General features: G+C 48.2%; 3 protein-coding genes and 2 pseudogenes across 4 annotated transcripts; 1 reads left to right on the top strand and 4 right to left on the bottom strand.

Annotated features, from left to right (window-relative positions):
* The first annotated feature begins 1,610 nt into the window (after positions 1 to 1,610).
* LOC120656533 (gibberellin 2-beta-dioxygenase 6-like) lies at positions 1,611 to 5,124 on the top strand. The gene is made up of 3 exons (XM_039934648.1): positions 1,611 to 2,237; positions 3,343 to 3,682; positions 4,482 to 5,124. Exons 1-3 carry the CDS (start codon positions 1,750 to 1,752, stop codon positions 4,710 to 4,712), a joined length of 1,059 nt encoding a protein of 352 aa, XP_039790582.1. The 5' UTR covers positions 1,611 to 1,749; the 3' UTR covers positions 4,713 to 5,124.
* A 694-nt stretch (positions 5,125 to 5,818) lies between these two features.
* LOC120656532 lies at positions 5,819 to 10,390 on the bottom strand (annotated as a pseudogene).
* A 13,870-nt stretch (positions 10,391 to 24,260) lies between these two features.
* On the bottom strand, positions 24,261 to 24,795 carry LOC120653642 (defensin-like protein CAL1). Its single transcript, XM_039931341.1, has 2 exons — positions 24,741 to 24,795; positions 24,261 to 24,514 (listed from the first exon to the last, which is right to left on the bottom strand). The coding sequence occupies exons 1-2, from the start codon at positions 24,793 to 24,795 to the stop codon at positions 24,261 to 24,263; spliced, it is 309 nt and encodes a 102-aa protein (XP_039787275.1).
* Positions 24,796 to 41,450: 16,655 nt separating this feature from the next.
* LOC120654157 lies at positions 41,451 to 42,112 on the bottom strand (annotated as a pseudogene).
* A 2,001-nt stretch (positions 42,113 to 44,113) lies between these two features.
* LOC120656531 (defensin-like protein CAL1) lies at positions 44,114 to 44,998 on the bottom strand. Of its 2 annotated transcripts, none has more exons than XM_039934646.1 (2): positions 44,718 to 44,998; positions 44,114 to 44,631 (listed from the first exon to the last, which is right to left on the bottom strand). In XM_039934646.1, exons 1-2 carry the CDS (start codon positions 44,779 to 44,781, stop codon positions 44,450 to 44,452), a joined length of 246 nt encoding a protein of 81 aa, XP_039790580.1. In that variant the 5' UTR covers positions 44,782 to 44,998; the 3' UTR covers positions 44,114 to 44,449. The 2 variants fall into 2 exon arrangements, with proteins under 2 accessions (XP_039790580.1, XP_039790581.1); XM_039934647.1 differs by having other exon boundaries at positions 44,114 to 44,628; positions 44,718 to 44,982.
* Positions 44,999 to 55,667: the final 10,669 nt, after the last annotated feature.

Here is a 55,667-nt window from a genome sequence, read left to right as displayed (position 1 = left end):
TTTGAGTCCACAAAATATGCCATGCTCATTTAGAGATATCATTGCATGTCCTGTTTATTACTATATATATAGGGAACGTATCTAGTGCAAACCAAGGACCTCGTGCAAACCCGTGCAAACCTACTAAAAAAAGTTTCAAAAAATTCTGAAAAAAATCATGAATGTGCTTCTCAGCTTACCTCATCTATATACAAAATTTTATGGTCAAATTCATCTTACTCTAAAAGTTACAAAAAAACAAATTTTCTGACAACAATAATGGTTCAAATGCATCTCAAATTTGTCTTTTTTGTAACTTCTAGAGTAAGACGAATTTGACCATGAAATTTTATATATAGATGATGTAATCTGAGAAGCACATTCATGATTTTTTTTAGAATTTTTTGAAACTTTGTTTAGTAGGTTTGTACGGATTTGCACGAGATCCTTGGTTTGCACCAGATACGTTGCCATATATATATATATAATATATATATATATATATATATATATAGTTTTTTTAAAGAAAAAGAAAAAGAAAACAGCCATGCGGCGTTGTGCCTGTGGTGCGGGCCCGAGGTTGATGAACGAGCTGCCGTTGCAACCACCGAATCTAGTATTCTGGCTCTTCAAGGCGCCACGCGGTGCCCCGAAAGGAGCAGCATGTAGCAAAGACGGCATGGTCTCTTGTCTGATGGGAGCCCCATGCTGATCGATCCGTAGCTTGACTAGGGCTGTTCGGCTGATCTAGTAAATAATGTTCGGCTGGTAGAATGAATAGTATTATGTGAGAGGAAATAAGCCAAGACAAGTCGAAATTGGACAAGCCGAGCTTCGTGCTTATGAGCTTCGATTCCATCAGGTTGGCTCTCTACCTCTACCGCTCTACGTGTACACGTCCATTGACTAGTGGGGAATTGAATCGAACGAACGGGGAATGTGCCAGTGCCACGGGACCATGCATGTCGCGGCCGCGGCTGTTCGCCTCCCGGCGGGACACGCAGCGGCCGGCCATGACCTGCTGCCGGCTGCCGGCTGCCGCCGATGGACGCCGCCGCGCCGGGGGCCCGACAACGCTGTGCACCACTACACCCTTCGAGACTGATCCCTGCTGCATGCCAGTTGCATTGCCCATACGTACGCGCACACGTCGTCCTCTCTCCACACCTCGACCCCTCCTCAACCCGTACGTGCTACCACTGGTAGTAGTAGTAGTAGTAAAATTAAATATAAGGTGGGTGTCCGCGTCGCCATGCACGGCGTGGTGTCAGTGACCGCCGCGCTCGGTGGTACTGGTCGCCGTCGTCGTCGCCGCTGGCCTGGTCAAAACTCTCAAAACCCCCGCTCTGCGCGTCGTCGCTCCTGCCGCCTCCAAGTGTCGGCCCGCGCCGGCGCGCCTCCGGTGGCAGCTTACTTAATTAAAACCGCCTCGGCCCCGCGCCCGATCGGCCGAGCCGGGCCGCCGGGCCCACGCAGCGGGTTAACTTCTCGTCCCCACGAGCGCGCGCGCGCGCGTACTATGGCAGCGACGGTGCACTCGTGCCCGAGGCGGCAGCCAGCCAGAACCAAAGCGACCAAGCCACCGCGCGCGCTTCGCCCTATATATAGGGGAAGCGTCTTCGGCTTGTGCGCAGGGCGCGCGGTCGCACAGGCAGGCAGGCACAGCTAGCTCCCGATCAGCAAGAGCTTCCGCGTTCCGCGTTGCGCGCACTCGGCTCCAGCGAGTTTTTGAACTCTTGCGCAGCTTGCTAGCTCGTTCGACAGCCTGCCATGCCGGCCTTCGCGGGTGGCGCAGCGGAGCCGCCGCTGGCGGACAGCTACAACGCGCTGCTGTTCCGGCGCTGCTGCGGCGGCGGCGTCGACGACGATGGCGCGCGCGCGGCGGCGCCCGTGGCGGAGTGCGAGCTCCCGATGATCGACGTCGCGTGCCTGATGAGCGGCGGCGGCGGCGGCTCGGAGGCGGAGCGGGCGGCGTGCGCGGCGGCCATCGCGCGCGCGTCGGAGGAGTGGGGGTTCTTCCAGGTGCGCAACCACGGCGTGGCGCCGGAGCTCCTGGACGCGATGCGGCGGGAGCAGGCGCGCCTGTTCCGCCTGCCGTTCGAGGCCAAGGCCTCGGCCGGCCTGCTCGGCGGCTCCTACCGCTGGGGCACCCCGACCGCGACGTCGCCGCGGCAGTTGTCCTGGTCCGAGGCCTTCCACGTCCCGCTCGCCGCCGTCTCCGGCGACGCCTGCGACTTCGGCGGCCTCACCACCCTGAGGTTGTTCTTCCTACACAGCTACCACTCATGACTCACCCTCCCTCCCAATTTAGCTACCGAGAAGTACCGTGCTTTTTTCTCATTTTTGTGCATAGTTACCCGGCCAGCATCAACAAAGGGAGAGCTTACTTTTATCTTTTTAAAAGAAAAAAAAATTGCTAGATAGAACTAGTTAGTTCATTCTGCTCGAGCTAGCATTCCTCAAGTAATACTAGGAAATAAAATAAAATCCATCGTGATTCGTGAAAAAAAGGTTTTATTTAGAGGTAGGGACTGGTAACTAATAAAATACGATGCGATGGGGACGCGGGTGAAGTAGTGCGGCGGAATAAGTACCAGGAGGCCGGACACGACGTAAACCCGGGGCCGGGAAAAGGAGAGGCGCTCGGATTCACGGCGGTTAAACGCTCGAGCTGGCGTGGCAGAATCACCTTTCTTTTTCTCTGGAGTAGCCAGCAAGTCAGCTCAAGCCTCAAAGTAGTGGGCTGTAACCCGCGTCTGATGTGGAAAATGCTGCCGTCGAGGCTCCTGCGATTAGTCTTGGTCCCATGCATGATGGGTACAATTAGATGGTTATTAATTTCTGCATATATTTGGCTAATTATAATTATATATATCTAGGTTATACTTTTATATATAAGTGTGTCCAATCAGTTGTCCTCTCACGGGTTTAGTGATGGATCGGAAGCGGGCTCGTCCGCCATTTTTTTAGTTTCTTTTTTTTTTGTTTGAGGATCACACTCGAGTTAGTCAAACATTGATGGAGGACGTCTTTTTTCGTATGTGTTCTTTGCATTTCTTCCGTTTTTTTATCTGAATAAAATAGCATGCTAGGACATAGGTGTGGTCTCTACTAAATATATGAATCTACTCTTTTAATATTTTATTAACTCTTTTAATATTTTAATGATTGAGCTAGAAGGAACCATTCTAGACTTCTAGTTAGCGGTTACTAGTTGCATATATATAGAAAATTAAATAATGGGGAAATAATTGAAGTCCTCAGGTGGGCACAACAATATCTGTAGTTTATCACACGATGCCATCGTCATCTTTGCTCACACGGGTCGTTGCGCCGTGCCGACGTCGGCGGCGCTCGCTGCAGGGACGTGACGCGGGAGGTGGCGGGCGCGATGTCGAAGCTGGCCGGCACGCTGGCGCGCGTGCTCGCCGAGGCCCTCCGCCCCGGCGCCGCCGGGGAGCGCTTCCCGGAGGGGTGCGACGAGACGACGTGCTTCCTCAGGCTGAACCGGTACCCGCCGTGCCCCGCCTCGCCGGATCCGGACGGCGCCGCCTTCGGCCTGGTGCCGCACACCGACAGCGACTTCCTCACCGTGCTCTGCCAGGACCACGTCGGCGGCCTGCAGCTCATGAAGGGCGCCCGGTGGGTGGCCGTCAAGCCAATCCCCGGCGCCCTCATCGTCAACGTCGGAGACCTCTTCCAGGTACGCACGCGCACACCGATCACGTTGCTCGATCCATCTATCTAGCTGTTCGATCGATATCCCCTTCGTTCCGCCGATGGGTCCACATCGTCCTAGCAGCTAGCAGCTACTAGTAAAGCACTAAAGCCTAAGCTAGCTAGTACCTTGTTTTGTGCACGAGGAGCATCGGTCACAAAGATACTCTTCATTCGCTCTAGTGGCTGTCTGTCTGCCTGCGTGAAATGCAAGTACAGAATCCAGCACGAACATATTCCGATTCCAACTCTTCAGAAGTGGGGGAGCTTCCAGGGCTTGCCGCATCAGACACGAACTGTACTTGGCTACTTGCTTGCGTACTGCGGCAAGCAAGTACGAGAGCTGGTTCCTCAAGTGTGTACGTGCATGTGTACTGCGGCTAACGGGAAAGTCTACCCGGCCGGTTCGAGGGACAGGGGGAGACACCGCAGTACGAGAGCTGGCCTATCCATGCACGATACAGCTGCATCGCCACATGGTGTACCGCAGCTTTTGCAGTGGGAGATCACACACCGGTACAGCTACTACTATATGGAGTGCTAAAGTGGGCTAGTTGCAATTATCCAGACAGGGAGATTACTATAGATCTAACTTACTCACAAATCAAAATACAGTACTAATTAAGATCAGATGATTGTTTGTTTTTAGAAATGAGTACTAGTATGCATGCGCCGTACGAATGCTTGTGTTTTACAATCTGTCAGCATCGTGCATGCACTGTAATATAATCCCAATAATTAAGGTGCCCTCTCCTGACATTTGTTCTGGTTGCACATTTTTGAAGGCATGGAGCAACAACAGGTACAAGAGCGTGGAGCACAAGGTGATGACCAACGCGACGACGGAGCGCTACTCGGTCGCCTTCTTCCTCTGCCCGTCCCACGACTCGCCCATCGGCGCGTGCGCGGAGCCTTCTCCTTACAGGACGTTCACGTTCGGGGAGTACAGGAGAATGGTGCAGGAAGACGTCAAGAGAACCGGGAACAAGATCGGGCTCCCTAATTTCCTCGTCTAGGTTTGCGTGGCGCGCGAGATGTGTGGTCTGTTATATATACAAGTCACAACCCTTATTTCCACACACCCATCCTTGTTTCTTTCTGGCCCTCGTCATCTCATGTTTCATTCTCTTTCTGTATACCTGCATTGTACAGTGGAGAGTGCAGTGTGATTGGTGCAGTACGTGATTAGTTACTAGGTTGTACGTAGACTAATTGATGTAGCCAGCTACTAGCCCACAAGAAAGTAGTAGGATCGATCGCGAGCGTGCACCTAGGATATGTAGCGATGATGATTTTTTCCCCTGTTGATTGTCTTCCTTATCCTATACTCCTGCTAAAACATGTTTGTATGCCGATGAAAATTTCTATGTTTGTGCATGCATGTACAAGAAGTACTGAACTGTACTTTTATATTGTACACTTCTGTCAGCTTGTTGCTTTTGGGTTCCGCTTCGTACGGCCACAAAATCTGGCTTGTCGTTTAATTAAAAGTGTAGACTTTTGAATGGGCTGCAAATTGGTTCTGAAGGTTGTTAATTAGTTCGTCATCAGGGTACACAGCAGGTAGGCTTTGTCTGTGAGTCTGTCCCTGACCCTGCCCGAGTAGGCCGACGGCGTCAGCATAGTGGGGTGTTGGGCTGCGACGGGATAAACATGGGCGCCAAGTGCGGGGCGGTTTTTTTATTTTTTTTATTTTTTATTTTCATTTTTTACAAAAATATATTTTCGATTTGGAAATTTACAGGAATATACCCCGGCCGCCTCGCTGTCAGGTCCCGACCGCCCGGCAGAGGGGCTGCCGGGTATATTCCTGTAAATTTCCAAATCGAAAATATATTTTTATAAAAAATGAAAATAAAAAATATAAAAATAAAAAAAACCGCCCCGCACTTGGCGCCCATGTTTATCCCGTCGCAGCCCAACACCCCACTATGCTGACGCCGCCGGCCTACTCGATCGGATCGGGCAGGGTAGGGACAGACTCACAGACAAAGCCTACCTGCTGTGTGCCCTGATGATGAACTAATTAACAACCTTCAGAACCAATTTGCAGCGCATTCAAAAGTCTACACTTTTAATTAGACGACAAGCCAGATTTTGTGACCGTACGAAGCGGAACCCAAAAGCAACAAGCTGACAGAAGTGTACAATATAAAAGTACAGTTCAGTACTTCTTGTACATGCATGCACAAACATAGAAATTTCCATCGGCATACAAACATGTTTTAGCAGGAGTATAGGATAAGGAAGACAATCAACAGGGGGGAAAATCATCATCGCTACATATCCTAGGTGCACGCTCGCGATCGATCCTACTACTTTCTTGTGGGCTAGTAGCTGGCTACATCAATTAGTCTACGTACAACCTAGTAACTAATCACGTACTGCACCAATCACACTGCACTCTCCACTGCACAATGCGGGTATACAGAAAGAGAATGAAACATGGGTTGACGAGGGCCAGAAAGAAACAAGGATGGGTGTGTAGAAATAAGGGTTGTGGCTTGTATATATAACAGACCACACATCTCGCGCGCCACGCAAACCTAGACGAGGAAATTAGGGAGCCCGATCTTGTTCCCGGTTCTCTTGACGTCTTCCTGCACCATTCTCCTGTACTCCCCGAACGTGAACGTCCTGTAAGGAGAAGGCTCCGCGCACGCGCCGATGGGCGAGTCGTGGGACGGGCAGAGGAAGAAGGCGACCGAGTAGCGCTCGGTCGTCGCGTTGGTCATCACCTTGTGTTCCACGCTCTTGTACCTGTTGTTGCTCCATGCCTTCAAAAATGTGCAACCAGAACAAATGTCAGGAGAGGGCACCTTAATTATTGGGATTATATTACAGTGCATGCACGATGCTGACGGATTGTAAAACACAAGCATTCGTACGACGCATGCATACTAGTACTCATTTCTAAAAACAAACAATCATCTGATCTTAATTAGTACTGCATTTTGATTTGTGAGTAAGTTAGATCTATAGTAATCTCCCTGTCTGGATAATGGCAACTAGCCCACTTTAGCACTCCATACTAGAAACTGGGGCGCACCGTTGGTGCGCCAGTTTGAGCTGGTCCAGTGTATGCCATGTGATAGTATTAGCGCAAGCTATGTTTTGCGAATTTAAAAGGCTGTGTAACAGAGAAAAGGAGGTGATTGAAAATAATTGCATGTAAAACTAACAGTTTATATGCCTAGTAATATTAAGTGAAATTGAACTCCCGTCGTCAGGCACTCCATGGAATTTAGTCATCATTATATTATGAATAATGATCCTTTTTTTAGATGTATATATAGTTCATGTGGCAATGTAAGCTGCAGTAATCCATGGATTGGAGTTGTAGAGGGGGATCTCTGATGGGGATTTCAGATCAAGAAACGTTTTAGCTACTGAAAGATTGGGAGAACGGAGAGCAAGATGACTTGCCTGGCGGCAGGTAGGACTCCGGGACCTTATGGTACCTCATTGCGCCGTCGTCGCAGCCGCGGCTGCCACGCGCCGCCCGCGCGCTCGCCGGCCAACGCGCGGCCGCTCGCCCGCAGCGCACTCGGCGGCCCCCGATTGCGGCGCGAGGGCCTCCGCCGCCATGCCCCGCGAGGTCCTCCGCTGCGCCGCCGTGGCCGAGCTCGAGGCCGCGGCACCGCCCGCGCGAGGCCCCGCGCCGTCGTCCGCCCTTGCTCCTGTGGTCGCCGGCCGCGCGCCTTTGCTCCACGCGCCTGCCATCCGCCCTTGCTCCGCCCGCCTCGCCTCTACCGGAAGCTGGCCGCAGCGTGGCCCATCCGCGCCGCACAGCTCCGCGGCTCCGGGGAGGGAGGAGGGGAGGGGCGTCGCGGCCGGGGCGGCGCGGCCGGGGAGGGAGGAGGGGAGGGGCGTCGCGGCCGGGGAGGGACGAGCAGCCGAGCGCAGCGGCGGCGGAGGCCATTCCCCTGGCCGTTGGATGGCCCGATCGGATGGCCAATTTTTTTTAGGCGACGTGGCGCAACGGGGAGCCAGGGAATGACACCGGAATCGTGTCTAAGAGATAGTAGTAGCTGTACCGGTGTGTGATCTCCCACTGCAAAAGCTGCGGTACACCATGTGGCGATGCAGCTGTATCGTGCATGGATAGGCCAGCTCTCGTACTGCGGTGTCTCCCCCTGTCCCTCGAACCGGCCGGGTAGACTTTCCCGTTAGCCGCAGTACACATGCACGTACACACTTGAGGAACCAGCTCTCGTACTTGCTTGCCGCAGTACGCAAGCAAGTAGCCAAGTACAGTTCGTGTCTGATGCGGCAAGCCCTGGAAGCTCCCCCACTTCTGAAGAGTTGGAATCGGAATATGTTCGTGCTGGATTCTGTACTTGCATTTCACGCAGGCAGACAGACAGCCACTAGAGCGAATGAAGAGTATCTTTGTGACCGATGCTCCTCGTGCACAAAACAAGGTACTAGCTAGCTTAGGCTTTAGTGCTTTACTAGTAGCTGCTAGCTGCTAGGACGATGTGGACCCATCGGCGGAACGAAGGGGATATCGATCGAACAGCTAGATAGATGGATCGAGCAACGTGATCGGTGTGCGCGTGCGTACCTGGAAGAGGTCTCCGACGTTGACGATGAGGGCGCCGGGGATTGGCTTGACGGCCACCCACCGGGCGCCCTTCATGAGCTGCAGGCCGCCGACGTGGTCCTGGCAGAGCACGGTGAGGAAGTCGCTGTCGGTGTGCGGCACCAGGCCGAAGGCGGCGCCGTCCGGATCCGGCGAGGCGGGGCACGGCGGGTACCGGTTCAGCCTGAGGAAGCACGTCGTCTCGTCTCACCCCTCCGGGAAGCGCTCCCCGGCGGCGCCGGGGCGGAGGGCCTCGGCGAGCACGCACGCCAGCGTGCCGGCCAGCTTCGACATCGCGCCCGCCACCTCCCGCGTCACGTCCCTGCAGCGAGCGCCGCCGACGTCGGCACGGCGCAACGACCCGTGTGAGCAAAGATGACGATGGCATCGTGTGATAAACTACAGATATTGTTGTGCCGACCTGAGGACTTCAATTATTTCCCCATTATTTAATTTTCTATATATATGCAACTAGTAACCGCTAACTAGAAGTCTAGAATGGTTCCTTCTAGCTCAATCATTAAAATATTAAAAGAGTTAATAAAATATTAAAAGAGTAGATTCAGATATTTAGTAGAGACCACACCTATGTCCTAGCATGCTATTTTATTCAGATAAAAAAACGGAAGAAATGCAAAGAACACATACGAAAAAAGACGTCCTCCATCAATGTTTGACTAACTCGAGTGTGATCCTCAAACAAAAAAAAAAAAGAAACTAAAAAAATGGCGGACGAGCCCGCTTCCGATCGATCACTAAACCCGTGAGAGGACAACTGATTGGACACACTTATATATAAAGTATAACCTAGATATATATAATTATCATTAGCCAAATATATGCAGAAATTAATAACCATCTAATTGTACCCATCATGCATGGGACCAAGACTAATCGCAGGAGCCTCGACGGCAGCATTTTCCACATCAGACGCGGGTTACAGCCCACTACTTTGAGGTTTGAGCTGACTTGCTGGCTACTCCAGAGAAAAAGAAAGGTGATTCTGCCACGCCAGCTCGAGCGTTTAACCGCCGTGAATCCGAGCGCCTCTCCTTTTCCCGGCCCCGGGTTTACGTCGTGTCCGGCCTCCTGGTACTTATTCCGCCGCACTACTTCACCCGCGTCCCCATCGCATCGTATTTTATTAGTTACCAGTCCCTACCTCTAAATAAAACCTTTTTTCACGAATCACGATGGATTTTATTTTATTTCCTGGTATTACTTGAGGAATGCTAGCTCGAGCAGAATGAACTAACTAGTTCTATCTAGCAATTTGTTTTTTCTTTTAAAAGGATAAAAGTAAGCTCTCCCTTTGTTGATGCTGGCCGGGTAACTATGCACAAAAATGAGAAAAAGCACGGTACTTCTCGGTAGCTAAATTGGGAGGGAGGGTGAGTCATGAGTGGTAGCTGTGTAGGAAGAACAACCTCAGGGTGGTGAGGCCGCCGAAGTCGCAGGCGTCGCCGGAGACGGCGGCGAGCGGGACGTGGAAGGCCTCGGACCAGGACAACTGCCGCGGCGACGTCGCGGTCGGGGTGCCCCAGCGGTAGGAGCCGCCGAGCAGGCCGGCCGAGGCCTTGGCCTCGAACGGCAGGCGGAACAGGCGCGCCTGCTCCCGCCGCATCGCGTCCAGGAGCTCCGGCGCCACGCCGTGGTTGCGCACCTGGAAGAACCCCCACTCCTCCGACGCGCGCGCGATGGCCGCCGCGCACGCCGCCCGCTCCGCCTCCGAGCCGCCGCCGCCGCCGCTCATCAGGCACGCGACGTCGATCATCGGGAGCTCGCACTCCGCCACGGGCGCCGCCGCGCGCGCGCCATCGTCGTCGACGCCGCCGCCGCAGCAACGCCGGAACAGCAGCGCGTTGTAGCTGTCCGCCAGCGGCGGCTCCGCTGCGCCACCCGCGAAGGCCGGCATGGCAGGCTGTCGAACGAGCTAGCAAGCTGCGCAAGAGTTCAAAAACTCGCTGGAGCCGAGTGCGCGCAACGCGGAACGCGGAAGCTCTTGCTGATCGGGAGCTAGCTGTGCCTGCCTGCCTGTGCGACCGCGCGCCCTGCGCACAAGCCGAAGACGCTTCCCCTATATATAGGGGCGAAGCGCGCGCGGTGGCTTGGTCGCTTGGCTCTGGCTGGCTGCCGCCTCGGGCACGAGTGCACCGTCGCTGCCATAGTACGCGCGCGCGCGCGCTCGTGGGGACGAGAAGTTAACCCGCTGCGTGGGCCCGGCGGCCCGGCTCGGCCGATCGGGCGCGGGGCCGAGGCGGTTTTAATTAAGTAAGCTGCCACCGGAGGCGCGCCGGCGCGGGCCGACACTTGGAGGCGGCAGGAGCGACGACGCGCAGAGCGGGGGTTTTGAGAGTTTTGACCAGGCCAGCGGCGACGACGACGGCGACCAGTACCACCGAGCGCGGCGGTCACTGACACCACGCCGTGCATGGCGACGCGGACACCCACCTTATATTTAATTTTACTACTACTACTACTACCAGTGCCCACGTACGGGTTGAGGAGGGGTCGAGGTGTGGAGAGAGGACGACGTGTGCGCGTACGTATGGGCAATGCAACTGGCATGCAGCAGGGATCAGTCTCGAAGGGTGTAGTAGTGCACAGCGTTGTCGGGCCCCCGGCGCGGCGGCGTCCATCGGCGGCAGCCGGCAGCAGGTCATGGCCGGCCGCTGCGTGTCCCGCCGGGAGGCGAACAGCCGCGGCCGCGACTGGCATGGTCCCGTGGCACTGGCACATTCCCCGTTCGTTCGATTCAATTCCCCACTCGTCAATGGACGTGTACACGTAGAGCGGTAGAGCCGTAGAGGTAGAGAGCCAACGTGATGGAATCGAAGCTCATAAGCACGAAGCTCGGTTTGACCGTTCGAGAAACTCATCAAGGAGAGGAGCTCCGAGGAGTCAAGCTACGGATCGATCAGCATGGGGCTCCCATCAGACAAGAGGCCATGCCGTCTTTGCTACATGCTGCTCCTTTCGGGGCACCGCGTGGCGCCTTGAAGAGCCAGAATACTAGATTCGGTGGTTGCAACGGCAGCTCGTTCATCAACCTCGGGCCCGCACCACAGGCACAACGCCGCATGGCTGTTTTCTTTTTCTTTTTCTTTTTCTTTAAAAAACTATATATATATATATATATATATATATATATATTGTTGCAATGATATCTCTAAATGAGCATGGCATATTTTGTGGACTCAAAAGTTTGTTGCTCATCTTTCGCAATACCATGCCGTTGCCTCATGTCTAGCTAGTAAGCCTACGTATGGGACGTGCTCCTTGGCACGCGCTAGTAGGAAGAGAACTTTTACATACCGTTACTGCCTCAAGATCCGATTCTTTGTTTTTACTAGTGAGTACAACCTAAATGTTTTTTGACCGCAAATAAAAACTAAATGTTTTTGTGTATGCATGTCATGCTTTGTGCCACACAAAAAGAACAAACTGTGGGCGGCTTAGAGATGCATGGGGCAACCCTAATCCCAGCTCAAATTTTTGGTCAGATCCTATACCAAAATATTGCATGACCGTAGCAAAAACGCCTTACATCTGCTAGCTCTAGCTGCAGCCTGCAGGCTCGCTGCAGGTCCAATACAAACTGATGACGCTAGCTCCGACCGCCGGTGATGGGTTTTTTAGGTTTGTTGAAGGAGTACAGTACCATATAATCCGCTCTTTTCAACCCTGATGAAGAATAAAGCAATGTGAAGGGCGGCAGTTTGTTCCTCGCCCAGTCGCCCTGAAAGGCCCCCAGACAAATTTGAGTAAATTCTCCCTATGCCATTGGAAAATTGAGATGATCCCTTATGTGCCATTGAAAATTAGCTTATCCCTTCTATGCCATCATTTATAATTTTTCATCCCCTCTATACCATTGCTGTTAACTTTCCCTACCGGATCCGTTAAAGAGTATTGGGAAAAGACCAAAATACCCCTCCGTTGCCTTGTCCCCCGAGCGCCCTCGGAACCAGATTAAGTGACATCATGTCAAGGCGTGACATTGGGTGCATCTAGACTCTTGAAAATAGATCCAACGCCTACTACTAGTCGGGCCCGCAGTAAGCTAAAAAGTCTCCGTTTCACCCTGTTTCAGAGTAACGGACGGGAGGCCGCAGCGCCGCCTCCGTTCTCCCCGCGCTCGGCTCGACCGCCCGCGTCCAGCCGGCTTGCCACGCTCGCCCCCAATCCAGCGGAGGTCCCAATCCCGCACCACGCGCGAGCGCCAGTCGACGGAGACGCCAGGTCGCCGCCGGGCCCGTCGTCCCGGCACGACTGGGGAGGCTGCGGCCGCCGCAGGAGCTCGCCGGGGACGCCGCCGCAAGCCGAGATGTGGCCTGCTGCGCGTCGGGGAGCGGGCTGGAGAGCCGGTTCCCCGGGAGCGCGTCGAGGCGGAGCAGCCCGGACCGTGGGAGGCGGCCGGCCCGTGCGACGCGGGAGGCAGAGCAGCTCGAACGCGGCGACGTGGCCCGTGCGGCCGGCCAGGAGTGTAGGCGCGATTGTCTTCCTCGAACCGGCGCTCGCGTGGGTGGTCGTCTGCAAGGGCTACCCGCAGCCCGGCGCCGCCGCCGCCGTCAACGTCACCTCGGCCTCCGCCACCAACGCCGCCGCGTGGAACGGCACCGCGATGGCGGGCACAGGCGGCCTCAACGCGTCTCCGGCGGCGGCCACGGTGTTGCGGGTCATCAGCCTGGTGCTCCCCCAACGCGCGGCTCACGGGGCGCTAACGCCGGACCTCGGCCGCGTCGAGCACCTGCAGCACCTCGGCCTCGCCGGGAACGCCCTCAACAGGACCCTCCCGGCCGCGCTGCTCCACGCCACCGAGCTCCGGGTGCTCTCGCCGCCTTGCTGCTCTCCCGGCCGCCCTGGCATCCGGCGGCTGCGCGTCCCCGGCAACCCGTGCCGGTGACGCGTCGGACGAGCAGGGCCGCCAGCCAGCGGTGCGGCGGCCGACGGGAGCGAGGGCCGCGTGCCCCTCTTGTGGGCGCTGAGGGCCCAGACGGGCTGCGCATGGCGGCCGCGCTGGCCACCTGACAGGCAGGGACGGGCCGCGGCGGCTGGGCGGTGCGCGAGGGCGCCGAGGCGAGGGCCGTGGCGGCTGGGCGGTGTGCACGGGCGTAGAGGATGGAAGGGAGTTCGGCAGCGAGAGAGGTCATGGGGGCGGCAGGGGCAGGGGCAGGCGCAGGTCGACAGCGCTGCCAAGCTGGGTGCGGTCAGCGCGGTGCCCCGGCACGGTGCGGCAGGGCGTTCCTTCCCCGTCGCCCCGGGAGAGGGGAAGGAGAGGCCGAGAGGAGGAAGGAGGGGTAAAAAAAGTCTGAACTTGAACCAATTTAACGCTGTTAACGTGTTTTCTGACGGTAATGGCACGGAGGGAATGGAAATTTAAAAACGATGACACTGAAGGGATGTGCTAATTTTTAATGGCACATAAGAGATGGATTACATTTTCCAGTGGCACATAGGGAATTTACTCGACAAATTTTCCAAGAGTACTATGCTCCTGCCCCAAAGTGGCAGTACTGCTTTGTTCTAGGCTACCGGCGGCTCCGAGATTTGGCACAAAAATCCAATGTTTCCCTGTCAGGTTAACATTTTTCTTTCCCAGATCGAGCGAGAATTCAACGGTTTCACACGCATCGGATCGCGCGTGGGCGACCGCATATTCTACGCGTTTAATTCGACGATCGTGTCAGCTGGCCAGCTTTATTTCCTCTGCTGCTAGCCTGCTGCTGGCAATTAATTAATTAATTCTTGTAAGAATTAAACAAAATACGTATGATCTAGAAGGAGCTGGAAGCATCCATCTCATTTGCCAGGATCGATCAAAGCATGCCATGTTACATTGTCCTAACCGGAAAGATATGCATACATTTCGTCTTCATTTATTGAGGTATTTTATCAGAGTTTATTCACATCTAAAAATTTATTGTCTTTTATTTAGAGTTTGTTTGAATCCAAACAGCTAAAACTATATATATAGCTCTAGTCGATCTTGCACACAATGCAACTCCACCTGTTTCCACTATCACTATTCAGCTGTTAGCTACTCCCCCATCTCAAATTATTAGTCGTTTTGATTTTTCTAGATGTATAATTTTTGAACTTGCCTTTAATATTTTCGGACCTTTTAAGGAGACTAGAATACTGTGAACCACACATCAAATATAACAGTAAGAATTAAGAACTAAAAACTGCATTACACAATGTAAACTATAGGAATTACATCATAATACAATGTTAATGAATCACACATCAGACATGCAGTGGCATGGCAGAACCCTTTGCAACTACGGTAAACAGATTCTGAACTAAACTAACATGGCTTAGGTAATTTAAAAAAAACACAACAAACACAACGATGCAGCATGTCACTAGCACTAGGTAGTCTTAGTAGCCGTACCCCCACGTAGCAAACTGCGTTGAGCCTTCTCCGCAGTATCCACCCATTGCAGGTGGTGCAGGCGGTGGTGCCGGAGGGGTAGGGCCCTTCTTCTTGTGACAAGGGCAGTTGCAGTAAGGAATAGTGCATGGTTCATCCTGTGAAGCGGCAGCATTGCTGGTATCATCACCTTCGCCGTCTTTGTTACCCTCGCTCACTTCCTCGTAATGGTTCACATTGCATTCCAGATCAAAGATCTTTATCTGGAGGTACTCGATGAACTCCTGAACTGAATCAATTGGTGCAGGGTCGACCCACCTGATAAAGCCACAGTTTTCTGGAGCATCTGAAGACTGCAAAATAAATTTCATGTAAGGTGTCTCAATGAAGATAAAGAAATAAAACAACCGAGTATTACCCATGCGTGTGGGCATTTGAAGAAACGCCGACCGCCATCCATCCCGTCGGTGCACATCTACACTAAACAGTCCTCACCATGTCTGCATTTTGGCCACGGTTCTCTACGGTTATCGTATTGTCGAAGAGGAGTTTCATTAGTAAATTCACTCTTGTGCTGTGGCGGAAACTCAAACACTGGTTCCGGAAAGGAATCAGGTCCAAGAGGTCCCTCCCATATTATGGGGTCTCCCTTTCTTCCGCCTTTTCCTTTCCCAAAACTGTAGTAATTCTTCCCGCTAGACCCACCTTAAGACATTGGGTATATAATGAGCTTTGGTGTTTGAGTGCTGCTGGGAGTTCACAAACTTCGGAGTAGTTATAGGCGCACAAAGGTCTAATAACCGGAGTGTGGAGTGTAAATGCACCTGAAAAGCCTACATGACAACACAGTGAAGAGGCTAGCTGACCGAACACTGAAAAGGCTAGATTCAATTCTCGAACTGACTACTCGATGCATCTCTGTGCATGCAGAGCATCTAAGTGCATGCAGACTCACAGCACTGCATCGCTGCCGCTCGGTCGATCGTGCCTAGATGCCGCCTTCCCTACTACACGCCACAGACCTTCGCTGTAGAATGACAGTTCCATCGTCATCGCCCGAGAGACTGCTTTGAAGGTGAGATGGTGTGGTTTCCGTGTTGTCACATCTTTTTGAAATGGTGAAAGGGCACTGCTATTGGGCTGTCGTCTTTTGTCACGTTTGTCTGGGCAAACAATGCGATATATGAGAAACCCGTGATCGCCGTGCTGAACAGTGGCAACCTGTGATCTCGTACTCGCAGTTAGATACACTATGGTCCCTATTTTGAGCTATACGAGCGTGTCACGAAGTTTACTCTGTATGCGGTAGTCGTCATCATCGTCGGCGGGATCTCGGCCGCTAACTCCTCCCGCACCTAACTTGTCCTTCATTAAATCACGGAAAAAATTCGCAAGAACTTCCCTTATTTCACGAGCATTATGAAACCCACAAACATAACAAGTTCACATCAATAATATCTATAGAAACAAATGACAAGTAAACTACCACAATCATAAACAACCATAATCCGAACAGTCGAAACAGTCCATAATAACAATAGAGAAATAAGTGCCAACAACTAACCACCCCTACCATTCCGACCTCTCTTACGTTGTGCGTGTACGTGATATGTAGGGTAGCTATGACGGTCCGGTGGCCTCATGTCTCTGGCAGGACGGCGTAACAAAGCCACAGGTGTATGCAAGCTGGGATCATCGTCCTGGGCAGGCATAGCAAACAACCGTGTAAAGTTGTCCAAGGAGGCCACGTCGTTGTCTTCAAACCACCCTATAGATCACAAAAAAAAATTTAAGCAACATTCAATAGGTGAATGCAATTCCGTACAAATTATACTACGTACCCTGTGTTCCAGGTGGTGGGGTGGTGGATAGGAAGAAGCTACTTCATATCCTTTTGGTGGCGGCATAGGGTGATACGAAGACAGCCCCGCTCTGGTGAACTGTTGTGATACTGAGTATAAATAATAACATATGAGACTTCGACCATAAAATATAAGCAAATAAAATTATGCACCACATATTTACCTAAAGTCCCTCGAGCTGGTGGCATAGAGGTAAATTGGGTTCCTTGAAATGGAGCCCCTTGCGAGGCACCTGGTCCTCCATAGGGCTGAGAACCGGGGTACCTGTACCCTGTGTGGAGTCGTATTTAAATACTGCATATAAACATATGGATCGGTAAATATCACACCATACCTTCGTACTGTCGGTGGTATAAGGGAGGCTGCTGCCATGCGGGACCACAAGGAATCGATGTCGACGCTTGCGACGATCCGTAGGATTCCTCGTACTCCGTCCGCGTACCAAAGGCCTGAAGGATGCCTCGGGCTCTATCACATTGAGTGGTCCAGGCCTCGAGTTGTGCCGGCATGCTCATCGTAAACCCGCCATGAATCCTCATTATATTCAGTGAGCAATCTAATTCAATCAACCTACAGGCCTCGAACTGCAACCAAAAAAACTTAGTAAACAAATCTTAAAAGATCGAAAATGCCGTCAACATTTACTCACCGCCCCAGCTAATGCCGCATCCCTGTGTCGTGCATAGCGATCCTGCGAAGTCGCAACATGCGGCTGTGGATGCATGTCAACATACGTCAAATAGCAACGAGTCTTCGGTTCGTACCAGGTCAGGTACGCCCGAAACGAAGGCTCAGTGTGTGGACCGGTATCCTCAGCCAACTGCTCGCCTGCATCATCCCACGCAGCCACCCATGGTTGTAATCTAGTGACCCACATTATCGAGAAAGGATGTCCAGCCCTTGATAAACTGCACGTTAAATAGAAATTAGTTTCACGTTATTAGTACATGGGGACTTATACATTTTTGTTACCTATGATCGTGGCGCTGAACACGATCTAACGCTGAAGACACAGGGAAAGACTGGCGTCGACCGAACTGGCTCATGACTCTATCCGGGCAGTGGGCCTCAACTGCAACGTCGTACACCAAAGCTGCAGTAGTCATCCATAGGCCCTGGTCCTGTGTGCACATCGAAGATATCCCAAGCAGTGCACGTGCGGCTATAGCTGAAGGACAGTATGGCTCCCACACAATGTCTTCTGGGGTCAATCGATCAAATTTGGCAACAAACTCAGGATAAGACCGCCGGGTCTGTACATGTGCCCATGTTTTCTGCAAAAATAAAAATTATGTGTCCATAAGAAAGGTATTGAGGGAACAATGTATGACCATAGTAAGCATAGAATATAAATTTTTATCAGGTCCATACCTGTCGAGAGTACCAGAGAGTCCCCATGGTGGGTCTGTCGTCCTCCGTGTCACCGTATATATCCGGCTTGTACGGTGACTGGTCAATCATGGGACGACCGATAGCAATCCTCTGGTAAGACCAAAGCTGTAGCAGAATTGGGCACCCCGTTAGGACAGCATTCCTATCATTCGGTCATGATGCCTTGCAGAGCCCACGATATGTGCATGCAAGAACCACTGAACCCCAACTATATAATGGTATGGCATCCTCATCTGTATCGGCGATCTCCTGTGCGTAGGGCAGAAGCACCCTATCCACACAGTGGTCGTGTGAGTTGTTGAACATGATGTACCCAAACAACCACAGCAGGTATGCCTCGAGTGATCTAGTCACGCTGTACTCATCAGCATCGGCTACCAACAGATCCGGCTGCAATGAAGTACGAACATTGAAAATAAGAAACACATGAGGTATTTCAAAGCCATAAAATACATCAACACATCATTTTGTACGAAATTGTACTTGAAACTGTAGGAGCCATGACTTGGAAGGGCCTTTCGACTGTGGGTGCTCATTGAAATCTTCAGGATCAATCGTGGTGGCAACACCTGCAAAACGTTCCTCAAGATCCTCCAGCCACATAGAAGGTACCACGCGGGGCCCGACAGCGTCTCCGGTGATAGAAAGACCAAGCAGCATCGCAACGTCCTGTAGGATCGGTGCCATCTCCCCACAAGGGAGGTGGAACGTGTGTGTCTCAGGTCTCCATCTGTCAACGAGAGCTGAAAGTAGAGACCTGTCTAGCTTCACCAAAGCACTCTCAGCAAGACGAGCCACAGTGAGAAGACCTGCCTCGCTCAGCCTGCATCATACAGTGCACAAATGTTAATACATTATATAACGAAATGTATAACGGATAAAAATAGAAAATAGACGACATATCACCTGGGCACTCATCGTGGGTCTACAGGAACCAACTCTGCAGGTGGACGTGGACGCAGCACGTTTAGTTCTTGGTGCTGAACCTTCGCAAGGAAGGACCGGTGACCCGAGTCTATTGTTGGGGTCCAGCAACGTTGGAGTAACCCCGGCCATACCTACCACGTAAGATCAAAATAATACAATACAATCCCACACATCTAAATATTTCTAATAGTTCCTTATATTTCCTAAATAATTTCTAAGATTTTCTAACAATTTATAATAATTTCTAATATTTTATAACATTTTATAATTTTTCTAATATTATCTTGCAATTTTTAAGACTTTCTAATACTTCTTTAACAATTTTCTAGTACTTTCTAATATTTAATCTAGCAATAATCACTACTAACATTAATTAATTCGATTGCTAATGTACTATATCAACGCTAATCACTACAAGTAACTACACCTAAATGTACCACTAATCAGTCCTAATAATAATTAAACTGATTGGTAATCTACTGTTTCAACAAAATAGTTTCTATAATTTTCTACAATTTTCTAACATTTTCTACAATTTTCTAATATTATCTTGCAATTTTTTTGATTTTCTAATACTTCTCTAACAATTTTCTAGTATTTTCTAATACTAAATCTAATACTAAATGTACTATATCAATGCTAATCACTATAAGTAACTGCACCTAAATGTACCACTAATCACTCCTAACAATAATTGAACTGATTGCTAATCTACTGTTTCAAAAAAAATAATTACAACATAATCTATTTATAAAATGTAGAAAATTTTAATTACCTACAGTCTCCGGCTTGAAAATCCAGCAGGGCTTCGCCGCTTTGCCTCTCCCTCCCTCCATCTCTTTTCTTTTTTTTTTGTATTTTTAGTGAGGCAAATGAGGTGGTGAGGGGCAGCCAACACCTTATATAGGGTTGGGGGGCCGGCCGCCCCTCTGCCGGGCGGCTTGGAGGGCTGGCCGCCCCGCTGCTGGGCGGCCAGTCCTCCAGGGACCTCGGCATAATTTTTTGTCGATTTTTTATGCAGATAAGCCCCTGCTGCCGGGAGGCCAGGTCCCGGCCGCCCGGCAGCGGGGCGGTCAGGGTATATCCATGTAAAATTCCAAATTGAAAATATATTTTTGTAAAAAACGAAAATAAAAAATATGAAAATAAAAAAACCGCAAGTGCGGGGGCTAGTAGAGTGGAAGGAACTCAGCCTGCTCCTGGTTCCTGACTCATGAATCAATAACTTTCCGGCCCAAATCTAGTGTTCTCCAGCAAGAAGCCCACAGTGATAGGTGTATAAGCAAATCCATGACTAGGAGCAGTTCTTCTTGCATAAGCACTTGCGCGCGCGTGGCGTCCTCCATCTCCACTCGCCGCCGGGGAAGTTCTCGATCCGTCAGAGCAAATGTAAGGAAAATGGCCCCAACCATTGTTTTGTGATTTTGGTGACTGAGTAACAACGTAATCAATGGGACTAATAAATTTGTCAAGTGAATAATTATAGATCCTAGGAATAATGCAAAAAGGCCAAGCAAAACTAAACACGAAGAAAGAACTCAAAGAAAAAAATGAAATGGACGAGTTTTGTTAAAGTCAGTGGCACCGGATGATCCGATGTAGGGGCACCGGTGTATCTGGTTGGCACCGGATAAACCGACGCAGAGGCGTCGGTGCAATTTGCAGCACAAGTGGGAGAAGGCCACGTGGCACCGGATGATCCGACGCTACCAAGATTAGAGCGTCGGAGCAATCACCGTAGGACGTACCAGAGACGATGTCAAGCGAGCTGAAGCCAAGGCTTCAGCACCGGATAATCCGAAGGACACCAGAGCATAGCGTCGGAGCAATGACTGGATGATCGGGTGACCCACTGTCGATCTATCCGACGCTACGCAGAAAAGTTGGGTAATGGCTCCCAATGGCTCTCTCTATTTGGTGGCCTATATATATGTGATCCCCCGACCATTTGAATATTGCTGGAGTTACTACAAGTCTTATACACACCCAGGAAACCCTCCAAGCCCACCCAAGTGCATATTGATCAAATCCTTCGGTTTAGCACTAGCTTTGAGAGTGTAAGTGCTAGATTAGCTCTTGATTGAGTGAGCAAGCAAGGTGTTGTGCCTTGTGGCTGGTTCTTGAGTGAACCAACAAGAAGATCTCGGTGCGCCGGCCCCTTGGAGCATTGGTGGCTCGTCGGCACGTTATCGACCCTCCGACTTGGTGTGGAGCGGCGACGACATCCTTGTACGGGGGACGTGGAGACCCCCTTCCTTCTTGGACAAGCTACTTAGTGGAAAATGGGGTCAAGGTGACCGTGGTTGAGTCCACGGAAGAGACTTGATTGCCGGGAAGCGATACTCTTAGTGAGTACTTCAACAACGTGGATGTAGGGATGCCTTTGTGGCTAACCGAACCACCGGATAAACTCCCGCGTCGAGAGTTTGTTTCCTCCTATCCCACTTTTTACGTTTCCGCATTTCATACTAACAATTCTTGTATGCCTTTACTTTCATAGAGTAGTTTCTTGATAGGAAAGACTATAGGTTGCTAAATTCTTTTAGGATAGGTGTTTCACACTAGAACAATCTTAGTTGCACATATATATAGCATGTTTTAGTTTAATATTGTGCAATTAAGTTGAAGCCATAGGTCTAGTTTTTAACTTGCCTAATTCACCCCCTCCCCCTCCCCCTCCCCCTCTTAGGCTAGAGCACCCGGTCCACCCGGTCCGGTCTTTCAGCCACGATATCTATATAACCTATATACGACGCACACTAACTATTCCTCTCTTCAGGCAAGGTGTTGATCTCATTCCCCACTAGGTATCTCACTAGCAATCCTTTATGTATTCTATTCATGTTTCCATATTAATTACAAAAATATACATATCATCTCTACTATGTAAGTGCAATATTTTTAATCTTTAATTTATTAATATAAATCACACACATACACTATTTTTTACCACATATTCTTCTATAATATGGTGAAATATTTTATTGTGGTTTCTTCTATTAGCGTATCGATTTTTACTAGATCCAATAAAAAAATGTATGTATCATCTCTACTATACAATACTTTTAATCTTTAATCTATTAACGTAAAGTCATATACATACGCTATTTTTCTATCACCTATTCTTCTATAATATGATCAAATATTATATTAGTGTTGCTCATTAGCTTATCAATTTTTACCGGATCTGATATGCAAGGTGCAAGGTGTCCAAATCATTCCCCACTAATTGTCCCACTACCAATCCTTTCATGCAATCTATTCATATTCCCATATTAATTACAAAAAATATCCATGTCATCTCTACTATGTACGTGCAATACTTTTAATATTTAATCTATTAATATAAATCATGTATATACCTATTTTTTCATTACCTATTCTTCTATAATCTGATGAAATATATTATTGGTGTTTCTTCTATTAGCGTATAGGTTTTTATCAGATCCGATAAACAAAAAATGTCCATGTCAACTCTACTATGAGCAATACTTTTAATCTTTAATCTATTAACATATTTTTTATCATCACCTATTCTTCAATAATGAAATCAAATATTCTATTGGTGTTTCTTCTATTAGCTTATTAATTTTTACCAGATTCGATAAAAAAATAATATGCAAGTAAAATTCATATCATATATTTCTCTCAACATGCAAGCTATATATCCACATCATATAGGAACCTATTATATCATATGCCACATCACTATCTACTAGGACCATCTATTTATGTTTTCCACCGATTATTTGTAAATGTTGTCATGCAATCTCTACTTTTAATTTTCAACTTAAAATTTTATTTAAAAAATTCCGCAGCAACGCTCGGGATATTACCTAGTTTTTGTTATTAAGGAAGCCAGGCCAACACATATCGTAACAACTGATGGTTAACAAAGAATAATTCAATATATATACATCCTACAAAATATTTGCTACTCAAAAACCATATCTCATATATATCCGCACTAAAGAATTAGAAATGGAGACACACGAAACTAGCAAGAGAAGGAGAGATATGCATGAATACAAATTGTAGTTTAGTATAAGTGTGTCGGTACCCTGCAACTGGGGTACCCACTCCTACTGTGCTAAGACTCGCGTAGTTATCCGTAACTACGCCCTAAGGAGCTGAGTAGCCGGACCCCTGGGGTCCGACTCCATCTCACCAGACCAACGGTCCCGGACCCGCTTCCCGCTCAGGGACGGGTCCGGTGTCACCACGTGTCCTAGAGGTGGAAATGCTCAGTACCTGTGGCAGCGGACCCGGACCCCCGCAGGTGGGTCCGGGACCTCCACGTGCCATCCGGACTCCCGCAGGTGGGTCCGGGACCTCCACGTGCCTATCCGGACCCCCGTGAGCTCTCGGCTCAGCTAGCTGATCGGGAGGGGTCCGGAGCCGCCGCGTGTCACGCAGACGCGGGCGTGGGCGCAAGCCTTCCGCTGGAAGCTCCCTCACCCACCCGCATTAAGTGCGAGTGGTCGAGGCAGGCTCTGCTGCCTCTGGGCACGGGGCAGCTTTTGTCAGTCCACACTGTGGATTGCCTGTTACCGAGGCGGCTCGTCAGTTACCAAGACAAGCATTAAAGACTCTGTGCCGTGCGCATGGGCGACGAGTCATGATGACCAGCTACTGACTGGAGCAATAGTGCACGCTGCTACAGTGGACTGAGTCAGTAGTTCGGCGCTTCATCATGACCTCGACGCGCGGCTGCAGAGGCTAGACTCTACTCCGACAGGACAGCTCAAGACCATCCCTGGTCAGAAGCTACGCACAGAAGCCGACGACAAGATCTCCGGATCTGAGGCATTGAAGGCCAAAGTGTAGTTTATAATACATCGCCGGGTCCACATGTCGGGGCCCCGCTCAGTGTACGTGCTCCCCTTGGACATATAAAAGGGAGAGTACGCCCTCCTTCTAGCAAAAAAAGAAAAGGCTCGACAGACACACACAAGCTCTCGCGAGCTCTCTCGAGGCAAGGCAATATAACACACAGTGGACGTAGGGTATTACGCTCCGGCGGCCCGAACCACTCTTATCCCGCTGTGTTCATCGTGTTCTTGAACGAGATCGAACTAGGACTAGCTAACCCCTGAGTACACACCCTCTGGGCTTAGGCGGGTGCCTTCAGCCACCCGGCTGTGGTTTGCCGCACCACGACAAAGTGCATAACCTCCTCCGCTTATCTTGAGCATCTGTCTAAACTAGGGGCAGTAATTCGATAAATAGAAAGGGTGGAGATATAATCATGAAAATGCACATGCACATGTGTACGATAAATTGATAAATTTATCGGGGAAATCTGAATTATAGTATCTTGGATAAAAGAATTATAAGAGGTGAAGTAATAAATGTAACCCTGCTTTTGGCGCGGACCACCTTAAACAAACAAAATTGTCGAAGATCCTAACGAGCTAGCTAGCTAACAAGGCTTCTTGCAAAAGCACTTGCGCATGGCATTATGCAGCTTGCACTCGCCGCCATGGAAGCCCTCCTTCTGGCACACCTCGGCGCAGGTGTCGCTACTCAAACAGAAGCCTTTGAAGTGGTGGCTCTGCGACAGGCAGTGGTTCTTCTCCTCCTCCTCCTTCTTCTCCTCCTCCTTATCCTTCGTTAGGGACTTTGCGGTCTTCTTGGCAAACTTTGATTTCTTCTTGGCATCGATCGTCCCTATCTCTGCACGGTATGGAAACATCAAGAAATTATGCATACAAAACTCTAAAAGAAAAAAAATGGTAACCCTTGCCATGATTTTCAAATCTTTTCTACTTAGTATATACAGGCATCGATCACATTTTATCTATCCCATTGTGATGTACAGATCGGTTAACTTAATATACCCAGTACCGGTACTATTAGATGGCTAATGACAAATTAACGCTTGACAACATATGGTAATCACCTGCTGCGACGAGGAGGAGCAGGAAGAAGAGGACCATGCCACGAGACAGCGCCATATCTCTCGTTAACCAGGAACGACTGAACCACCCTTGATGGACGATGTAAGGTCTGGAGGAATGCCTATGGATACACCGGAACTGAACATGTTTAGTGTGTGTGTGTGTCTCTCTCTCTCTCTCTCTCTCTCTCTCTCTCTCTCTATATATATATATATATATATATATATATATATATATATATATATATATATATATATATATATATATATATATGATATAGGGCTGCCTTCAACCTTGGATTAGTCAATTAATGCCTAATTTGGAACTAGCAAACATGACCTAACACTATAATTAGCAACTGCTAAGCTGGGCGTAGTTTCTCGAATTGGAAGAGGCTTGTAGCGTTCATGCCGGAACTGCCTGTTTTGTCTGCCTCAGAAAGTGGAAAAACAATTTCCATGCAGGAAGGCTGCAAACGGCTCCCCGTGCAGCCCCGCCCCTAATGTGCGCCGCATGTCAAGTCATGGTGCCCATTCCTTCTGCCATTAGCACATGACATGGCCGGAGAGTTGTAGCTCCCATATGCCCTTGTTTAGAAAGCAGCATATCAAGCTGCAATGGAGCAGCTGAAGTTGGACCTGATGCAAATACGTCCAGGTTCCTTTTACAGATAAAAATAAATGAAATATATGATGCTGCTCTATTCCACTGCATAGTGTGTACTGATCACATTGTAGATGTAGACTGTTTTAAAGGATCAATGTGCAATGTAACTACTACTAGCTAGTACTTCTGTAAAATAAAATGAAAACTGCTGTTACTTGCTACCCTGCTTGTTCCAGTGGGACTGCAAACTAGTTAAATTCTGTAGCAGCAACAAGAAATCTAGGTTTCACCTGCTTGGGTGCTTTTATTGGAAGCCGTTTGCAAATTACTGTTTGAAGTCACCATATAGCATTAGGGGGTGTTTAGTTGGTGAAAAAGTTTGGGTTTGGGTATTGTAACACGCTTCGTTGTTACTTGACAATTAATGTTCAATCATGAATTAATTAACGTCGTTAGATTCATCTCGTATGAATCAGTTAGACTATATAATTAGTTATTTTTTCAAGTACATTTAATGCTCCATGCATGTGTTTGAAAACTCGATGTGATGAGTACTGTGCAAAAAAGTTTGGAACTAAACGCTGCCTTAGTAGCTACTTCTATTTGTCAGTGTCATTCTCAGTTGCTGGTTGCAACATATAATAGCTAATGAAACACATGCATTTGTTCCAAATTTTTTTGCACTTGAAAAATAACTAATTACATAATACTCATCACATCGAGTTTTCCAACATTAGACGAGTCCGCCCGTCTCGTCTCCCAGCGGCCAATGGATGCGCCGCAACAAGGTCCAGAGACGAGGCCGCCAGCCCGCCACAGCGGCTTTGGTCCCCGCCGAGCAGCCACGCGGACATGGGGGTCGTGTTGCTGCCCTGACGATGCCCGCCTCGCGCCACGACGGCCCGATGTCGATAGCCTGACAAGTCCGGGTTCCGGTCGAGCGGCGACCATGTGAGAGTTCCCGACGCCGTGGACTCCACAACCATGGATGGCATGCTATCCTGGGTCATCCGCCCGCCACAACCGTGGCCTGCCCCTGTCCCGTGTGGCGGCGGCGCAGGCACGGGTTAAATGGTTAATACTTCGCCGCGCCGCGTTCACCCCGGCCGGCGGATTGTGTTCTGGCCTGCATGGAGCGCGACGGCGCCATCAGAGGCACATGCACGTATGGTGGTCGGCCTTGGCGAGTTGGTGTTCCCGCTCAGCCAGCGCCCAGCGGCAACCCTCCCTGACAGATGATTGATAGACTAATTTTTTTTCGAACAATGATAGACTAAATTTGCACGACGAGATTCAGAAATCCTCGTTTCTCTGGACATGGAGTTCGATCAGGGAGGGGCTCGTTTCTCGTCGAAGTTTTTACCGTGCCAGCTGCCAATCCATCTTGTCTTGGTCACGAATCCTCGTTTAAGCCAAGTCTCGGTTCAATCGATAAAGTTGTTTGCTGGTAGTAGCGTGCTGTGTCAGAGACAGCCAAGATTGGGTGCATGCATGGAATAGTCCGTCCTGTTTTCACCTTCATAGACAGACAACTAACTTCCCTCGAGTTCATCATCTGCTTACGGTCCAGCCTTGTCCTTTTCTCGCTTCTGAAGTGATGTCAATAAGAGGAGGAACTGGGATGATGGTTCAGTAGGAAGTGTTAGTTCTTTGGGTTTTCAACTGATTACTGTTTTGTCCTCGCAAAAAAAAAAAAACTGGTTACTGTTTTGCTTCTCCTCTCTTTTCTTAAGTCACGCTTGAATTTTTTACATGTCTTATAAATCTCTCATCTCCGTTCTAAACCAAGATACAGTTCTGATTTCCACGTTTTCCTTCTAATAACACATGCCTCATTGGCTAATTTGAACGTGCTGATCATGCAGAGATAGCAGAAGTTTCATGCTAGAAAAAGGCACAATTTCTGATTGATGACATCCGGTTGGGAGCAGAAAGGAAAAAGAAAATACATTGACACATGCTGATCTCCGTGTACAACACTCTGATAAGTTCTATAACAGTGGATCTATATTCGGTATTCAGGTACCATTGGGAAGAGTTCAAAAACCACCTAACTAAGCCTTTTCAGTTCTAGAAGATCAGATTCACTGGTAATGTTTCTTGCTGGCTGCTAAGCCATTCTAGCTGTGCCCACCCACTGCTTCAAACAGGCTGTCATTTAAGGACCAACCACTTTTCTCATGGTTTCTTCTCTTGGCGATCAGCTAATAGTCCTCTCGTCAATTCTATCGGTTGGTTTCTCCAAGAACTTGCTTCTGTCTCCTTTGTGTCACTCCGGCTAGACACTGGATACTGATGGACTGATTATCTGAACAAACTGTTTCTGTAAGATAATTACAGATGAGTTACAAACATGACACTGTTGTGAAAAAAACATCTTGCATGTTCTGACATTGAAGTCTCTTATCTGAAATACATATGTGACGTTCTCATACAAGTATGTTATCTCAAATTCATATTAGCTGAAACAAAGTGTTAAACTTCTCATTCATCAACAATTTGATCGCACATCCATATGTATTTCAGATTAAAAAAATACATTGTACATAGATCCTGTGAAACATCTATAAATAGCTCATTGGAAACAGAACCATACCTGATATCTTGTCAATACAAAATCTCTCTATGTCAACAGCTTGATCACTGTTTCAAAAAAACATTTTTTAAAAAAAAACAATTGATCACTACGCTATTGCTCGGTACATCCTGCATCCTTTATCTGACAAACATCTCTCCAGCAAGCACAGACAATTCATAGATGATGCACCAATCCTGTTACAAACCAGAAAGTGACAATCAAATAATCTATGAGCAATTTACAAGCTGGTACTGTCAATCCACAATTCGATCCTGCCAATCCATCCACAAGTTTGCCGCAGAGCGTGCGTCTGGAAATTGCCATTATCCATTTTCAATTGCATGTTACTCCTTCCATTCCAAATTGTAAGTCATTCCAACATTTTTGGAGAGTCGAAACATTTCAAGTTTGATCAAGTTTATACAATAAATTACTAATATATTTATGATACCAAATAAGTATCATTAGATTCTTTATTAAATATACTTTCATAGTATATCTATTCGGTGCAATAAATCTTTGAAATTTTTTCTATAATTTCAGTCAAATATAAAAATAGTTTTATCTCCAAAAAATTTGGAATGATTTACCGTTCGAAACAGACAGAGTAGTTGACATGCCAGCATGGGAAAAGATGACTACGCTGTGCCATTTCAGCGAGCCACGTCCACTACTACAGAACATCAATGTTGTCCCGGTTGGGAAACCCCTTTTGTCCCGGTTTCCCAACCGGGAACGCCAGGACAAAAGGGGCTGCCAGCGCCACGTGCCTGGCACACCCTTTTGTTTTAGTTGGTGTTGCCAACCGGGACAAAAGGTCCATTTTTTTTCCAGTTTCTCTTTTCTCAATTCTTTTTCTATTTCAATTATACTTTTGCATTTCAATTAAACTTATGTATTGGAATTCAGTGTATAAGATCTCCACTAATATATACATATATATAGTTACTTATATAATATTTGTCCTAGATAGTTTCCATATATAAACATATATATACACACATATATATTATTGGACGGCTTAAATATATAATACATACATACTCATAAATCGAAATATAATACATACACACACATATATATTTACATAGGTATATTCATTCTTAATTATATATATACGCGTATATTATCATATTTGTTGCGATTGTCAATGTGAGATTGTCCATCATAGTAGAATTCACTTTTTGGATCGAGGACTTGCTTAACAATAAATCCGGACAATTGTTCTTGAATCGCCATAATCTTTTCCTCCGGTATGAGTTTATCGCGCATCTCCTCGACCTATGGAAAAGGGGGATAATTAATTTCGACTAATTAAAATACGAGTATAAACATTAACAAGCTTTTTACTTACTTCCTCCTCCCAATCTGCCAAGGCCCTTGGAGGACCAACCAGACCGTGGATGTCCTCGCATACATAGTATGCACATAAATTAGTGTTTTATTTCTGCCTCATACACTTTAAGAGAGAAGAAATTATCAAGTATTTATATGAATATATAACAAAACTAATGAAACGTGCAACGAATCATCCAAGTGCGTACCGCAAAATCTGTCTTGATCTTCAATTCCTTGTCCAATTTGCCTGGATGATTTTTAGCGACTTGTTTCCAAACCCTGTGCATGATTAGAACAATTATAGTCAAGTAACAAAGTGATTCAAAGTATCGGTCATCGACGAAGTAGTGGTAGAATTACTTTTTCATCATGTTAAGAAAGATCACTGTATTGTTCTGGAGGTCTCCTTAATGAGTCCATAACCACCATCATGCTAATGTCGACAAGTATGAGCATTAGGACCCAGTGTTCACTCCAAGATTATACAGAATAGTTAAGGTTTAAACAATTCGATGATACAGAATAGAAAGAGTTAGACGGAAGGAATCACTCACGCAAAGTTGTAAGGAAACAATATCATTTGCTTGTTGTGATGAACGCTTATGTACTTGAACAAGTTTTGGAATATCTCATCGGAATTGTCACGTAGAAGCCTCCAATTATAAGTAATTGGGTCGACGAAGCTGACGTGAGAGTATCCCTTTCTCCTGCAAGTTTGTATCTCCATTCTACATGATACCGAATAAATCAAGGGATCAATATGTTGAGATCATGCAAAATAATACGTAAGGAGAGTAAAATACTTACAGAACCCACAAGCCGACCATAGAGATGTCGAGGTCCTCCTGATGGAATAGTTGGTAAACTTCTTCCTAGTTTATCCATATAATGGCCTCCCCCATAAGAAATCGTCATCTTTAATCTTTGCGCCCTGCATGAAGATGCAATCGGCCATCGCACGCATGTAGTGCTGGTGCAGCTTATACATTTGCGTTGGAAGCATGGACACTACTTCGGGGGGTACAAGAGATTTACCCAGCTCATACGTCCATTTGATGACCACTTCGGCCTTTGAAATATCTTCTCCCCCTGCAATCTGAGCCGCCGTCAGGTTTGCTTCTTTCAAAAATGTAACAAAGTCCTGTTGTTGCGTCGTCTGTCCCACTACGAGAGGCTCTATTGATTGTTTCTTTTGGGCTCTGAGCTGTGGAACGTCGGACGACGACGACTTTAATTGTCTCTTCTTTTTCTTAGTAGTTTTGATAATTGTGCGGTCATAGTCAGAAGGGGGATCTCTCGGAATGAATTTTCTCTTATTTACTTCGCACATTCCCTTAAAAAATTTTAAATCTCCCGGATTTATCACTTTCTCGGGCTCCGGCTTCGGCTTCGGCTTCGGCTTCGGCTTGAAGTGTTCTTTAACTCTTTCTTGAGTTATCCGATCGCATTCTTCAAGACTCATGTCCCAGGGTTTAATAGGAGCCTCCTTGGTTTTTTTCTTCTTTTCCTTCTTCTTTGGAGGCTCCTTAGCCGGTGCAGCTGCCTTCTTTGCCGGCGACTGTTTATGTTTCTTTGCCGGCGGCGGAGGGGTGACCAAGGAGGTGACGGTGACACTTGAGTGTTCATCGGCGCATGAGATGATGGTGATGGAGAATGTGCCGGTGAACCTTGCCAAGACAGTGCTGCCCTTGGGGAGTTTTGCGGAGATGCCGACCTTGGATGGGCATGCTGAGATGCCGGTCTTGGTGTTCGATCATCTGACTTTAGGATGATGTAGCGCTTATCCCATAGGATGTAGCCATGAATGGCTTCTACTAGTGTCCTCTCCCCATCGCCTCTAGGAATATCAAGCTCGAGCGTCTCATAACCCTGGCACACCTGCTCCACGCCAGGTCTTGTGTATCCTGCCGAAATTTGCTGCCCGTGGTACACGTCGCCTGGTTGGGTTGGCATGGCGGTACCGTATGCAACAGTAAACATTAAGTTCTTAATGGCAGTCTGTAGGTCACAAGGTGTCCGCTGGGTGATCTCATCCACTGGAAATAGCTACGGGGCCGTCACTTCAACTGCGGCCTGGATCCCCGTTGTCTCGACAGCGACGTATGTGGAAGCGCAGCTGCTTTTCCGCTGAGACAGATGATCGGCTGCGACATTAGGTTCTGGAGGCACTGGTTGCGCTTGCTCTTGCTGGCTCATTGCTATGGCCACTTGGCGTTGAACCTCTTCCTCCAGTCTTTGATCGTGTGACATGAGCCGTTCCTCTAGCCTTCGCAAGTGCTCCCGCTCATCATTCTTTCTTCTTTGCCGACTTCTATATGATTCAATGTAATCTCTGAACCCATACTTCCACGGAACCCAAGGGCGTAAGTCAACTCGTCCCTCTCTCTATCCGGCTGGAATGTTCCCTCGGCCGCTGCTTGTATGGCCACCTGTAGTCTCTGGGCTGCTAGCTGGATTTTTGGCCCATAGATGCAGGCCCCAGTCAATGGGTCCAAGCTTCCCCCGTGACCATAAAACCAGGTCGTTGACCTTTCAGGCCAGTTCATGGCCGCAGGTTGGATGCCTCTGTCAAGCAGATCCTGCTCCATCTTCTCCCATTTGGGTATTGCAAGTTTGTCGCCTCCTTGCCCTAGAGTGTGATGGTACACTTTCTTCGAGGCATTATCTTTGGCCTTCTGTACCTTCTGAAGCCCAAGCTCTGAAGACTTGTATTGCACAAATGCATCCCAGTGACCCCTGAGCTTTTCGAGCTCTCCGGTAAACACGGGTGTGGTCCCGGTCTTGATATATTTCTTCGTCAAAATTTTCTTGAATGATTGCAGCTGTTCGGGCATCTTGCTTAGGGTCCAGCGCTTGCATATCTCTTCTAATTCAGCTGGAACTGTGAAGTTCTTCTTAAGCTCCCGCCAGCACCATTCTTTTTCTCTCTCGGGTACCGCATCTTGTTCCTCGCTTGGATTGGAAGCTTTCCATAGCCTGAAGCTGATCGGGATGTGCTCCCTGACAATACATCCGGATTGTCTTACGAATTTTTTGGCGGCAGCTTCTGGAGCAATCGGTTCACCATCTGGACCAACTTCCATTATAATATACCGCCCTTCCAGTTCCTTTGTCAGGCCTCACTTCGTCTTTTTCTGCTGCGACGATGATCCAGACGGTTATACAAAAACATTCATATATTTATATAGTATTCATATAGATTCAGATGAAAATATAATTTTTAATACAAGTAAGTATAGTTGTGATATATACATTAGCACTTTGTTCACCAGCAGCATCATCCTGAATGGATGGTGCCTCAATTCCGTCACCGGACATATTCAAATATATATCGGTATTGTTGCCATCATCTGCTTGTTCGGGGGCATCTCCTTGTACACCACCACCTTCGGCAATCATATTCAACAGGAACTATTCGTCTTCCGTGTCTGTTTGTTGTCGCGGGTCCATCGTAACTAAAAAATGAATACAAATAAAACCCTTAAGAAAATTCTCTAAAAATGCACATATTTGCGAGGATTGGACCAGAATTCGTTTACATGGACAAGGTCGAGAAGTAGACTACGTTTGGATCGGACTACATTTGGATCGAGAAGGGGACTACCCTTAACTAAAAAATGAATACAAATAAAACCCTTAGGAACCGGTTTTCCAAGCGGTCGGAATCAGTGAGAAGGAGACAGTGAGAGAGCGTTGAACGAGTGAGTGAGAGAGTGAGTGTGTGTGTGAGTGTGTGTGTGTGTGTGTGAGTGAGTGAGCGAGCGTCGGTGAGAAGGAGAGAGTGTCGGTGAATATAAAGAAGTAATATAAATGACACCTTTCAATTAAGAATAAAGAATACATGTAATTAAAGTCTTTGAATGACATAATTAAATAATAAATATATGATAAATTAAAGTCTATGAATGACATATGTAAATAATAAAAACATTATACACTCTCTATTTAAATAATTAAAAGCATTTCGTTCTCTATTTCTCTCTAAATTCTCCATAATTCTCACTATATCTAATAACTAAATTCTAGATAATATCAAATAATGGAAACCTTATACCTTAATTAAATTCAACAAAAATATCTCTATAATTAAATTGTAGTTAATATTTACTAATAGAAACAAATAATATATATATATATATAATTCCATAGTAAAAGAAAAAAAGAAATGGTCGGCGGTCCATACCACGTCGGGGACAGGGACGGCGTCAGCGTCAGGGCGTGCTGGCGTAGTAGCATCGAGGCGGCGGCGCGGTGACATCGAGGCGTAGCCGGCGACGTGCAGGGGCGGGGGCGGCGGTGTCGAGGCACACGGCGGCCGGTGCGATAGAGGCGGGGCCGGAGCGGGCCAGGGGAGACACGCACAGGGTGGAGGAGACGGCGGCGAACCTTACCGGCTACTCCAAAGGGGTGGAACGGCAGCGTGGAGGCGGCCCGACAGCACTCGGGCGGCGGAGCTCGGGCGCGCGGCGCTCGGGGACGGGATGGGGGACGTCGACGACGGCGCTCGGGCGGCGGCGCTCGGGATCGGCGGCGGCGGCGAGCAGGAGGCGCGGTGGGAGCAGGGGGCGACAGCGGCGCGGCGCAGATCAAGAAAACCACCAAGTGTTGGGGAAGGGGGGAGGAAGAAGGGAGATATAGGGTGGGGGTCTTTTGTCCTGGGTGGAGCCACGACCCGGGACAAAAGACCCTTTTGTCCTGGGTATCCCGGGTGAAGCCACCACCCGGGACAAAAGGGCCTTTTGTCCCGGGTCGTGGCTCCACCCGGGACAAAAGGTGTTTTTAGGCGGGCCGGGAAAATTCCCAGCCCGCGGCCCACCTTTAGTCCCGGGTGGATCTACCACCCGGGACAAAAGGGGCCCGTTTTTCCTCAATCCCGCCAAATCTTTTGTTTGTTTTTGGTTCTTTTTACTTCTCTTTTAAAATAGACTTTCATTTGTTAATTCAGTTAAAAAATTATGGTTCCAAAAATTATGGAACAAAATTTCTTATTTCTATATAGACTTGATACACGCAACAAAAATATTTAATTTTCATTCAAGTGATTGGGTCAACGAAATATCTAAATTTTTTGAAATTATATCTTTTATGTTGACCATGCAAAAAATATATTAGGTGAATAAATTTTTTCAAACTTTTGCTTTTTGACAGAAAGTGGGTTCTATCACGATATTAACATTTAAAAAGTGAGTTTTACATAAAAATAAGCAATTTCATGACATTAATGAGTAGTGTGTGAGTTTGTGAGATAGTGTGTGTGTTAGTGAGAGATTGTGTGTGTTAGTGAGAGAGTATAGTGTGTTAATGTGAATGTAATTTCATGAAATAAATAAAATTAGTTGAGTAATCTGTATTATTATATGAAAATTATACTTGAGTCTAATAATTAAGTGAAAACTATAAAAAATGATATATATATAACACATAAAGGATAATGGTACAATATATATATAATAAAAGTATTCGAATTGTCATTATTTTTTATAGAATAATAAGAAATAATTCAAGTACATGAAAGATTAGCGGTAACAGACTTTCTCTTGACAAATGTCCCTTGATTATGATCACGGCGCAAGTATGGAGTATCATCATTGGCTAGCAGGATATATGGATAAGCATTTACTTCGGAAGGTGGAATGACAATAAAATTATTATATTCTTCTGATAAGTCTGTCTTGTCCTCCACTCCAACGATGTTTCTCTTCCCTGATAGAACTATGTGTTGCTTAAGCTCATTCTTTTGCTTGTTTATCCCCTTTTTTGAGTTGCTGGACATGTCTTTAATGTAGAAAACCTGAGCAACATCCTGGGCTAGGACAAACGGCTCGTCTCTATACCCAAGATTGTTGAGATCAACTATTGTCATCCCATACTTATCTTTTGTTACCTCTCCTCCAGATAGCTTAACCCATTAGCAACGAAATAGAGGCACCTTGAAATTGGGACCGTAATCCAGCTCCCATATCTCTTAAATGTAGCCGTAATATGTGTCTTTTTTCTATTATTGTCCATGGCATCCATACGGACACTGCTGTTTTGATTGGTAATCTTTTTATCTTGGGCTATCGTATAAAATATATTACCATTTATCTCGTACCCTTGGTATGTCAAGATATTCCAAGATTTTCCCCTAGCCAATAAGAACAGTTGTCTACTTATATCCAAGTTATGCATTAGATGCTTCCGCAACCAGCTGCCGAAAGTGTTCATGTGCTCACGTGTAATCCATGCCTCAGACTTTTTCGGGAATTCGGAGTGCAGAATCTTCTTGTGTTCCTCGATATACGGGTCAACCAAGGATGATTGTTGAAGAACCGCATAATGCGCTCTCTTGAATGACAAATCATCTGTGCAGGCATAAGATTTCTTTCCTAATGTACCCTTTCCATTTAGTCTCCCCTCATATCGCGATTCAGGGACCCTAATCGGTTTAAGGTCATCAATAAAGTCAACACAAAAGTCAATGACCTCCTCAGTTCCGTAGGCACTAGCGATGCTTCCTTCTGTATGAGCTCGATTACGAACACATTTCTTGAGTACCCCTATGAACCTTTCGAATGGGAACACGTTGTGTAGAAATACTGGTCCGAGGATATGAATGTCTTTCACAAGGTGCACTAGAAGATGTGTCATGATGTTGAAGGAAGATGGAGGAAATATCAGCTCAAAGCCAACAAGGCATTGCACCATATCGTTTTGCAGCTTTATCAAATTGTCCGGGTCATTTACCTTCTGAGAAACTGCATTGAGGAATGCACATAGCTTCATGATGGTTAACTGGACGTTATAAGGCAGAATTCCCCGCAGCACAACCGGAAGAAGTTCGGTCATAAGCACGTGGCAGTCATGGGACTTGAGATTTGTAAATTTCTTCTCTACCAAATTTAGGATGAGTATCCAGATGGAACCTTTATACTGCTCAAGCAGTCAAACATGCTTTCCTTCTCTTCCTTGCTAAGAGTATAGCTGGCAAGACTTAAGTATTCTCGTCCATTATCTCGCTGTTGTGGATGTAAGGCATCTCGTTCTTCCATACGTTGTAATTCTTGACGTGCTTCTAGTGTATATTTTGTCTTTCCATAAACTCCCAAGAATGCTATCAGGTTGACGCAAAGATTCTTCATGAGGTGCATCACATCAATTGCATGACGAACATCTAAGACTTCCCAATACGGTAGCTCCCAAAATATAGATTTCTTCTTCCACATGGGCGCCATTCCGTTTTCGTTCGGAACAGGTTGGCTACCAGGTCCCTTTCCAAAAATAACTTCTAGATCTTTTACCATGTCGAAGACGTCTTTACCACTACGGTGCATCGATTTTGTTCGGTGATCCGCTTGGCCTTTGAAATGCTTGCCCTTCTTTCGTACCGGATGCCTGATGGGAAGAAACCGACGATGACCCATGTATACAACCTTCCTACAGTGAGTCAACCATATATTATCGGTATCATCTAAATAGTGTGTGCATGTTTTATATTCCTTGTTCGAATGTCCCGACAAGTTACTAAGAGCAGGCCAGTCATTGATCGTTACGAACAGCAATGCTCGTAGGTTGAAGTTTTCCTGTTTGTATTCATCCCACATTCGAACACCTTCATCGCCCCAGAGCAATAAGAGTTCTTCGACAAATGGTTTTAGGTACACATCAATGTCATTTCCTGGCTGCTTTGGGCCCGGGATAAGCACGGGCATCATGATGAACTTCCGTTTCATGCAGAGCCATGGTGGAAGATTGTACATACAAAGAGTCATAGGCCAAGTGCTATGACCACTGCTCATCTCACCAAAAGGATTCATGCCATCCGTACTCAAACCGAACCTTATGTTTCTCGCATCCAATTCAAATTCAGGGTATGTTCTATCTATTTTTCTCCACTGCGACCCATCAGCGGGGTGTCTCAACATCGAGTCTTGCTTGCGTTCCTCTTTGTGCCATCGCATCAACTTAGCATTATCTTTATTTCTAAACAGACGCTTCAAACGTGATATTATAGGCAAATACCACATGACCTTCACAGGAACTCTCTTCCGGGGATGCTCCCCTCGACATCACCGGGATCATCTTTTCTGATCTTGTAACGCAATGCACTGCATACGGGACATGCATCCAAATTATCGTACTCGCCTCGGTAGAGGATGCAGTCGTTGGGGCATGCATGTATCTTTTGCACTTCCAATCCTAGAGGGCAAACAAGTTGTTTGACTTCATACCTTGTGGTAGGCAATTCGTTGTCCTTAGGAAGCATTTTTTTTAACAAGTTTAACTAATTCACCAAATCCCTTGTCGGATACACCATTTGTCGCCTTCCATTGCAGTAACTCAAAGGTGGTGCCAAGCTTCTTCAATCCATTTTCACAATCTGGGTACAACAACTTACGGTGGTCTTCTAACATCTTCTGGAACTTCAACCTCTCCGTTTCACTCTCACAGTCTGCCCGCACATTGTGCAGTGCCTGCCCCAGATTGCCCGCACATTGTGCAGTGCCTGCCCCAGATCGTCGCTGGGATCATCTTCTGCTACATCTACTTCAGGCTCTTCCATGGGAATATCGTCATCGAATGCACCGAATCCAGCATTCCCGGGAAAGTGGTCGTCAAAATCTTATTTTTCATTGTCTTCCATGGTAACCCCCTGTTCTCCGTGCTTCGTCTAACAAACATATTTCTCTATGAAACCATTTGCGAAAATGTGGCTGTGTAGGATTATTGAAGAGGAGTAATCCTTGTTATTCTTACAATGAACACACGGGCAGCACATAAAACCATTCTGCTTGTTTGCCTCTGCCATAGACAAAAAATAATACAGGCCTTCAATGAATTCGTTCGAACGTCGGTCAGCATTGTACATCCATTGCCGGTCCATCTGCATTTTAAAGGAATCGATTTGAATTCTTTACACGTATCGAATAAATAAAATATATCAAACCTAAATTAAACTAAATGTAACATAACATGAATAATTAAAAGACCTGCCATATCCATCATATATCATGATCAATTAAAAGGAGTACTTAATCCATTAGAGAACTTAACACAGGAGTACTCAACATGTAACTTCAAAATTCGCACAACAACACATAGGTTTTCAACCGTCTTTTGGTGGGAAAGTAGAATGTTCTGACGGATTTCTTGCTGGCGCAGAAGAATATGGCGGAGCTGAAACCTCTGAGTTTGGTGGTGACGAATCGTAACACCGCAACAAATCCTCAAGATCAAACGGAGGTTTCCTCGGCCCTTGCCACACATTCTCTATATTTTTTTCCAAATAACGGAGCGCTGCCCTATGAAAAGCGCTAGGTTTATTGCACCGACGACCTACTGGAGTTGTGCCCTTCTCTCCAGAAGGACAACGGTTACCCCCACCGGCGCCACTCCCTCCACTGGAAAACACTTTTATTTTTCACAAAATTATAAATTCTTACCATTACAATGCAAATATTATTTACTATTACAATTACAATGATCAGATTAATTACTCTTGCAAATAACAATAAAAACATATAAAAAAGATGAAATATCTAATTAATTGAAAGAAATCTCTATAACTCCTAATTATTTTGACACCCTTCAGTTCCAGGAGAACACTCTTTTCAATATCCAAAAAACCCTCTAGAAGAAAAAAAACTTTATTTCAGAAAATGTATATATCGGTAACCTCGACCCTGCGGTGATGACACTGCCTTTCGGGGGGACACGGTGCTGTACAAGTACGTCACCAATAGGCCAGTCGCAACACCAACATTTACGGTTGATAAGAACACAGGACTTGGCACAAATAACATGCTCGTTGATATGCTCTCAGTGCAACAACGGCCACGCTGACTGTGCCAAATGCTGTGTTCGTATTAACCGCAAGTGCTGGTGTTGCGACCAGCCCATTGGTGACGTCCTTATAATGCATCGTGTATCCCTGAAATGTAGTTCCATCACCATTGAATGGAGATTAACGACATATACTTGTTTCGAAATAAAGATTTTTTAAGCTTTCAGTGTAAGCATGAACGAATACATCACTAGAGTGTCAAAATAATCCATTCATAATATAAAAAATTCAAATATACTCATTTCATTAATTCATTCATTAATACAAAAATCAACTATCCACAATATGGTCATATATACAAGTAAATCACATGAAGTGTCTACACTCATTCTAAAAATTTCTACTATCCACATACTCATCTAAATCTAAAAGAAAATCACACCTACATATGCAATCTAAATGTCCAAGAAATGAGCTACACATTTTCTCTATTTCTAAAGCATGAAATGAGCTACACAAGCAATGGAAGAAGAGAAAAACAAGCCCCAAACCTTTAGCGCCGATGGATGGACGGGGGAATCAAAGATCTTCACAAATATGGTGAAGAAATGAGTAAGAACTCCCCTCTCCCGAGTCAAGAACAGCAAGAACAAGTGAACTGAATGGCTCGGGCGGGGGAGGGGGAGGAAAGGGGATAAGGGGGCAAGTAGTTTTGTTCCGGTTGGAGGCACCAATCGGGACAAGGGGGGTCTTTTATCCCGGTTGGTGGCTCCAACCGGGACAAAAGGCCCCTGCCCCCAACTGTCCCGGCTAGCCGTTGGATCCGGAACAAAAGCCACCTATTGTCTCGGGCCCAAAGTCAGCCGAAACAAATAGTCTGAAACAAAGGCCTGTTCTGTAGTACTGGTTTTGACCTGTAAGCCAAGCCATCAAACATCCTTTTTTTTTTCTGCTGGGTGCAAGCACCGTCGAGTGCGTCTGATCCTTCCGCTGACCACGCGGCAATCATCCGGAGTGCAATATTTGTTCAGTTGTTGAACGAAAAGAAAATTGATATAAAAACTAGAGAAAATTTTTATTTTCATATGGTGCGAATTTTAAAAATATAATTAAATTAGTACATATATGCCAAATAATTACCATTTTTTAGTATAGAAACTAAAAATTAGTATGTAGATTTTCTTTGTAATATTGTGAAAAAGATCCCAACAAATGATTCATGCAAAATCTAATTCAAAATAACTAAATTTATACTTAAACGAAAAAGAAGAGTTCATATCGAATAAAATATAGAAAAAGGTAAGAAAAGTAGCAACAAAAGGAGAGATCGACAGAAATACAGATTGAAGTAATGTATAAGAGCAAGTGTAGCAATAGCCTCTAAGTCACCCTCTAAATATTAAATAAAGTATGTCTCTATTTTATAGAGGTTTTTAAATTTGCTTCAACTTCAACAATTACTCTCAGTTCTAGCTTATAATAGAGGACTTCCTATTTAAACACAATTGCGACCCGTACGAAATCATCTCCAAGAGTTTCTTATTTTTTTCTCCCCAAAAATTATTATTTCCTAACTCCCCAAATAAGTATGAGGAGGAAAAAAAGAATTATTCTTCTAGAGTTTCTTATTTTTTTCTCCCCAACAATAAAAAATTATGTACCCACAAGATTTCTGCTCCCTCGACCCCCCGCCCCCCCCCCCCCCCGCCAAAATGTTCATCTCCCGCGATCGACTGCTATATCAGGGATGCATCTAAAAACCGCAATAATTTGATGGATTCCACCCAGAATTGCCCTTGTGCTCTGTGCTTTAACAAGTGAGGCGAAATCAGGCGTGTGTCGCTTCTCCTCTGGGAAAAAGAAGGATCTTTTTCCCCAAGTAACTGAACGAAATGGAGAGCATCAATGGCGGAAGAACAGAGTAAATTAGGCACGGGTGGAAACAGCGGGGCACCAGGATGTGAGTGTGATTCTTCTTTCCGTTTCTTCGTGATCGGTTCAGGACTAGTATAAGCAAAAATTACATCACACAAGGAGTAGCTAAACAGCAACCATCTCACGCAGGGCGGGTACTAGGAATTCTCCGGCAGTGAGGTGCCCGGTTACTGCGACGATGGAGCCGCCGCGGCGGCGACGGCGGCAGAGGGCGCCATCCTGGGGGACGTAGCTTGCTCGAGGATGATGGAGCGAAGGAGAGAAGGGCGGCGCTAGCGGCACCTGGTGGCAGGGAAGAAGACCGCAACGAAAAAGACGCCTGGGAAGGAGTGATCGGGAGGGCTGATAGCGTGCGCATTTTTACGCACAGAAGGGATTTTAACAGTTGTTACGAGATATGGAATTAAGATTAGAAACTATTGGAGAGTGTGTTTTTTTAAAAAAAAATGGGGAAGAAAGATGGGGAACTCTTAGAGATGCTGGTAAAAGACGGGCATTGTTACTAGTTAAACAAACAAAATCGACGATCCCGGCGAGCCAACTAACAAGGCTTTGTGCAGAAGCACTTGCGTACGGCGTTCTCCAGCTTGCACTTGCCGCCCTGGAAGCCCTCCTTCCGGCACACCTCAGCACAGGTGTCGCTGCTCAAGCAGAAGCCCTTAAACTGGAGGCTCTGCGACAGGCAGTACTGATTCTCCCCCTTCTTCTTCTCCTCCTCTTCCTTCTCCCTCTCCGTCTTTTTTTTTTTTGAATAGTTCCTCTCCATCTCTTTATCCTACGTCAGGGACGACACAGTCTGCTTGCCAACCGCTGATCCCTTGGCATCGATCGTCCCGATCTCTGCACCATATACACAAGCATCGTTCGCCAATCACATCTTATATATCTATCCCATTGCAATGCGCATGTTGGTTACCTTAATCTGCCTGGTAGATTAATTAGATGGATAATGAGAAAGTAACACTTTTTTTTGGGTGGCCTGAGAAATTAACACTTGACATGCTAATCACCTGCTGCGACGATGAGGAGCAGGAAGAAGACAAGGACAATGCCACGGGATAGTGCCATCTCTCGTTGTTAGCCGAGAACGACTGAACCAGCCTTGATGGACGACGTAGGGCTGGAGGGATGCAAATGGACACACCGGAACTGAACTCTCTGAGGGACCGAAACCAGCGACCAGAGGAGGGTGAATGGGAGCCGATCAAAATTTCTTCTGAAATCGATCCGTCGGCCTATATCCCAAAATTACCACAAGCCCTCAAGAGTTCTAGGTGAAGTTTGGAATAGCTATGAAAGAGCTAAACCATCACAAACAAGCCCTAGAACGAGCGAGCGAAAACTCGGAGGCAAACGAGAAAATCAGTAGACCTGGCAGACGCAGACCAGTCAGACTGCCTACACAGACCGGTCAGACCGGTCGGGCTGGAATTGAAATCCCAGACCGGTCAGACCGGTTTCACCGACCGGTCAGACCGGTTGCTCCCAGACAGCCGCAAACTAAGCTTCAAATGTTGAATCTCGAGCAAACGAAGTCCAAATCCAACGAAACTTGCAGGATACCTTCACATCTGTCCCGTGAACATATCCCCAAGAGATCTGTCCCAAAAGATTAAAGGATCTTGAGAATTTGGGGAAAGATCAAAGTGGATTGGAGTTTTCTCAATAACACAAAAACTCCAATTCGTGAGAACTCGCGATTCCAGGGGGTTTGGCACTAGGCTAGATGCATAGGAATCATCACAAAGAGTTCGGTAAAACACGAATCCACGAGTTTGATTCCTCTAAACACGAAACATCCCAAAAGAGGAGAAATCAAGTCCAAAACGCAAAAGAGGAAGGGGAGGACGAATACTCAGTGCACAAAGGTGAATCTCAAACGAATTTTATTCATTAATCTCAGAGGAATTCACATATACAAATAAAGGCTAGAGCCTACCACACCATCATCCACCCTCTAGATTGGAGAGATTAGCTCTAATCTAACCTTCCTTTGCGTTGGAGACCTTGGCCCTAACCTGGAGCAGGGGGAAGGGAAAGGAAAAATCGAAAAGGACTCAAAAGGCTCAAGAGACTCCCCCAGCCACGGGCTAGTGGGGGTATTTATACCCAACTACTGCAGCCAGACCAGTCAGACCGGTCGGGTCTGCAGCAGCCCTGTACACGTCCTCAATCAACGGTGGAATTTCTTTCTTCGACTCGAAGTCTTCCCTGTGATGCCTCCATGTTGACGAAGATCCAGTCCGCGGTTTTGGAGGGTCCGCGAAACCCGGGTAGATGGCCGGTTTTGAGAAAACCGCCAAAACTCCACGTGCGGGAAGATTCCCGCCTCCACGTCGTGGCCCAAGACGTCGTTCCCGCCTCGGCCTCCTGACGGCCCTAGACGCCGCCCGACGCCCGTCACCTCTTCGCCGCAGCGAGGCCCTAGACGCCGTCGACGCCCGTGGCCTCCGCCAGTCCCGAGACCGACGCCCGTGACTCCACGACTTGGCGTCTTCAACCGCCGTCCGCTTGCTTGGTTTTGTGGCGCAAACCAAGAAACCCGCCTTCCGTCGCCGCTTGCGCCCTCGATCCAGGAGTGGATGCCACAGCTGCCGCCCGGCCTGAGCTCCTCCACGGCAACTCTCCGTCGACACTCGACACCCGTGTACCTGCAATCCAAAGACCAAGCGCACGATCACACCGCACGGTTGACAATTCACACATCACAAGCAGGATAGAGTACTCAACATTCCTCACTCTATATATATATATATATATATACATATATGCATATATGTATATGTATATATATGTATGTATATGTATATATATGTGTGTGTGTATATATATGTGTGTATATATATGTGTGTGTATATATGTGTGTGTGTATATATATGTATGTATATATATATGTATGTATATATATATGTATATATATATATATATGTATGTATATATATAGCTCTGCATTATTGGAACTTAGAATAGTCAAATGCTTAACTTAGAACTGACAAACATGACCTAACACTAAATTTAACAGCTGCTAATAAATTGGGTGTGTAATTTTCTCGAATTGGAAGAGACTAGTTAGCGTTTGTCTATTTTGTCTGCCTCATAATTTATTCAGAAGTGCTTCTGCTGGCTTGTCGGTCAACCAACCAAACAAGTAACGATTAAAGAAAACCTCGCACTTAATTAAGCTGAACTAGCACGAAACTGCATCACATTATTACATCAATGTTGAAAGGAGGACCTTACATCATCTTGCCAACTACACTAATAATGGAGTGCATACGGGTGCAGAACAACAGTGAGATGTTCCACACGCACAGGCATCACCAGACACCAGCAGTCCAGCACCGAGTTTAATTTATTCCAGGTAAAGAGAACAAGAGACGAGAGGAACACAGCCCGCTGCAGCATCACGGCGCAGCGTGCATGACGAAGAACCGACGAACAGAACCAAGACCAGTGCTCGGCTCGCATTGCGTGCCGGGCGGCGCCGGCGGCTAGCAGATCCTCTTGCAGAAGCACTTGCGGGTGGCGCCCTCCGTCTTGCACTCGCCGCCGGGGAAGTTCTCGGTCCGGCAGACGTTGGCGCAGTTGCTGCTGCTCACGCACAGGCCCTTGAAGTGGTGGCTCTGCGACAGGCAGTGCCTCGCCTCCGCCACCGTCGCCGGCCCCATCTCTGCTACAACAAAGGAAGAGGGAGAGGTTAATTGATTTGCTAGGGCAGTCTAGGAATGAACGAACACGGTAACACACTTGGCAGTGTACCTGTGGCGACGAGGAGGAGCAGGAAGACGAGGACCGGCGCGGCCATGCGGCGAGAGAGCGCCATCTCCTCGGTGACGAGCCCGGCCTGAAGCCGAACCGGACCTGATTGAACTGTGAGCTCGCTAAGGTCGATGGATGCAGGTAGCAAGGGATGGGAATGGGATGGATGGGAGCAGAGAGGGAGGGTTTATATAGAGCGTCCGCATCGAGCTAGAGGTTTTAGCTGATGCTTAAGGTGAGAGCTGATTAGCACGGCCTAGAACAGGACCCAACTGCAAGCTAAGCCACTTTCTCGACGCGTTGAGAATGCCTTTACTGGTGATCAGAGCCAGAGGCTGTGCAGGAACACGCGGGGGCGCGATGGTTCCATCTGCTACAGCGCGGGGGAGCGTCGTAGCCTCTCACGGGCCAAATTCACACGCAGTACTCTAGCTGAGTACTATAGCTGCTGCATGCAGGTTGCAGGTCTGGCACACGATGCGATGCACGCGCTGCCGCTCAGAACTGGGACCCCGATTCAGGCAGGGGGACCACGTGCTGGACATGGAGCTTGGACAGGAGCCTCTCGCGTCCAGTCCATGAGAGAGGCTGTGTGCTATCCCTGATGAGTCCCTGCCTAGTCTGCTACACGTCGGCATGGCCTCTGCCAACTTCTTGGCTCTTTGTGGATGATGATGCTTCGTCAGTCGCGGTGGGATGCCGGGGCCCGGGGCCTGAAGCCTGATCCAACCTTTCAAAAAAAGATGAAGCCTGATCTGATGGATCGGCGAGCAGATGCCCATGGCGACAGGTTGGGCCACTGGGACAGCAGATCGCACTGCCGACAGCGAACCAAGGGGTCGCCGGTAGAAACGGGGTATCCAATTCAGAGTTCAGACCACACATTCTTGCTCGAGTGCCTTACCGCGAGATTTTTTTTTTTTGAGGGGGTCCTTACCGCGAGATAAGCTGACACACGACGCAGTACGCGGAAAAGTCCAAGCAATGAAATATGAGATGGGCCATACATACCGTGCAGGCCCGTCTTTGTGCAGAGTAGCCCATGTAGAGTAAGGGGATAGAAGCTTTTTTTCATTTTTATATTAAAAAAACAAAATTTCAAAAATATATGTCGAATAGGAAAATTTTCACGATCTGGAAGAGTACTAGTATTACTGGCCCCATGTCGAATAGGGCCCATGTAGAGTAAGGAGATAGAAGGCCACAGTTCTCTCGTGGCCCATTTTATCACGATCTGGAAGAGTACTAGTATTACTGGGCCCTATCGTTTCAAAAAAAAAAAAGAAACTAGACCGTACAATCTCGGACAAGGGATCTGGGCCGGATTAATAGTGCCACCACAGGCCCAGATCTATGCTCATTCGCAGTCAATTTTTTTTCCCATTTTTCTTTTCCGGAGGAGTTTTCCTATTTTTTTTTTAAAAAAGGTGCACATTACTCTCTTTTCTCGAAAACATAAACCGCATAATTTCCAAAAAAAAAACATCGTAAACCACATAGCTTAGATCATATTTTAAGATTTCCAAAGAAGCCGCATCTCTGTTGGACCGACGCAATAGCAAATCGCCCATTGAGAATTGAGCGACCCGAAGCAAAGCGCCCCGGCCTTTTCAGCCCCGATACGGCGGCGAGTGCGCGCGCGCGGCGTCGCGCCACGTTGAGCGCGCGCACGCACGAGCGGAGCGGCCAGTGCCCAGTGGGTGAGTGGGCGGCGTCCGTGGTCGTGCCGTGCCCCGCAGGCCGCAGGTGCGGTGATGTCAGGGTGCCGGCGCCGCCGGATCGGATGGAGCCGTTCGGTGCGCGCACTGCTGTGCGCCTGTGTGCCGGGGGGAGATTGGTTTCCCATCAGATCACTGGGCGGTGTCAACTCATCAAATCGTGCTGCTCGCTAGTGCGGGCGCTGGGGCCGGCAGGGTGATAAACAAGGCGCGCGCCATCATTAATTAGGCGCGGGAATCCGGTTCCGCAGCTGGGATTAGCGTAATCATTGTTAACCCATCGTGTGGTGCGCTGCGGATATGTTCTCGCCTCGCTTCTCTTCGTCGTGCGGATCGAGTTCTAGTACGGGCGATCACGGCGGGGAACACCTCCGCCACTCAACGCCGGTGTTCCGAGTCCAAACAGAGCGGCCAGCGGACGACGGCGATCTTGCACGCACGCCACGTCCTCTCTCATCTGCGAGCTCCCGAGTCCAGACGCTGCTCGCGCAAAAGCAGCAGGCTGCTCCGGCAACCCCGGCCATTCGTGTCGCGGGGACGGAAAGAAAGGTAAAAAAAGGGAGGAAGAGATGAACAAAAAGCTGCACCGCCTCTGCATTGTGGCGTTGCACTTACGGTAGGTAACTGGCAACAACTGACGGCCGAGTGGCCATGGACGGGCAAGCGCACTCGAGCGGTGAAAATCACAAGAGCAACTGGTCGGTCGGTCGGTCAGTTACCCGTTCCTTTATTTACTTTGGCTCATGTCCCTGTCACGTGTGCGGAGCTGAATTGATAGTCGTTACTGAGGCCGGTCAAATAAGCATTCGGTAAGAAAGCATGCATGTGGTACACCAGGAAGAAATAACTTGTATCTGCCACGACGACCTGTAAAGTTACTTTATTTTTTAGGTCGAAAGCTTGCTTAATTCTTGCCGTTTCGTTTCGTCCTTTTGACTAAACAAATGTACCACTCAGGTGACCACCTCACCAGGTTCCATCAAACATTAGAAAAAGTAGAGGACCTTAGTGTTCGGATGAAGTAAAGATGATCGATAATCCAAGAATTAAAAATAGGCGAACCCGATAACATGAATACCATGTTATCTTTTCTCGAAAAGATAAACACGAACACAAAACATTAAACGAGGGAAAAATTGTTACCGACATCAGTGCGATTCAGTCCTCTCTCGGATCCGCCATGACTGCAAGAGAAATTCAATAGAATCACATGTTCACTACTACCTGTCTTCAAAACCCCCCACCGGCTATCGGTGTGTCTGCATCTATCAAGATCGCGCCTCTTTCAGTTCCCTGACACGTTAATGGTGCGCGTGTCAATGTCAATGGCCGGCCCCATACTAGTTTCCCTGTACCAGAGCGTAGCACGACTTGAAGAGAGAGAGAGAGACACCGCACCAGATAAAAAAGAAAAAAAGAAAGTCACCAACAGATAGTCACCAACAGATCCTGCATGATGATGATGCTACTACCTGCCAATGGATCGTCGCGTCCAACCTTCTTGCATCGCCTTCCCCCACCCAACCAACCTGAGAAATGTTGAGCACTCTATTTTGCTTGTGATGAGTAAATTGTCAACCGTGCGGTGTGATCGTGCGCTTGATCCTTGGATTGCAGGTACACGGGCGTCGAGTGTCGACGGGGAGCTGCCGTGGAGGTGCTGTGGCCGATGGACCGTGCGGTGGACGGCGGTGAAGGGCAGCCGGGACCGGAGCTCGGACCGGGCAGCAGCTGTGGCGTCCACTCCTAGATCGAGGGCGCAAGTGGCGACGGAAGGCGGGTTTCTTGGTTTGCGCAACAAAACCAAGGAGGCGAACGGCGGTTGAAGACGCCAAGTCGTGGAGGCACGGGCGTCGGTCTCGAGACTGACGGAGGCGACGGGCGTCGACGGCGTCTAGGGCCTCGCTGCGGGCGAGGAGGTGACGGGCGTCGGGCGGCGTCTATGGCCGTCAGAAGGCCGAGGCGGGAACGGCGTCTAGGGCCACGGCGTGGAGGCGGGAATCTTCCCGCGCGTGAGGTTTTGGCGGTTTTCTCAAAACCGACCACCTACCCGGGTTTCGCGGACCCTCCAAAACCGCGGACTGGATCTTCATCAAGACGGCGGCATCGCGGAGAAGACTTTGTTTCGAAGAAAGAACCTCGACCGTCGGATGAGATCGTGTACAGGGGGTGCTGCAGGCCAACCGGTCTGACCGGTCCCTGGCACCGGTCTGACCGGTCCAGCGTACCGGTCTGACCGGTCCCGCGGGTATAAATACCCCTTCACTTGTGTTAGGTTAAGAGCGGCTTTTGTATTGTGTCCGTGAATTCTCTGTTTCTCCAGGCCGCCGCCCCTGTGTCTCTCTCCCCCCGTTCTTCCCTTTATGGTAGATTTAGTTGATGAATTGTTGAGACCTTGTGTAGGATTTGATTGGGAAAGGAGGCCCTATCCTCCTCGTGCCCTCTGGGCTTTTTGATTCGATTCAATCCCCTGGTTTTTGTGCCTTGTGCAATGGATTTTCGACTTCGTTTTTTGCGCACTTGATTGCGAGGAGGCTACGAGTTCTTTGCTGTGATTCCCGTGCATCTAGCCCTGTCCTAAACACTCTGAAATCACTAGCTGGTTCGAATTCAATTTCTTGAGTTTTAAAGAAAACCCCATCCCTTTTGATCTCATTCCGAAATTCTCTTGCTATGGATATCTTTAGGGTGAGATCTCTTGGGGATACGTTCTTGGGATAGGAACAAAACTTTCCTCCAAGTTTCATTGAATTTGAATGCAATTTGCTCGAGATTTGTGGTTTGAAGGTTGGATTTCGGGGGTTTTTTGGGTGTTGCCGGTCAGACCGGTAGGCAAGACCGGTCAGATCGGTCTGCTAGATTTTGAACGGCCACGACCGGTCAGACCGGTCCAGTACACCGGTCAGACCGGTCCTGGCAGATCAGTTCTGCAGTTTCCCCGGTTCGCTTCCGATTTGCTTTGTGTTTTCGCTCGTTCGTTCGAGATCTTTTGTGTTGGTTTAGCTGTTCAATAGCTACTCCAAACCTTGGGTCAGAACGCTTGAGGGCTTAGGTGATTTTGGGACATAGGCCGATGATTCGAATTTCGAAGAAATTTTGATCGTCTCCCATTCACCCACCCTCTGGTCGCCGGCTTCGGTCCTTCAATTGGTATCAGAGCTTGGTTAAGGTTTTCAGTACCTTAACCGGTTCGAAAACCACTCGGCGACCATGGCGAGTCTTGGTAAGATCCCGGTGTTTTCCGGCGAGGATTATGCCTAATGGAAGGTTCGCATGAGAGCCTTCCTGCAGAGCATGAGAGCCGAGGTCTAGGAAATTACCAAGAACCAGCTTTACGAGGTGCTGGCTGTTCGGACCACGCCTCTTCAGGTGACCCAGCACGAGGCTAACGCCAAGACCGTCAATGCCTTGTTCGCTGGTGTTTCTCGTGCGTAGTTCTCACGCGTCCAGGGTTTTCAGGAAGCCCACAAAATTTGGACGTTCTTTGAGAACTACAACGAGGGTACACCTCAGGTGAAGGCCAGACTGTTCGAGACTCACCGGCGTGAGTACGAGAACTTCACACAGGAGCCAGGTGAGAGCATTGACCTGATGTTCAGTCGTTTTCAGTCGATTGTGAACAAGGTCAATGCGAACAGATCTGCTGGTGTCCTTGAGTACACAGAGCACGAGAAGGCTCTCAAGTTGCTCTACGCACTTGACCGCTCTGTGTGGGATCTCAAGGTGAACACGATCATTGAGTCTGCAGGCTATGAGACTCTGACCGTGAACGAGCTTTTCAGCAAGCTCAAGGCCATGGAGGTGGATAATCAGACACGAGCCAAGCTCAATGGTGTCCCTCCTTCCAAGAGCGTCGCTCTTGTGACTGGCCCAGGTGGATCGAGCTCTAACGCTAATTCTGCTCTTGGCTTTTCTCTTGCCTCTTTGCCTTCTGTTTTAGATGAGCAGCTGGAGACGCTGGGCGACGACGACTTGTGCCTTCTCATCAGCAAGTTCCAGCGCGTCTACCACAACAGGCAGAGGAAGAAGAACCCTGGGTGCTACAACTGCGGCGATCTGAACCACTTCATCGCCGATTGCCCCAAGAAGTCCGGCGGTGGCCAGAACAACTCCTTCGACTACTACCGCCACCGCGACTGCGACGAGGGAGGCTCCAACAAGGAGCGTCGGCGCCACAAGCACCGCAGTCGTGACCGTGGAGGACGCTTCGACAAGGAGTCGCTCAAGAAGCGCTTCCAGTACAAGGCCAAGAAGCGGGAGAAGGCCTTCCTGGCGCAGCTCAGCGACCTCGACAAGAGCTCCGACACCGACCGCTCTTCTTCACCGACCTCCGACGACGACGACAAGAAGAAGAAGAAGCGGGACAAGGAAGCCACCGGCTTCACCGGCCTTTGCTTGGCGGCCGATCGGCGCAAGAGCTTCTGCACCATGGCGGGCGAAGCCGATGGTGCTCGTGCGTCTTCAGGTGGATATGCTACACCAACGCACTCCGGCTCTTCTCCTGGATCCGAGAGTGATTCAGAGGTAAACTCCACGATCGACCTGTTTGATACAGAGGTTAGGGAGTTGTATGCCGCTCTCGACAACTAGAAGAGGCTGCTTAAGGAAGCAGCTAGAGAGCGTAGAAAGCTTAGGGCTGAGCTGGCTTGTGCTAGGGAGAAATCTAGTGAGGATGAGTGCGCTGGCTGCATATCTCACATGAATGATTTTGTTGCTCTCCGTGCCAAGCATGATGAGAACGTCACGAACTTAGATATTACTAAGACTTCGCTTTCTGACGTGTCTCACGAGCTACCCAAGGCCAAGCATGAGCTTGAACTTGTCAAGGACGCTCCCATTGTTAGTGATGTGCTTGAATGCGATGAGTGTCCTATCTTCAAGTCTGATCTAACTTCTTTGCAGTCCAAATTTGCTACTGTTGTTTGTGAACTAGAGGAGCTTAGATCTAGGCCTGTATTGCTTGGTGCTTGTAAGGTTTGTCCCACGCTTAGGTCGAAGCTAGAGGAGAAGAACGCTTTGATCAAGTCTTTTGGAAAGACTAAGGTCATATAGTCTAGCCCACCTATTGACTGCTCTGTTTGCCCTAGTTTGATCTCTGATTTGGATAATCTTGCGGTAGAGAAAGCCAACCTGGAGAATGAGAATACCTATCTTAGGGCGATTCTGAGTTGTGTTTCTAGCAGTGAGCCGCAGTTGGGCACGATGATTAAGCAGTTCAAGTGTGGTGATGGGTTTGGGGTCGGTTACACATACACGAAGTCAGACTTTGACAGGTTGTATGGTAAGATTGGCAAGGCTGCTAGAAACACTACTAGCACAAGCTCGCAGCCTTCGCTTGTTGACCCCGCGGATGGTGTGCTTAAAGAACCAACTAAAGCACCTCCGCAGAAGCAGGTTTGGGTTCCAGAGCCCAATGCGCTGAGGAACCCCCTCGACACGCTCCCTGCTGCCACAGTCCAGGTTTCCCAGAAGAAGAGGGCTGCTCCTCCTCGTCCGCAGGCTAGGTCTCCACCTCCCAAGCATGAGGTGAGGTACCACTGCGCGTTCTGTGACAGGGAAGGTCAACTGGAGGAGTTTTGCTTCAGGAGGAAGCGGGCTGTGAGGAGAGAGCAGGAGAGACGGAACGCGGACATGTACTCTGCTCGGGTGCATGGTCCTCCTCGGCGTGGTGTTAGGCGAGATGCTAGGGCGCGCCGTGTAGGTGGAGGTCAGGGAGACGGTGGGGGTTACCGTGCTCCAGCGGGTGGTCGCTTTGCCGGCCGTGCTCCTGGTCGTTTTCAGTACGGCTATGGACCATGAGACCGAGGCGTTGGAGGAGGCTTTGAGGCTCCACGCTTTTCTCGAGGTGGTGTTCGTCAGTCACGCGGTAGACGAGCCAGGGGATACGCTTTGCCTGACTTTGCTTACCCTTCTGTAGAGCAAATGACTCGTCACTGGTTTGCTTCTCACTTTGCTAACCCCAGTGTCGAGACGTTTGCTCCTCCTTTGTCTCGATGGTGATGCAGGTTGGAGGCCTGGAGAACAAGTACTCCATGGATCTTGGTCTTATGCAGGTTTGATAAAGATTTGATGGTTCTCCAAGGCTGATGGTTAGCCCATGGTGGCTGTTGTATCCTATGTACATTTGAGTTTGTCTTTTGAGTTCTTTGTACATTTTCTGCGTGTGACTTGTTGTAGATTCTACATCTCTACTTGTTTTGCTTGCTAGGTCTGTGCTTGTGTTTTGGTGGACTAGCCACTATGTATGCTAGTTTTTGTGATTTTCATTTTTTCATGACTCTTGCTAGCTCAGGGTGTGTGCTTTGTCCAGTCCCCTCATGCTTGTATAGCTTTTGCTCCTTAGTTCTGGTTGCTAGCTCAAGTATCTTCTTCATATAGTCTTGCTGCCTTGGTTCATGTTGTTGAGTGCCTTTAGATTATTCTAGGGATATCTTTTGTCTTGATATGTTCTAGAGTGTCTTTTGGTATACCCTTGCATGTGGCTTGACTAATACCTAACCATTTGCTTGAGTTTTGCTCTGGATCTTTGGTGTTTGCTATTTCCTTGTGTCCTAGCTTCTCTTGTGCTAGGTATCACTTGTTGAGGGGGAGCTCTACCTCAGGTGCCGATGATGATCCGGAGTTACTGCACCGGCTGCAGGCTCTGGCCCCTTCTGCTTCGACTTCCTCAGCTCAGGAGGACGATCCAGTACCACTACTTCCACTTCGATCGTTCGCCTCTACAAGAACCTGTGTCGAGCAGAAGGTGGATCCGCTGAGGACGCAGGGGAGGTGACCTCGAGCTTGCTATGCTCTAGGTCCAGCGGGATCTTCATCGAGGTATGTGAGCGTTCGGCTTGTACGTTTACCTCTCAGGATGGACTGGTGGTTTTCTGATTGTTGCCTTTTCATGGTACTCAGTTGGATCCATTTGGTCTAGTCCTGTGTGTCTTTGAGCCGTTGTATTTGCTGAATTCTTCAGTTGCTTAGCTTTTGGCTTTTCTTTGTCTTTCTCTTAAGTTTTAGCTTGGTTAGCTGCATTGTGCATATGCATTGTACATGTTTACATTTTGCATTATCTCACTTGCACTAGCATTCTTGTATACATTGCTATGATCTTCTAGTGCCTGCTAGTGTGAGTTGATAAACTTGATCATGTATAGCTTGCTCCATTGTGTATGTGACATCATCTGAGTTAAGCTATTTTGATTTGAAAATCTGAAAACATGATCACCCTGTCTTGGCTACTAGCATCTTAGGGCGTGTTGATGTGCTTTGCTATTTTATTCATGCTAGTATAGCTTTTTGTTCAGCAATTCATTCTTGAAATGATCTAAATCCTGATAAACTTGCTTGAACTGTTCTTGAAATGGATTGAAAAGATCCAGGTGGGATTGCTTGTCGCACTGATCGAGCTTTCGGGACGGCTCACTTTGCACTTGTGAGAACCCGGGCAAGGTTGTGCATGACTGAAATGAGTGCTTTAAGCTTCTGATTGTCTTTTGGCATAGACTTGGCCTCGTTGCTAAGTTAAGCATGACAAGCTTTCAACCCCTGGCATTAAGGATTGCTTGATATAAAATTGATTGAAAAATGAATGTTAACAACTTGTTTTTGGCTGAGTTTGGATCACCTGTATGAGTATGATTAGCACTGCATTCCATTCCCTACTTGTTAGTGCTAGATCATGGGTGATGCTTTTATTTCTCCTAAACTGAACTTGCCTAGCTCTAGACTGATTTGATATACTCTGTTGAGCTAGATGCAGGTCTTGTTTATGGATGCACACGTGCTTGTGACTAGATGTTGTTCATATCATTGTATCCCTGAATGCTTTCACTTACACCTCCTGCATTGCATTCATTGCACAACATCTATTCAGGGGGAGTCTCAGTTTCAGGGGGAGCTCTAGGTCTTTGTAGCCTTGATGTGTGCATGTGCCAACAAGGGGGAGAATTTTGAGAGAAGTGATCGAACAAGGGGGAGACTTGTTTGATTTTTGAAAGACTTGTTGTGCACAGAGCTTTGAGAGTGCATCATCTTGGGAGAGTTCCACATGTGAGAGGGAAAAACTTTGCTTGTGGAGTTTCTGCTTTGGTTTTGGCTCCTGGTTTTCCTCGTTTTCCCTCTGCTTCTTGCATGAATGCGTCGAGCGTTACCTCTGTCTTTGAGGAGTCATGTTGTGGCTTTTGATCGATTGCGTCGAGCCTTTGCCCTTGTCTTAGGGGATCGATCTTTGCTTGAGTAAGTGACTGTTCTTGCCTTTCTGAGGTTTTCGTCACCTGCTTGAGTTCTCATTTTGGGGCTTCTTTGTTCTTCTTTGGTTTCACTTCTCTTGGTTTGTTTGTGGTGTGTTGACAATGCACTCATCAAGGGGGATATTGAGGAATGTTGAGTACTCTATCCTGCTTGTGATGAGTAAATTGTCAGCCGTGCGGTGTGATCGTGCGCTTGGTCCTTGGATTGCAGGTACACGGGCGTCGAGTGTCGACGGGGAGCTGCCGTGGAGGTGCTGTGGCCGATGGACCGTGCGGTGGACGGCGGTGAAGGGCAGCCGGGACCGGAGCTCGGACCGGGCGGCAGCTGTGGCGTCCACTCCTGGATCGAGGGCGCAACCGGCGACGGAAGGCGGGTTTCTTGGTTTGCGCCACAAAACCAAGGAGGCAGACGGCGGTTGAAGACGCCAAGTCGTGGAGGCACGGGCGTCGGTCTCGGGACTGGCGGAGGCGACGGGCGTCGACGGCGTCTAGGGCCTCGCTGCGGGCGAGGAGGTGACGGGCGTCGGGCGGCGTCTAGGGCCGTCAGAAGGCCGAGGCCGGAACGGCGTCTAGGGCCACGGCGTGGAGGCGGGAATCTTCCCGCGTGTGAGGTTTTGACGGTTTTCTCAAAACCGGCCACCTACCCGGGTTTCGCGGACCCTCCAAAACTGCGGACTGGATCTTCATCAAGACGACGGCATCGCGGAGAAGACTTTGTTTCGAAGAAAGAACCTCGGCCGTCGGATGAGATCGTGTACAGGGGGTGCTGCAGGCCAACCGGTCTGACCGGTCCAGCGTACCGGTCTGACCGGTCCCGCGGGTATAAATACCCCTTCACTTGTGTTAGGTTAAGAGCGGTTTTTGTATTGTGTCCGTGAATTCTCTGTTTCTCCAGGCCGCCGCCCCTGTGTCTCTCTCCCCCCGTTCTTCCCTTTAGGGTAGATTTAGTTGTTGAATTGTTGAGACCTTGTGTGGGATTTGATTGGGAAAGGAGG

This window comes from Panicum virgatum, chromosome 1N (assembly GCF_016808335.1).
Source record: "Panicum virgatum strain AP13 chromosome 1N, P.virgatum_v5, whole genome shotgun sequence".
Classification (NCBI taxonomy): domain Eukaryota; kingdom Viridiplantae; phylum Streptophyta; class Magnoliopsida; order Poales; family Poaceae; genus Panicum; species Panicum virgatum.
This window is presented reverse-complemented; position numbering and strand designations above follow the sequence as displayed.

Coding starts and splice junctions, on each gene's coding strand:
- LOC120656533 (XM_039934648.1), top strand. CDS start 1,750: ATGCCGGCCTTCGCGGGTGGCGCAGCGGAGCCGCCGCTGGCGGACAGC. Junction 2,238..3,342: donor GGCGGCCTCACCACCCTGAG/GTTGTTCTTCCT, acceptor CGCTCGCTGCAG/GGACGTGACGCGGGAGGTGG. Junction 3,683..4,481: donor ACGTCGGAGACCTCTTCCAG/GTACGCACGCGC, acceptor ACATTTTTGAAG/GCATGGAGCAACAACAGGTA.
- LOC120653642 (XM_039931341.1), bottom strand. CDS start 24,795: ATGGCGCTGTCTCGTGGCATGGTCCTCTTCTTCCTGCTCCTCCTCGTC. Junction 24,515..24,740: donor GCTCCTCCTCGTCGCAGCAG/GTGATTACCATA, acceptor CATACCGTGCAG/AGATAGGGACGATCGATGCC.
- LOC120656531 (XM_039934646.1), bottom strand. CDS start 44,781: ATGGCGCTCTCTCGCCGCATGGCCGCGCCGGTCCTCGTCTTCCTGCTC. Junction 44,632..44,717: donor GCTCCTCCTCGTCGCCACAG/GTACACTGCCAA, acceptor CCTTTGTTGTAG/CAGAGATGGGGCCGGCGACG.